The sequence below is a fragment of the Notamacropus eugenii genome, chromosome 1 (genome assembly GCF_028372415.1).
Source record: "Notamacropus eugenii isolate mMacEug1 chromosome 1, mMacEug1.pri_v2, whole genome shotgun sequence".
Classification (NCBI taxonomy): domain Eukaryota; kingdom Metazoa; phylum Chordata; class Mammalia; order Diprotodontia; family Macropodidae; genus Notamacropus; species Notamacropus eugenii.
Genome location: NC_092872.1, coordinates 424791813 through 424863901, shown reverse-complemented (window position 1 = coordinate 424863901; position 72089 = coordinate 424791813).

The following is a 72089-nucleotide window of genomic DNA, read 5'->3' as shown; positions in this document are numbered from 1 at the left end:
ATCCAGATCCCCTGAGTCTGAGTAGAAAGTTCATGTTTCTCTTTGTTATTTCTCAGGAAGGTCAAAAGGGTCACATTCCCTGGTTTGACTTCGAAGGACCTAACTCCAAAAGACCAGACTACAGAGCTCCTCTCCTAGGAGCTGGGGAGCCTCAGAGACCTCTCAAGAAGATGCTAATGGGTCACAGACAACATGGATCACATAGATTGAAAAAGGGTAAACAAATTATAATTCATGAATGTTGTGAAACATTACTGTGTCACCAGAGAGGATGAAAATTATAAATTCAGATAAGTATAAAAATATATAGACATTATAAAGATAGATATTGATATAGATATGTGATGACTAGAAAATAGTAGATATAAGGACTATAGCAAAATAGAAAGGAAGGAAAGAAGCATTTATTAAGTGCCTATTATGTACCAGTCACTACACTAAGCACTTTACACACAAAATCATTTCATCTTCACAATACTGGGTGGTAAATGCTGTCATTATCCTTATTTTCTAGCTGAGGAAACTAAGGCTGAGAGGTTTTAAGTGACTTCACCAGGCTTACAAAACTAGTAAGTGACTGAAGCTTGATTTGAACTCGTCTTCCTGACTCTGGACCCAGTATTCTACTGTATCAGATTGCTGCCTCTAAGTAGCTTTCCATCTAAATGGAAAAGAGGGAAGGAAAGAAAGAAAGAAAGAAAGAAAGAAAGAAAGAAAGAAAGAAAGAAAGAAAGAAAGAAAGAAAGAAAGAAAGAAAGAAAGAAAGAAAGACAGGAAGACAGGAAGACAGGAAGACAGAAAGAAAGAAAGAAAGAAAGAAAGAAAGAAAGAAAGAAAGAAAGAAAGAAAGAAAGAAAGAAAGAAAGACAGGAAGACAGGAAGACAGAAAGAAAGAAAGAAAGAAAGAAAGAAAGAAAGAAAGAAAGAAAGAAAGAAAGAAAGAAAGAAAGAAAGAAAGAAAGAAAGAAAGAAAGAAAAGAAAAGAAAGAAAGAGGGAAGGAGGGAGGGAGGGAGGGAGGGAGGAAGGAAGGAAGGAAGGAAGGAAGGAAGAAGAAGGGATGGAGAGAGAGAAGAAGCAAAGGAGAGGGAAAGGAAGGAAAGAAGGGAGGGAAGTCAAATGCTTCCTAATTATACTAATTAAAATGACCATAATGATCATGACCAAGATTAACTTCAAAGAGATGAGAAAAATATACCTCCTTCCTGTTCTTTGCAGAAGTGAGGGCCTATGGGTGTAAAACATTGCAAGCACATTCAGACTCAGTTGATGTGTTGGCTAATTTTGTAGATTTTCTTTGTTTTATTCTTTGTTACAAAAGACTCACTAGGTAATGGGGGGTATGTTATAAATAGTGATATATTTAGAATTGGAGTTGTCAAAATAAAAACATATCAATACAAGTTTAAAAGTTTACAAAATATGAAAATATGAGAATGGCCCCTGGGGAAAATCTGCCCCTCCTTCTAAAGACAGGTGGGTAGGAAGGAGGTGGAACAGATTCCCAAATCCACAGGGACTCTGGCCCATTTGGAAGTGAGAGAAAGCTGAGTTTGATAGAAAGATCGATGAACTGCCCGATGTCTAATCTCAGGTGGCAGGCCTGAAGGGGTCAAATCAACACTTCCTGTAACTTTGGAAGGATCATTTCTCCCACAGTGTCTGTTTGCTCACTTGCCAAAGAGGGTTATATAATAAGACCTCCTTATTCTCACAGAGACATTCTGAGGAGAGTGCAAGAAGATGTATCTGAGAGGACTGTAGCAAACTCCTTAGGGGGAGGGAACCAGATTAAAATGTCGTTGGAAAATCTTTAACAAATAAATAAAAATACAATAGTACATAGATCATGCTAATACACAGTTTTCTAAGTCACTGTGGGGCCCTCAGAGATCCCTATGTGTGGTTCAGTGGCCCCTCTTTCTATCTGAACTTGACACTACTGGGGCAGAGTGAAGAATGTTTTCTCTCATAACGTTTTATTATTTGATGGCTCTGTGATCTTACCTATGTGGATGATGCCTCCACCAACACAGGTCACACCCTCCATCCATACCTTCTCATTCTTTGAAATTTTGTCCACATTTTCCCATTAATAGATAGCTCTCATTTTTATAATATTTAAAGGTTTACAAAGCACTTTCCTCTCTGATACTATAAGATGGTAAAATCCTGTGATATATGAGCAATTATCCTCACTTTATGGATGAGAAAAAATGAGACTCAGAGGAGGGGAAAGAGTTTTCCCAAGGTCACAAACCAAGTGAGTGTCAGATTCAGGATCTGAACTGTCCCACACCTTCTGAGTCAAAGTCCAGTCCTTTTTCCACTAAATTATACTAACTCCATAGAAAGTCCATCTAAAATCCTGGAGTTATTCCTCTTAGAATAAAATGTCAGAGACTTGAAATGGCCTCAGGACATAGTAGGGGGAAACAACAGTGACAGGTCTAGAAAGGACCTTAGAACACAGAAATCAAAGTTGGAAGGACTTTAATGACCAGTCATCTCATGTAACCCATTTATTTTGATTTCCACATTGCAATGGATTTGCAATCTGCACAACGGTATGCTGGTAAATGTTTAACAATCAGTTGGGGAGGAGGAGAGTATACATGACCCACTTTTAAGTTTAATCTGTATTATTAGCATTTTCTCCATCACTTTCTTAATTCTAGACAATCAACAAAACAATAAATCAAGCTCTAGCTCATAACATTTGCAGATTTATAAGGTATAAATGTTCACAATGAAAATTTAACAGTCAACTCTTGTGAGCCTATTTAAGCTGGCTTTAGCACACCACTGAACCTGTGATTTCCGCAAGGTGGATACTGTCTCCATAAGACTCAAATGTCTTCTTGTTGCTTGTACAGCTCTTATTCATGTGCTCCCATAAATCCTTCATGGAGAATATATTCAGCATGATAGAAAATTTCTGGGTATTTTCACATTGGGTGGCACCTGTCTCAGATGGTCTTTTGTTTTCATTACATGGGCATCCTACATTAGATCCTTTTCTGAGCTTTCATTTGCTCAGTGATATCACATGTGCTAGTGATCATGGGAAATATGCTGCCACTTGCTTGAACCCACCACACATTTTTTCCATTATTTCCCTTGGAGTCAACTTCCCCTTTGATTCTTCAGACCATAATGAACTGAGATAAACAACCCTCCAGTATCACTTGGAGATTATTCCTGTTTAAAAAAAAGAAATCATGGTGAAGAACAGTTTGGGATTCTTGAAATCTACATAATTTCTCAAATACGGTCCAGAGTGCTCTTCTCTTCCTCCTTTTCATTGGCCATCTTCATTTCTTATTCCCAGGATGTGTAACAGTGACCTGCTTGGTGCTGCTCACAGTCTGAAGGTCAGGTGTGTTATATCTCATCCCTAGTCCAGGGTACTTTAGTACCCTTAAGGGAGAATTGGGGCTAGGCTCTTGGCCACTGGCTCTAGCTCCCAGCAAAGATGTTCCTCCCATGATAGAAAGAGGGTTCCATTGAGCAACTTTCAGTTGGAGCAGATTTTTCAAAGGAATATTTACTTCAGAGGTAAAATAATAAACATATAAACATGTTCCTAGCAGCTGGTGAGCCCTTCCCCCTTGCTGGTTCAGTTTGTGGTGTCTGTGCTCTGAGTGAACCATGACCTTCACCCTCCCTGGACACATCAGTAAAAAGCACACAAGAAAAAGATCTCAATTGACCTGTCTGGCAGTTTTAGGGACACAGCTTGTTCCAGCTATGCAGCCAATCAAAAGAGGCATCTCCTCCCTACATGGAAAGGGAACACAGGATTTCTTCTCCCAGATCTAAACAAGCCCCAAAGTCACCATTACATATGCACAGGTGTATTATGGATTGGCCATTCAATCATATATCATAATTGGAACATTAGAGTTTTTTTTTTGTATTTTGTTTATTTTTTTCTACATGGATTATTGGGTTGATCTCTTTTGAGTAATCATGGATCTCATAGAGAAGATCTTTAATATTCTGGAGTTTGTTTGCAATCATCATGGAATCGTCAACAACCAGAAACCTATTAAAGACCTCATAATCTAGGACCTGTCTCTTTCATTTGAGTCCTAGTCTACCAAGATATCTTAAATGACCGTGTAACTCCTTCCACTGTAGATGGAATGTGGGAGTCAGTTGGGGAGGGGGTCTCAAAAATTCTTTTTTATGTCTTATGTAATAGTCATAATTAGAGGGTTACTGAACAGACTTGTGTCTGTGATTGAGATTATTGAAGAATTACTTATAAGTCAACATTTACATGAAAGAGGCTCCTTATCCGGGAAAAGCTCAGGGAAGGGATCCTGAAGAAACTGGGGCTCAGGACAAGGAAGGAATTTATTTAAGCCAAGGAACAGTAGTCACAACCTTCCCAGCCTGTCTGAATCCTACAAAGGAATTTCACCTCTGTAGGGATGAGGATCCCTTTGGTTTGCTAATTTTTTCTTCCTCACACAAGAGAGCATAGGGAAGACAAGGCAGTATGGCTTAGTAAGAGTTTTCCCAATGGCTATAAGGGAATTACCTGCTAGAAGAACAGACATGGAAGAATAGCTGGGACCTCAGAAATAACTACTTGGAATTTGCTCTGTGAAGCTTTCCCTGCCCGGCTCCCTCCAAACCCTCCTACCAATCACGTACTAGACTGGGTCTAGCAGCAATAGTTAATGTTTATGAAATTTAACTTGAAGTGAACAGACTTGCCATGGTCTCTAACTGGTGGCTGGTTATCCCCTCCCCTATTTATGGGGAAAGCTTGAGTCACAGCCTCCTGGTCACTATAGCTATTAGACTGCAATGGGAGCCAGGACTTACACACAGCCCATGCAAACTTGCAACAGGCTTATTAAAAAAAAATGACACTTATAGTCTAATTAGTGTTGATGACTGACATACAGAGACAAAAGAGAAGTACCCCAGATCTCTTCACAAAAAAAGTCGTGATAACAAGTCAAAGATCCCAAGGGAAGCAAGGGGTTTGATATTTATTACCACATGTTGGTGTGATCCAGTGGCAGGATGACCCAGGATAGGAAAAGAAAAGAAATGGGGATTAGAATTATATTATTCATCTGCAGAATTGTATTAAATTAGTCTAAATAATTAAGTCTATTACCCAAACAAAGGTTCCTGATGACTAGTTAATAACATACCATAGTTAGGTAGCCTTTCATCTGAAGATCTCAAAGTATATTATAAACAATTAAGTATTATTATTATTTATTGATTTATATTTTCAAAGACCTTTATAACTATCACTTAATTTGTTCCACATAGTACCTTGTAACATAGACTGGTGTTATCTCAGATAGGGAAACTGAGGCACAGAAAGACTAAGAGATTTGACCAAGATTTCAGAGACAGAGGCAACCTGTTAATTAAAGTCACATGGTCTCATGGAAAGAGTGCTATATTTAGATTCAGTTGACCTGGGTTCAAATCCTAGTCTTGCCACTTACCTGTGTAACCTTGGGCAAATTTCTTTGTCTCTTTGAGCCCCTTTGTAAAAAGAGAGAATGGACTAGGAAGAGACTCTAAGGTCCCTTCCAGCTCTGAATCTATGATTCTGTGATCTTTGATCTAATTTCCAGGTCTATGTTCTAGCCATCTCACCTTGCTTCAGTTAGGCTCTATTCTCAGGCAAAATCCTGAATCATTTTATTGTCAAGAGTCCTGGGTTTGAATTACGACTCAAATGCTTGCCATCTTGTAAGTTACTTCACATCTCTGAGTCTCAGTTTCTTTATTTGTAAAATGGGGAGAGTAATGTTTGAGTTTGTGAGGACTGAGCTTTGTCAAATGTAAGCTCTCCAGAAATATGAGTTATGCTCCCTTGCGGAATCCATGAAACTTCATTCAGAAAGGGGCAGTTCTAGGGCCTAGAGCTGGGAACTGCAGCTTCTCAGTTCACTCTCATCTTTTGTCTTGCTTGTCTACAGACTTTTCTACCTTTGGCACAGATACAAACAGTGATTTTTGTAGGTTGTTGTTTTAATGTGGTTCTGTGGAAAGACTGGTTTTGATCATTAGAAACAAAGCAAAAATGTTTGCATAAAAGTTCCAGAGCCTGCTCTCCTGCATCCATTTATCTTTTGCCTCCTTAAAGTCATATTTTTTTTTTACTTCCTGTGACTAACATGAATTAGGAACAAACTTCACATGTGTTGCATAAACCCTTCTTCTAAATGGATACGTCATCATTTACTCTTGCGGCTCCCAGGCTGTCCAGTGCTTAGAACCATGTCTGGCACCTAGTAGGTATTTAATAAATGCTTCTTGATTCACTGCCTGCCTGAGCAAAGCCCTGAGTCTACTTCTGTCCAGAATAAAGATAAAGGAAAGTCAGAATGATTTTACACATACGCATATGTGAATGCATATGCCCTGTAAACACACCCATACACACATGCACAAATGGGCACATAGATAGATAGAGAGATAGACAGATAGAAAGAAAGGAAGGAAGGAAGGAAGGAAGGAAGGAAGGAAGGAAGGAAGGAAGGAAGGAAGGAAGGAAGGAAGGAAGGAAGGAAGAAGGAAGGAAGGAAGGAAGGAAGGAAGGAAGGAAAGAAAGAAAGAAAGAAAGAAAGAAAGAAAGAAAGAAAGAAAGAAAGAAAGAAAGAAAGAAAGAAAGAAAAAGAAAGAAAGAAAGAAAGAAAGAAAGAAAGAAAGAAAGAAAGATAGATAGATAGATAGATAGATAGATAGATAGATAGATAGATAGTCAGGTAGGTGGTGGATAGATAGATTTGAAAGGTGTGATTTGGTGTAAAGGAAAAAGCACTATATTTGAAATAAGGGAAACTGAGTTTCAGTTTCCTCTCTTTTCTTTTTTTTCTTTCTTTTCAATGTACAGAATAAAATAAACATTTCCATAACAGCATAATTTCAAAAACAAGATGATTGCACATGAAACTACAAATCTATTATGTACAACTTGCTATTCATTTTCGAAATATATAATCAAGGTATATTTTTTTCCTTTTTTTCTGTTTCCCTCCCCACCCCTGCCATGGAAATGGCCACTATTAGACACAAATAGATATAGATATAAAAGCATCTTCTACATATTTCTATTTATCAGTTCTTTCTCTGGATGCAGATAGCGTCTTTCTTCATATATTCTTTATAGCTAATAATAGTTTATAGTTATAATAATCAAAAAGACTTTTACTCAAAATCATGACTAAAGCAATACTACTATCACTGTATACAATGTTCTCTTGCTTCTGCTCGTTTTGCTCTTCGCTATTTCACACAAGCCTATCCATGTTTTTCAAAGATCACTGAGCTCATAATTTCTTATAGCACAGTAGTACTCCACCATATTTTTTGTATTTCTATTTTTCCCTCTTGTTCTAGACCTTTCCTTTCTGTTCTTTAGTAGCTATATTCCCCTGGAAGAATCATTCCATTTCTCGGGACCTCAGTTTTGTCCTTTATAATAATATAAAAGGTTGAAAAAGACGATGACCTCTAACATCCCTTCAGCACTAAATCATATGATATCTATCTAGATAGAGAAAGGCGATGTGGAGACAGGAGTTTGCATCTTGCCTCAGACACTTAGCTTGTGGCAAGTCACTCATCTTCTCTGATCCTCATTGTCTTTCTCCATAAAATGGAGTTAATTATATCAGCACTGCCTCAGTTCCTTTGAAATGTAAAGTCATGTGGCATTTTGCATATAGACTAAAAGAAGAAAGGGTATAAGGTTACTAATTTGATCACACTCCATTCCTTTTAGAATTCTATTGCTTTTGAACTCCAAACTAATAGTTTGGAGCTTAATATGGCAGAGAGAATGCTGAACTTGGAATCAAGAAGACCTAGGTTCAAACACCACTTTTGATGTTTCCTGGTCCATATGACTATGGGCCAATGATTAACATCTCTGACCTTCAGTTCCTCATCTATTAGATGTGGGCAATAGTAATTCTAACACTTATATCACATGGTTATTTTGAGATTCAAATGAGAACACCGGAATTGAGACAGCACCTGTGATTTCATCAGTATAAGAAACTCATGGATGGGCAAATGCCCACTCCCAATGCAAATTTGGCACCTTCTCTACAACTTATAGTCTTAGAGAGTTTCCTAGAATACTGAGGGGATAAGTGACTTGCCCAGGGCCACACAGCCAGTATGTAGCAGGGGCAGGACTCTTACCCAGGTCTGTCTGATTTTCTAGCTGGCTCTCTTTCCATTGTGCCACGGGATAATGGATGTAAAGTGCTTTGCAAATTCTGCTGTATAAATGTCAATTATTGTTATTTTTTGGATATGACTTTACCCATTGTCATTTTTTAAATTTTGTTTTATTTTTAATGTATGGAATAAGACACACATTTTCATGACATAGTATGATAAAAAAAAGATGATTGCACCTGATATTTCAAGTCCATTATCTACAACTTACAACTTCTTTTAAAAGTATAATAAAGTTATCTTTTAAATTTCTTCTTTCTTTTTTTCTTCCTTCTCCCCCCATTCTAGAGATAGCTACCATTAGACACAAATGTGTGTGTGTGTATTATATATATGCAAAACCTTTCTATACATACTTCTATTTATCAGTTCTTTCTCTGGATGCAGATAGCATCTTCTTTCATAGGTCCTTTGTAGTTAATTTGAGGACTCAGAGCAGTCAAAATGTCTTATTCACTCAAAGCAGTTCTTAAAACAATGTTGTTACTGTATACAACATCATCTTGGTTCTGCTCATTTTGTTCTACATTATTTTGTGCATCTATCTATGTTTTTTAATGCCCATTGTCATTTCGAAACTAATAGACTGGCAGTTGTGAAGCTGTGCTCTTCCTTTGCTTATTACTGATACCCAATCAGCAGTGGCAATGGGTCAGTTAAATCAGAAAGGGGGAAGAAGTATGTATTTGAAGGTCTAGTTTATAAGTCTATTTTACATTGATTAAAATGAACACAATTTTGCCATTTGTCTTGTTCCCCTTGAGGATATTTGGCTGTCTGTATCACCTCAAAAACTGTGGCTGTACGTACAACTGAATCAGAGCATGTTAGAGACCAAAAGGTCTTCAACTTAGAATCTGAAAAGACCTTACAGGTCAGTGAGTCTAATCTATCCATTTTACAGATAAGGGATCTGAGTCCCAAAGAGTGGTGTACCCACCATCATACAGGGAGCACATCAAAGAACTAGAATTTGAACCATAGCCTTCTGATTTCAAATCCACTGTGCTTCTCATTGTCCCATCTGCCCATCACTAGAGGTCTCCACACTGAATGGCTGAGTGACCACTTTTTACTTGGTAAAGAATTTCCAGTTCAGGTACAAATTGAACCAGATGATGTCTGAAATCTATTTTATTTCTGAGATTTTGTGATTCCAAACCCATGACTAATTCTGGCATTAGTCATCTGCACCTTTGTGAGAGTTTGAGTCACTGTTCCCTCAACCCAACAGATATTATATTTCCAACTAGATCTCTTACCATGGAACAAAATGTTTTAGCTCCTTAAATGGATTTTAGACAGATAAGTCTCCTAGGAGCACCTCATATAAGCACTTGCCTAGTCACTGTCCTAAGACAAAAATTGAAAAAAGGATATGAGCCCAGTTAACAGTGGAGGAGACCTAGGCTCTTGCCTGACCTCAGAGCAACACTACAGGTCATATACAACAGTTTAATATTCTCACAGCAACAATGACCTACACAAGGTCTCAGGGAACATGAACTTTTACTAGCCTCTACAAATCTAGGATAAGGATTGAAAGTTGGAGACTGAAGCATAAAATCGTGGAATGATAGATTTAGAGTTAAAATGGACTTCAAAGGTCATCCACCTCAAGAAGCCCCTCCTTATATAGATGAGGAAACTAAAAGATGAAGTGATGATAATAACTAACATTTACATTATGCCTACTATATACCAAGCACTGTGCTAAGCATTTTACAATAATTATCTTTATTTGATCCTCATAACAATCCTGTGGGGTTGGTGTTATTATTATTCCCATTTTATAGGTGATGAAGCTGAAGCAAATAGAGCTTAAGTGACTTGCTCAGGGCCATGCAGTTAGTAAGAGTCTGAGGGTGGATTTAAGCTCAGGTCTTCCTGACTGCAAGCAGGATACTCCATCCACAGTGTTACCTGGCTGCTTAAGTTACTTGCCTAAAGTTGATACAGAGAGTAGCAATATAGAGCAAAGATTCCATTCCATAGACCCTAAATCCAGTGCTCTTTCCATCATGCTTCACCACCTTCATGTCTTGTCTCCCTTTCCCCCAAAAGCTGGTTTCGAGGGAAAGGACTTCTCACATATCTAAAAGACCACAAGGCCTGGCCTTTACCCAAAAGCAAAGGGGAAAATGTGATGATTTCAAACAGTCTGATGATAACTGTAGTGCAAAAGTTCACAACAGATATTCTGAGGCCTGCACACCTGGAGGCAGAATGTTGGGTCACCCCTCATTCCCCACCTGTCTCAGACATACAGAGATTTGGCCCAGCTCTTTTCACCAGAGGGCTCCAATGTCTCTACACAGCATTCCAGGACAAGGTCTCACTTTTATTCAGCCTGCCTTTAATGCATAATGTCACCAAATTCCTATCTCCTTCAGCAACTTTACAGTCCAGCACCCCTGAGGCTTGGCTCAAATGACTCTCCCATATGGATATTGCTCAAGGGCTGGGCCTTTGTTGTTTTGCTTCTAATATATAGTTTTATAAGATCACTTTCATGTTAGGCTGTCTCTTTGATCTCCTCAGGAAAAACTTCTTTTCTTCTATTCCTCCCCCTCCCTCACTTTTTTCCTACAGTTTGTTTTAATCCACCAAAAAAAAAAAATCACTGACCACAACTGAGAATGAGTAGAGCCATTCTGACAAAAGATATGTTGGATAATCAGGGTAGCAGGGGAGATGGGGGGAGGGAGAGACAACTTGGCATCAGATGATTCTGAATCCCTTCCATCCTACAACGAGAGCATTCTATAGGAGTAGCAGGATCGCAGTTCTTTTCACTGAGGCTGAAAAGTAATGAAGGGCATCAGCAAAAGTTTATCATTTGGAAAATTGTACCACTCCCTATGCAAGAAATTGAAAAGCATCCTTCTTAGCTGGAAATGCTCTTTCTGAAGGTCCCCCACAAAAGTCTGCCCTTGGAGTGGTGATATGGACAGAGCATGGGCATTGAGTCAGAAAGACCTGGGTGGTGGAGGGGCTAGAGGAACCCATAGCAGCAGGGGCAGTGGCAGTGGCTGTTTCTGGAGCTCCAGGCCCACAGATTGTGGGAGGATGGAATGACTCACAATACACTCCCCCACCCCTACTGGAAGCAGAGAACTACCTTGACAAAAATCTGAAAAGTGAAGTAATTGGCTGGGAAAATAAGCAAAAACAGGGGTAAAGATCAGGCTATAGAATCTTACTTTAGTGACAAGGAAGATCAAAAGATACAACCAGAAGGAGATAAAAAACTCAAAACTCCTACATCCAAAGACTCCAAGAAAATTTTGAATTGGTCTCAGGCCATGGAAGAGCTCAAAAAGGATTTTGAAATCAAATAAGAGAAGCAGAGGGAAAATTGGGAAGAGAAATGAGAGTGACACAAGAAAATCATGAAAAATTAGTCAACTCCTTGCTAAAGAGGACCCTAAAAATGATGAAGAAAATAACACCTTAAAAAATAGACTAACCCAAATGGCAAAAGAGATCCAAAAAGTCTATGAGGCAAAGAATGGAGCAGATGGAATGACTTTATGAAAAATAAAGAAATTATAAAACAAAACCAAAAGAATGAAAAAATTTCAGATAATGTGAAATATTTCATTAGAAAAACAACTGACTTGGAAAATAGATCCAGGAGAGACAATTTAAAAATTATTAGACTGCCTGAAAGCCATGATCAACAAAAAGAGCCTAGACATCTTTCAATAAATTATCAAGGAAAACTGCCCAGACATTCTAGAACCAGAGTGTAAAATATTGAAAGAATCCTCTGATCGCCTCCTAAAAGAGATCCCCAAAGGAAAACTCCTAGGAATATTGTAACCAAATTCCAGAGCTCCCACATCAAGGAGGAAAAAAAATTGCAAGCATCCAGAAAGAAAAAATTTGAGTACTGTAGAAACACAATCAGAATAACACAAGATCTAGCAGCATCTACACTAAGGGATCAGAGGGCTTGGAATATGATATTCTGGAGATCAAAGGAGCTAGAATTAAAAGCAAGAATCACCTACCCAGAAACACTGAGCATAATACTAAGGGAAAAAATTATCATTCAATGAAATAGAGAATTTTCAAACATTCTTGATGAAAAAACCCGAGTTGAATAGAAAATTTGACTTTCAAACACAAGAATCAAGAGAAGCATGAAAAGATAAACAGGAAAGAGAAATCACAAGGGACTTCAAAAGTTGAACTTTTTGTAATCCTACATGGAAAGATAATATTTGTAACTCTTGAGACTTTTCTCAGTACTATGGTATTTTATATATATATATATATATATATATATATATATATATATGTATATAAATATAATAAATATATATAAATATATATATGAAATGTGGATTACATGTGTATTATGTAATATGTATATTTAATATGTTTATTAGAGAGAGAGAGAGAGACAGAGGGCATAGGGCAAGTTGAATATGAAGAGATGATATCTAAAAAAATAAAATTAAGAGGTGATAGAGGAATATATTGGGAGAAAGAGAAAGGGAGAGATAAAATGGGGTAAATTATCTCTCACATAAAAGAGGAAAGAAAAAGCTATTTCAATGGAGGGGAAGAGGGGAGAGGTAAGAGGGAAAGAGTGAACCTTACTCTTTTCAGATTTGGTTTAAGGAGGGAATAACATGCACAGTCAATTTGGTATGAAAATCTATCTTACACTACAGGGAAGTAGGGGAAGGGGACAAGCAGGCTTGTGGTAGGAGAATGATAGAAGGGAGGGCAAATGTGAGGAGGGAGTAATTAGAAGTAAATACTTTTGAGGAGGGAGAGGGTCAAAAGAGATAATGGAATAAATGCGGGGCAGCATAGAATGGAGGAAAAATATAGTTAGTCTTTCATAACATGACTGTTATGGAAGTGTTTTACATGACTACACATGTATGACCTATATTGGATTGCTTGCCTTCTCAATGGGGATGGATGAGGAGGGAGGAAGGGAGAGAAGCTGAAGCTCAAAATTTTAAAAATGAATGTTAAAAATTGTTTTAACATGCAACTGGGAAATAAGACATACAGGCAATGAGGTATAGAAATCTATCTTGCCCTACAAGAAAATAGAGGGGAAGGGGATAAGAAAAGGGAGTGGTGTGATAGAAGGGAGGGCAGATTGGGGAAAGGGAAAATCAGAATGCACACTTTCTTTGGGTGTGGGCAGGGGAGACATGGGGAGAAAATTTGGGACTCAAAATCTTGTGGAAGTGAATGTTGAAAACTAAAAATTAATTAATTAAATTTTAAAAAGAACTAGAGGGTGCCCAGGGATTGGGGCACAGGCAAACAAATTGTGATATACAAATGTATTAAAAAAAAAACATAAAAACTGCATTAAGTGCCCAAAGGGCTAGAAAACTGTGTATACTCTTTGATTCAGCAATACTACTGTTAGGTCTATATCCTAAAGACATCCAAAAAAGCGTGAAGGGAGGAAGAACGTATTTATACAAAAATATTTCTAGAAGCTCTTTTTATAATGGCTAAGAATTGGAAATCAAAAGGATGCCCATCAATTAAGGAATGGTTGAACAAGTTGCTATGATTGTGATGGAATATTATTATGCTGTAATAAATGATGAGCAGGTAGATTTCAGAAAAAATATGGAAAGACTTAAATGAACTCATGAAAGTAAAGGGAGCAGAACCAGGAAAACATTGTATACAGTAAGAGCAAAATTGTACAATGAAGGATTGTGAATGACAGCTATTCTCAGCAATACAATGATCCAAGACAATCCCAAAGGACTAATGATGAAGTATACTATTCACCTCCAGAAAAAAAAAAAAAACTGATGTTGTCTGAATACTGACTGAAGAATGCTATTTTTCACTTTCTTTCTTTCTTTTTTGTTTCTCTTGTACCAAATGACTAATATGGATATACTACTAATATACATGATTATATATATGTAATCTATATCTGATTGCTAATATCTCAGGGATGGGAGAAGGCAAGGAATGAGGGGTAGAATTTGGAACTTTAAAAAAAATGTTTTAATATGTAATGGGGAGGGATAAAATACTATATATTTTTGAAGTGTCCTCAGATTTAAAAAAAATGTATCATTAACAAGCAGCATAAAAAAAAACCACAGCAAATATAAGGAATTTAAAGGGACATGGGAAGACTCATATAGACTGATACAGAGTGAAGTAAGCAGAACCAGGGAAACAGCAGACAAGTTAATAACAATGCCTATGGAAAGAATGATCAAACAAAGCAAAATATTATGCAATATTGTAATTATAATTGCCAATCTTGGCCTCAGGAAGAAAATGAGTAAATGCACCTCCCTCATTTCTTTGGAAGAGTGGGAGGGACTATGGGTGTGGAATGTTTTGTACAATGTCACATTTGGTCCCTGTGCTGTTAATTTTTTCTTCACTACTTTTCTTTCCTACAAGGGAAAGCTCAGAGAGGTAAAGGAGAAAGAAATATTTTTGTACATAATTTAAAGCAACAGATTCAATAAGCTTTTTTAAAAAAAATTATAAATCCTGCTCCCGTGCCTGATCACATTGTACTTAATCCTGGGTTCTAGTAAGTAACAAACTCCACCAGGCCCTAATGATTTGGAAAGACTTAGAACCCTAACCCAATTGCTGTGAATGTGTTTGTTTTCCAAGAACAGCTAACTCCATTCAAAGAGAGTCATTCACCAGAAGGTTGTCCTAGAGGGAAGAATTTTTTATTTTTATTTATTTATTTTGACATGAGAGATGAGGTTTTGACTTACTGTTCTGTAGATTAAGGGGGCTGAACAAGATGACCTCCAAGATATATCCCAGCTCTAAATCCCATGATCCCATGATCCTATTCTCCAGCCTTCAACTTTCAACCCTTGTCCCAGATTTATATGTTCCCTGGGAATATGATTTGTCATTGTTGCTATGGGGATATTGACCCGTCTATTAAATGTGGAAGGGTTATCATCTATATTAGGGTGGTTGGGAGAAGCACACTTACGTACACACATACATGCACATACATGCAATCAAAGTTCTTTTGAAGTAATTTTTTTAATGCCATATATATTTTATGGAGGGTAGTTAAGTGATTTATATAGTGGATACAGTACCAGCCTTGGAGTCAGAAAGATTCATCTTTCTGATTTCAAATCTGGCCTCAGACACTTACTAGCTGTGTGACCCTAGACAAGTCACTTAACCCTGTTTGCCTCAGTTTCCTCATCTGTAAAATGAACTGGAGAAGGAGATGGCAAACCACTCCAGTATCTTTGTCATGAAAACCCTAAATGGGTCAGTGAAGAGTTGGACATAACAGAAAAACATTTTGTTGATGCTATTTGCCTTTATATTAAATCATTTCTAGATTTTAAAATATGATTTCTTCTCTTCTACCCTCCTCTCCAATCACATACTGAACTCTCTTATAAAAAAGCAGTAATAAGCATTTATTAAGCATCTACCATGTGCCAGGCATTGTGCTAAGAGCTGAGGATACAAAGAAAGGCAAAAAGTGCCTACTTTCAGGCACAATGAATGATGGTGAACAATGTACAGTGGATAGAGTACTGAGCCCAAAGTCATGAGGACCTGAGTTCATATCGATTCTCAAATATTTTCTAATTGTTTGACTTTGAACAAGTCACTTAATCTCTGCCTCAGCTTCCTAATCTGTAAAATGGGTATAATAATAGCACCCACCCCCCAGGGTTGTTATGAGAATCAGATGGGATATTTGTAAAAGCACTTAACAGTGCCTGGAACATAGTAGGCATTTCATAAATGCTTCCTTTCTTTCCACCACTCCCTGCTACAGTTTTTTTATCCTCTAATCAGGGAATGTCCTAGGACTATGGAAAGACAAGGAGACCTTGATACTTAGCTCTGACTCTGCTTGTCACATAGTAGGCACTGTATAAATGCTATTACTGTTATTAAGATTTATATAGGATCAATTAGAGATCAATAATAGAAGGAAGTCATTAGCATTAAGAGGACTTAGGAAAGGTTTCTCATTAACAGAAGGGATTTTAGTTGGAACATGGGGGAAACTGAGCAAGCCAGGACTTTTTGAAACTTCTATGAAGATAAGACTAGTAATGACAGACAGAAGTTTGGCAGGATCATTGCCAGTGTTTCTCCCTGCCACTGGAAGTAACTTTTTCCCATTAAATAAAAGATTTGGGGGGGGGGGAGGGTTTGCTACTATGTTGTGGCCCTTACTATCCTGGGGCCCTCCCCTCCACCATGATTCAAATTTAGATCCACTTAGGCTGTATAGTGACTAATGGAATAACTATGTCAGAAGTTTTCTTGCATAATTACAAATTGATATTCAGAACAGTTGGACCAATTGACAGGTCTATCAACAGCACATTACTATATTAATCTTCTCATGGTGCCTCCAATATTTATCTCTCCTTAAAAATCATCTTTGCCAATTTTCATGGTATAAAAAGGAGTCTCAGAGTTGTTTTCTCTTACCATTGGTGATTTGAAAAATGCTTTCAAATGATTTTTATGAGCTTGTAATTCTTTAAAAACCTTTTTTTTTCTAACCTGGGCAGATGTGCGTGAACTTATATAAAGTGAAGTGAGCAGAACCAGAAGAACATTGTACACAGTAACAGCAATGATCAACTGTAAATGACTTACCTATTCTCAGGAATATAATGATGCAAGATATTCCCAAAGGACTCATGATGAAAAATGCTAAATACTTTCAGAGAAAAACCTGATGGCATCTGAATACAGACGGAAGCTTACTATTTTTCTTCTTTTTCTTCCTTCCTTCATTTCTTCCTTCTTTTCTACCTCCCTCCCTCCCTTTCTTTCTTTCTTTCTTTCTTTCTTTCTTTCTTTCTTTCTTTCTTTCTTTCTTTCTTTTATTCCTTTCTTTCTGGTTTGAGTTTCCTTCCAACAAAATGACTAATATGGAAATATGTTTTACATGATTATACATGTATAACCTATATCAGATTGCTTACTATCTCAGGGAAGGGGTAGGAAAAGGAGGGAGGGAGAGAATTTAGAACTCAAAACTAAAAAAAAAAAAAGTTAAAAATTGGCTTAACGTAATTGGGGAAAATATTTTTAAAAATAAAAGCATTTTTTGACTCATATAGAATTCATTTTTAAAAACATTTAACTTCTGACAAATTTTCTTCCACTTTGGTTTTTGTGTTTCAAAGCTGTTACTCTCTTTCTCAGAGCTTCTACATCTTTAGAAAGATATCCCAAAGTATATTCAATTTTTCCTATTCTTCTGTGTTCAGAGCTCTGAAGTTTCTTTCAGTTCTGTATCTATGATCCTATGATCTATTTCCCCTTTTGGCAAGGAAGAAGCTATTGTTAGCTTAGGGAGAAAAGTTTCAGTAGAGTAGTTGGGGTCAAAGTCTAATTGGATGGTGATTAGGAAGACAATGGTTATTGAGAAACTGGAATTACTAAATGTACCCAACATTTTTCAAGTGCATTGATGAAGTGAAGCAGAAATCTGGGGCAGTAGCTGGGTAGTACAGAAATATCAAGGAAAAGCCTCAATACTTGTGTAGACGTATGAGAAGGAATCTTTGCCAAGGGAGATATTGCAGATTCTTAAGACAAAGAGGATGATTGCTGGATGCAGGTCCTAGAGGTCACAGAGAATGGGATCAAGGGTAGAGGTGGGAGGATTTACCTGAACAAGACTGTCTGTTCTTGACCAGAAGGTGATAATGATGAAAAAGTTTAAGAGATAGGAAAGAAAATCTTAGAAAATTCAAGACAGCTAGATGAAATCTTCAAAGTGAAATTGGGAGCAAGGTCATCTACTCCTAAGTGTAGAGTATGGAGCAGCAGTATGCCAGTAAATGCTTAACAACTGGCTTGCTGAAAATATACAACACACTTTCAAGTTTAATTTATATTATAAATATTTTCTCCACAGCTTTCTTAAATCTAGGCAATCAGCAAAACAATAAATCAAGTCCTGATTTGTTGTTGTTCAGTCATGTCAGACTCTTTGTGATCCCATTTGGGATTTTCTCAGCAAAGATATTGGAGTAGTTTGCCAATTACTTCTGCAGCTCATTTTACAGATGAGGAAACTGATACAAACAGGTTTAAGTAATTTGTCCAGAATAACTTAGCTAAGCATCTGAGGACAGATTTGAACTCAGAAGTCTTCCTGACTCCAAGTCCAACCTTCTATCCACTGCTCCACCTAGCTTCCTTGATTTGTAGTGTTTGCCAATTTCCGACATGTAAATGCTCATACTGAATATTTAACAATTGGCTCTCATGAGTCATTTGAGAACACTCCAGTACACTCCTCCTGTGGGGACACAGTGAGTGTTGAGAGAGTATTTCCAAATCTGTAGCCCTATGATCCCTAAATGGTAATGGGGATTATAGGATCATAAATCTTCCCCTTAATGAGGGTGAGGAGCAACATAGTGTGGTAGACAGAGGATTGGATTTAATCTGGGGTTAAATCCCAATTCAGATATATATTAGCTGTATGACCCTGGGCAATTCACCTAACTTTTTTTTCCCATATTTAAAGTTAAAGCATTTGCCTTCATGGTCCTGAGGTTCTTTCTAGCTAAATCTGTTATCTTATAAGATCGTATTGAAAATGACTGCTGACTCTAGAGCAGTCTCAAAATTCAAAAGAAGGTACAGAAAGGCAGTTTGAGAGGGAATGAAAGACATGGGTGAATAACAAAGAGAGTAAGTCCTTCCTTTGCATTGCATTAATTAATGGTGATTGAATGGGTGACTGATATTTGGAGGTTAGTTATGTTGGAGACACGGCATGTCTGTGTGGATTATGGGCCTGGGCTTAAAGTCAGGATGAATTGAATTGAAATTCTCCTTCTGAGTCATGTGTGATGATGATGAAGAAATACGGAGTTCCTGGTGAATGGCCTTAATTTTATTTTGGTGGAATGTGAGGGCAGGTCCTGAGTACAGTGGGTTGGGGTGAGAGACGGAATAGGAAGCTTGAGACCAGATAAGAAGATTTGGAGCGCGTTGCTCATTGTGTGATGCTGGACAAGTTCTTTAACCTTCCTTTGCCTCAATTTCCTCACCTGCAAAATAGGGATGGGAGTAGGGATCAGCCTTGTTGGCCTCCAAGGTCCCTTTCAGCTAAAACTTCATGAGACTATGTGTCCATGAGCTTCAGGCTTCTTCAGCATAAACTCTGAGCTAAGACTCACCACCTAGTTTTCTGATTCCCTTTGGACTTGATCATCTCCCTTCTTTATCTCCTACGGATGGGTCTGGTGGAAATGGGTGAGTAAGAAAACTTTCAGTTCCAATCATAATCATTTCCCATACTCATCTACAGCATGCCCTTTGGCACCTGCATGCTTTTGCTAAAGCAGTGTCTCCCCCTCCCCCCATTTACCTAAGTCCTTCCTCTTATTCTAGACCCAGCTGCTCTCTGGAGCCTTCCTTAGTGTCCCTAGCCCACTGAGATTTTTCCCTCCTTTTAGGTCTGATGATAGTAAGGTAACACATTTTCCTAACCACAAATCTATGAAAGACAATAAGTGCTAATATTCAATAATTCCCTCTCTACAAGAGTTGTTCCATATCTTCTCATTTATCCTCAAGCCTCCTAGGCCAACCTGCTTGATTGGGGACCTTCCCTTACCTTAAAAAAAAAAATAAAAAGTCAAGGCTGTTCACCAAGACTTCTTTCTTATCTCTTCGGTGTCATCTCATATGACTCAGATGTCTTCCCCTACTGTCGCCTTCTTCTTCTCTGTCTTGCGGGAAATAGTGGTCTTTCTTCTTGCCAACATCAGTCCCTAGATATGCACCCTTGATTCCATTCCCTCCCATCTGATGTGGCAGATTGCCTCCACTATTATCTCTCCTCTCTCTCTCTCTCTCTCTCTCTCTCTCTCTCTTTCTCTCTCTCTCTCTCTCTCTCTCTCTCTCTCTCTCTCTCTCTCTCTTCTCTCTCTCTCTCTCTCTCTCTCTTTCTCTCTCTCTCTCCTCTCTCTCTTTCTCTCTCTCCCTCTCTCCCTCTCCCTCTCTGTCTCTCTGTCTCTGTCTCTCTCTCTGTCTCTCTATCTCTGTCTCTGTCTCTGTCTGTCTGTCTGTCTCTCTCTTTCTCTCTCATATTCGAATTCTACCTATCTGTAGGCTCTAGCCCTGCTGCCTATAAACATCTCCATGTCTCCCCAATACTTAAAAACTCCTCACTTTATCTGGCTATTCCCAATGACTGTATTGTCCTAATTTCTTCTCCCTTTCGTTGAAAAAGCCATCTCCACTAGCAGCTTCTACTTCTCCTATCCCTCTCTAACACTCTGCCCTCCATTTTTTGACCTCTTTATTCAAATGAAATTGCTCTATTCAGAACTCCCAATGACTTCTTATTTGACAAATCTAATGGATTTTTCTCAGTCTTCATTCTTCTTGAGATCTCTATGGCATTTAATAATATTGATCACCTTCTCCTCCTAAATAATTGATCCTCTCTTGGTTTTCAATAACACTGCTCTCTCCTGGTTCTCCTCCCACCTCAATGATGATTCCATTTCAGGTTCGTTTGCTGCATATTCATCTATGCCATGCCCACTGACTATGGTGTTACCCAATAGATTGTGAGCTCCCTGAGAGCAAGGAGAGTGTTTTTGCATTTCTTTATATCCCCAGCATTTTGCAGTGTCTGGCTTATATTAAGTGCTTAATAAATACTCATTGACTATTGACTGACTATGCCCCTTTTTCCAGTTGAGGAAACTGAGACTCAGAGAGTCAGGAAAACCTGAGTTCAAATTCTGACTCAGATAGTAACTTTGTGACCCTAAGAAAGTCACAAACACACTTAATTTGTGTTTGACTCAGAATGACAATAAGAGCACCTAACTTTCAGGGTTGTTGTGAAGATTTAATGCAATAAGTAGCCTATGGAGAGAGCTCTCTAAGGTTTAAAAGGTTACATAAGTGTTAATGATGATGATCATGATTATGTTAAATGACTTACCCAAAGTCACAGTGCTAGGGAGTGGAAGAGCTAGGATGTGAACCTTGGACTTCTTACACCAAGTTTTTTTGATCCTTCTACTACCACCACCAACATCACTACTACTACTACTACTACTACTACTACTACTACTACTACTACTACTACTACTACTACTACTACTACTAATGATAATAACGTAGTACTTACTATGTGCCAGACATTGTGCTAAGTACCTTACAATTATCATCTCATTTGACCTTCGCAACAACCCTGGGGGATAGGGGATATTATTATCTTCATTTTACAGATTAGAAAACTGAGACAAACAGAAATGAAGTGACTTGCCCAGGATCACACAGCTAGTAAGTGTTTGAGGCTAGATTTAAACTACCTCTCTGATGGCATGCCTACTTGTATTCCTTGTTTGGCACTTTCTACTCAATTGTGCATCGCTAGTTACCTATTTTTTGTGTATTGTCTTTCTACTTATGAACTGCGAGCACATGACAAGCAAGGGCTGTGTGTCCAATGCTTCCATGTGTCCATAGAACTCATCATAGGGTCTCAGAAACCATAAGCTTCCAGCAGACATATGCTTGCTCACCTTACTAATGTTGTTGAGAATCACACACTCTCATCCAAACCATCCAATGAAGGAAAACAAAAACTAGAGAATCACATCCAGAAATATAAAAATGATCGACAAAGAATATTTAGGAACCCCTACAGTTGACATGGTAATAGAGGAGAGGGGACAGGGGGATGTACTCAAATCATCTACTGTACTTCTGACTGTCTGGTTCAAGGGCTGTTGATTTCCCCTCTGTTGAAGATCTGGTCAAGTAGAGTCATGTTAACAACCAGACTAAATGACCGAGGAGGTAAACTAGATGTGCTAACCCATAGATCTGATTTAAGTGGAATGTCCGAGCCCTCCTCATTTCTTTCCCATCCCTCCTCCTCTCGATGCTCCCATCTTTGTCTTCTGTTTCATCATCTTCAGGACTTCCTCCAGTTACATTTTTAAAATCACAGGATTTAGGACTGGTCAGGACCTTGGAGACTATTTAGTTCAACCCCATCATTTTATAAATTTGGAAGCTGAGGATTTAAGAAAAGTAACTTACTAAAGATCATAAGATAGTAATCAACAGAATTAGGATATGAATGTAAGTTTTTCACACCAAATACCAATCATATTACTCCTCAGCTCAAAAATAATTAGTGACTCTCTATTGTATACTGAACAAAGTCCACAGTATTCTACCTGGCATTCAAGGCCTTCAATAAACTGGCACCATCCTACCTTGACATATTTATTTGATTTTTTTTCTTCCTAAGCCTGGGTGTCTCTATCTCACCTAAGCTGGAAATATAGTGACCACTCACAAACCCAATCCAATATTGATCAGCATTGATCGACTCCATTTTTCTGAACTAGGTTAATTTGTCTCCCCTCAGGCAGTCTGGTCATTCTCTCTTCCTGGGGGTTTTCACACTGATTGGTGCCAGATTTGGTGGATTGCTGTTGGTCAGTCATTTCAGCGGTGTCCAATTTTTTGTGACCCCATTTAAGATCTTCTTGGCAAAGATACTAGAGTGGTTTGCCATTTCTATCTCCAGATTATTTTATAGATGAGGAAACAGGGCTAAATGACTCACCAGGGTCATACAGCTTGAAAGTATTTGAGGCTGGATTTGTACTCAGCTCTTTCTGACCTCAAGTGAACCTTCTATCCACCATGCCACCAAGCTGCCCTATTAAGTGTAAACCCCCAATTCATTTTAGCCATACTATAGTTCACAATTCTAGAACTCAAGTGATCCACCAGCCTCAGACTCAGCCTCAGCCTCCCCCAAAACAGAAACTACAGGCTTGCACTACTACATCCCACTGTTTCTCTCCCTTCTATGACACCACAGGTGTGGGGACCAGAACTGCCTATGGGATTTCCATACTCACTATGGTTTTATAGGGATTTCAGGAGGGATCATATGTCTAGTTTTGTTTCCATTTCCCTTCATGGTAGTGTCCAACATTGAATGGGCCTTCAGGTCCTAGTAGCACATTAGACTGAAGACTTGAGTGGTGCCCTGAATTCCAACCTTTCCATAGAAAGTCTGGTTTGAGAGTTCCACATCACAGTACCTTGATTGGTCATTTCTCTCAGAATTATCTCTGAGAGAGTGAAATGAATAACACCAAATGAATAACATACATTATGACTATAAGAATATAAATTAAAAGAGCATAGAAAGGAAGCCAAATGCTGAGCAATTAAAAGCAGTCCCTGAGAAAAGTAATGAAATACTCCTTCTCCAAAGGGAAGGTAAGAGTTACTATGGCTGAATGCTGCACATACTTACATGTGAATATCAAACCATTTACCCATTTTTTTCCTGAACTCTTTTTTTTTTCCTTTTTTTTACAAGTTACGGTTTACTTGTGAATTAGTTAGGAAGAAATTTTCAGAAATAATTGAAATTTAAAAGTAAAGGCATCAATAAGGCTTATTTTTAAAAAGAGTATCACTGATAGCAGAAAGAGAGGTTCTGCCTTCCCAGGGGTCCCCTCTCAGTTCAGATCAGATGAAGGAAGCCCAAGCATTCCACATACTACCCCTGCCCCCATCAATAAAATAAACTGGCCAAACTATTCCACCCCAGGGCCTGAGCAACCCTGCCCTCTCAAAACCCCTGGCCCAGCTATCATAACCGTGAAAGCATTTATTTGGCTAGAATCAGAGCCAAAGAAAAACCAAGAACATTTTTTTAATGTTAAAAGTCAATTCTTCTGTCACTGACATTAAACTAACTGCAGGAGGGATGGGTTAATGATGGTGCCTCGTGTGATAAGACATTAATCTCAACTTGTAATGCAAGAGTCATACAACTTACTTCAGCCTTAATCTCCCATGAGTTATGGGCTCTTCTGTGATTCATAAAACAAATAAATCACACCTCCAAGGCTATCATCTATTTATTACTGCTTTTTAAATGCTCAGGGAAGGATAAAACAGGGAATATTTTTCATCCCTTTCCCTTCCTCTGCCAACTCCAGGGCTGGACAGGAAAATGAACATGGGCCCCATCTTTAGTTTGGGGGCCTCCAGGAAAACCAGGTGCCAGCATGGGACTAGCTTTCCTGCGACCATTTCTTAGAGTTGAGGGTATTATTCAAGAAAATCAGATCAGAGTCTAAAAACCATGTGATATCAAAGCATCTCCTGTTTCTAGATTACTTTAAGGTTTGGAAAACTCCTCACAACAATCCTGTAAGCTAGGCAGCACTATTTACTTTATAACCAAGGAAACTGAGGTACAGAAAGGAAAGGTGACTTACTCATGCAGAGTCTTAACTAAGATAATCCTAAGAGCTATGTTTAAGTTTGTTAAGCACATCTAGAGTAATGTAGAATGGTGCTGTGTCCCTCCACTAATGAGCCCCTCTCAACTCTCAGCCCAAGCATTCCATCTCTGGATTCAGTCCTGGGGGAGCTTTGATCACCTAAAAGAAGGGTCATGCTCCTTATCCTCTCACTCTTTGGTTCTTTACAGACCCATCCCCTGGACCTAGAACAAAAGTATTTAAAGCTTAGGTTTTGGCTGTGTCTGGGGTCTTCCCAAGGTAATCATGTATAACGTATAAGACAGCTATTAATTTCTTCTACATAAAATTCACAAAAAGAGGGAGGGGGTGAATTGGGAAGAATGGAATAGGGGAAAGCAGCATGTAAAGTATCACCCACCCCAATGTAGTTGCGATGGTATAGAGGACCTCAGCAGCCCCAGAATAGGGGGCCCTCATCTTGGAGCACTATTCCTTGTACTTAGGGAGGAGATGGTAGAGAGAAACCCTGGGCTTTCAGGAAAGTGCTGGTTGTGTTGCTGGGTTCTGTCTGCACATGGGACTAGGGAGTGGGGTGAAGACACTACATCCAGCCAGACCCAGGCAGACTGTGCTAGTTACCACCGTACTCATGGTCACAGCCATGAAGTGTCAGAGGCAAGCTCCACAATCTCATATTTACTATCACTAACGATTTGTTGTTAATCTTTCTTTAAGGGTCAGTTCAGGTGCTATTCCCTTTATGAGACCTTGGTTGATCAGACTCTTAGTTTACAATCCCAATTCATATTGTATGTATGCATGTCAACTCCACAACAATAAAATGTAAGCTTCTTGAAAGCAGAGACAATTTTGTTTTATTTTCCTTTGAAACTATATCCAGGACCTAGCATAGTGTTTGCACATAGGAGGCCCTTTATAACCTTGTCCTCCTACTCCTCTTCCTGCACTCCTTTTCTCAGCAGCATATAGAGGTTTCTTGAAAGCACAGCCAGAACAGCCTGGCTACAGGGCAGTAAGAGAAGCACATCTGCACTAATGTGTCTTCAGAGGGTGCAACAGCAGGGTCAGGTGAGGCAAAGTGGAACCGAAACCTGGCCTTTATTTCAGAGCACAACTGAAAGGGGTTTTATTGCTGTCATCTTAAGGGCTGAAGTTCCTATGTTACTACCCAGGGGAGCCCTCACTGCTCCTTAAACTTCCTCCCACCTAAACAAAAGGCAGAGAATCCTTTGCTAAATAACCCCAGGAACCCCTCAGCTTGGAGGATAAAGTGAGGATGGAGAAGGAAAAGTAACCATGCCCCCAACTTCCCACTCCTGATTATATATTGTTAGCTACCTATTTATTTTGTGTGCTATGTCTCCCTCCAGCTCCTCTAAGCTACAGAATGTGAGGAGTAGAAATTATTTTATCCAACTGCCTCATTCTACAGAAGAGAAATCTGAGACCAAGAGAGATTCCCAAGATTACCTATCTAATAAGTATCTATGTCAGGATTTGAACCCAGCTTTCACTATTCAATGCTATGCTTCTTGGGACCTTGGGACCATGGGTACACGATTGAATCTACACATTCTCCATGGGGCCTAAAACAATATCCCCATCTCCTTCCACTACTACCAAAAACAGATAAACTTTTCTGATTTGCTTTGTAGAGACATTCAAAAAAAAAGTCAGCTTCTGGGAACTTCAGTCAAATAGAGAGGCCAGATAATGTGGAACAGAAGAGGACAGATTATCTGCCCTGACTTAGAGGCATGACCACAAAGGGCCAGTTCAGGAAGCTTTACTTAAGGTATTCCTTGATCTTGTATTTACTATCACTAACGATTTGCTGTTAATCCTTTTTTAAGGGTCAGTTCAGGTACTATTCCTTTTATGAGATCTTGGTTGATTAGACTATTAGTTTACAATTCCACCTCATATAATGTAGATGCACATTAGCTCCACAACAACAAAATGTGAGCTTCTTGAAGGCAGAGACAATTTTGTTTTATTTTCCTTTGAAACGATATCCAGGACCTAACATAGTGCTTGCACAAAGCAGACTCTTTAGAAATATTAATTAGATTGAAATAAATTGGAGCCCGTTCTTTATGGAAGGAGTCAGTGCTTATAATTATGGGAAATACCAGAAATTACTAACTCACTAATTTGAACTCAGGTCATCATAACTCCCTGTCCAGTGCTCTACCCCCTGAACTCCCTATCTGCCCCTAACATGAACCCAGGTCTTCTGACTAGAAGTCTAGTGTTGCTTCTACTATATCGTTCTCCCTTTCATTTTTTTCCTCCTCTCTGCTCTCACTTAGCACAATATCAAACTCTGTCCTAAGCCTTAGCACATTATCAATCATAAAGTTTTTGTTCCATTTAAATTGAATTCAACTGTACCTAATTCAGTGTAGTGGAATAAACTGAATTGAGCTACATGGAACTAGATGGGATGGGATGGGATGGGGTGGGGTGGGATGGGATGAGATGGGATGGGATGGAATGGGGTGGAGTGGGGTGGAATGGGGTGGAGTGGGATGGGATGGGGTGGAATGTATATGAATTTAATAGAATTAAATTAAATTGAATTGATTTCATTGTAATGAAGCTGAACAAGTATGTTGAAATGAGCTAAAGAGAATTGAATTGAACCAAACTGAAAGGAAATATATCACATTGCATTGAAGTGAACTGAACTGAACTGAGTTGCACTGACCTGAACTGAAGTGAATTACATATGTCACTGTTGACCTGAAATGAATTTTGTATAGATCATTCTCAGAACAATGACAGCAGAGCTCATTCTTCGAATATTAGTTTCTTATAATGATTGAAGGAAAGTGTCACAAGAACATTCCAACACTTCGCATAAAACTGCCCTTTAAAAAAAGGGAAAGATTTAAGTGTCGAAAATCTTGAATGACACTCGCATTGTGTGAGTTGTGAAATGTGGCCTCTGTCACTCCATGTAAGTAGAAAAGAAGGTCTCAGAGTCTGGTGCTCTTTATAAGCACACACTGGCATTGAGCAAATGGTCTTTTCTTGTCTAGACACACAGTTGTGAAATTCTGGACTGTTTCCTTGAGAGTCCAGAAGGATGTGGAGTCAGGGTCAGTGGGCCACCTTCCAGAAGCCTCCATTCCCAGATGATCTGATGAGGCCTTCAAACCTTGTGCCACATTCCAAAGGTACAAAAGAAATTGCCAAACCTGGGAGTGAACTGATTCAAGGTCCTCAGGAGGGTGAGGGCAGCTGTCCTTGGGTCCAGGCTCCTGACAGCAGTACTCTTGGACAGATAGGGAGCAGGTTTCAGAGAGGAATGTCTTATCTCATTTGTGGTGTGGAAATCTCTTTAAGTTTCCAGGTACCATCATTACAGAAGGAGGGCCTAATACAGAGGGATTGGGGTTGTTTGGCCATCAAGTAAAGATATTTGCAAAGAGACAGCTTCAGGTTAACTTATGGTTGCTACCAAAAAAATGATAATAAAGTCCATGCTTGCACCACTTAACACAGACATAAACCCTTCCAATCTACTCTGAGAGGGCAGAAGGAGGCCATCCTCTCTTTAGCAAGGTTAAGTTCAAATGGGAAGTCTCTTTTAAGCATATATAATATCACTCATTGATCCCTTTTCTAATCACACATCTCTTGCACCACTCACACAAAAATCACTCTTAGAAATATGCCACGAATCTACATTGCCTGTGTCCACCATCTGCTTCTGCATTGTCCTTTGGGATATCTGGTAAAGGCAAAGGACCACAGGTAGTTTGTCCCAAGGCTGCACCCATACCCAAGACCCAGATGGCTCCAGAGGTGAAAGTGAGGCTGGTGACTTTGCACAGCCCTCCCTCCCTCACTTAAATCCAATTCACTTGCATGTCATGGCATCACCACCCTGAGGTCATGGTCCTCTTTGAGAATGAAGGACAAACAGCAGCAAGTGCTGCCTACTACATGAGGCCTTTCTGAATCTCCCCAGTTACTAGCAGCATCTCCCTCAAAATTACTTTGAATCTATTTTATATTTACATATTTTGTATGTATTTATCTACTTATCTCCCCTACTCCAAGAGAAGAACATAGCAAGGGCATGGGCTATCTCTATTTTGTGTTCCTATCCCCAATGCTTAGTATACTGTCTGACACATGGTAGGCACTTAAGAAATGCTTATTAAATGAATTAGTTCATATATGGTAGCTCAGAAGAATCTTGTAGCGTAACTTCTAGATGACAGTAACTTTAAATATATATATATATATTATTGTATTGACTCTAGACCAACTCTGTTCTCCTTGCGGGAATCCCATTTTCTGCTCCTGATAGTGGTCACTTAGTTCTTCTTTCCCCTTTGAGGGGAAACTGGTGACTTCACAAAGCAGCCTCTTCTGTTTTCAAATACTTCTCAGTATGAGGAAGTCCTTCTAACAACTGAGCATAAATCTGCCTTCTTATAATTTTACTTTGCTCTCAGGCCTGACTTCTGGACTCAAGTAGGGCTTAATATTATCCATACGTGGAACCATCGGTTACAACAAATGGAGAAGTTTTGAATATTGTGGATAAGTTCACTTACCATGGTAGTGTGTTTTCTAGGGAGGTACACATTGACAATGAGGTTGATGCATGCATTGCCAGAGCTAGCTCAGTGTTTGGGGGGCTCCAAAGAAAAGTTTAGAAGAGAAGAGATATTAGACTGACTACCAAACTGAAGGTCTACAGAGCTGTTGTGCTGACTTCATTATTGTATGCCTGTAAAATATGAACAGTCTACTAGTGCCATGCCAGGAAACTGAATCACTTCCATTGGAACTAAACTGTCTTAGGAAGATTCTGAGGATCACTTGACAGGATAAGACACCTGACATTGAAATGCTTGCTCGAGCTAAACTGTCAAGCATTCAAACTATGCTTCAGAGAGTGCAACTCCGATGGGCTGGCCACGTTGTTCAAATGCAAAATGTACACTTGCCAAAAAGACTATTTTATGGAGAACTCATATGGGGCAGGAGATTACATGGTGGTCAGAAGAAGTGCTACAAGGACACTTTCAAGGTCTCTCTCAAAAACTTTGGATTTGATTGTGCAACATGGGGGACATTGGTACAAGACCTCTCAGCATGGTGTGCCCACATCAGAAAGTGTGCTGTTCTCTATTAGCAAAGAAGAACTGAGACAGCACAAAGTAAACGTAGGATGTACAAAATTGGAATGTATACTCCAAATATTCACGTGGACTATCTGTACCCAACCTGTGGTAGAGCTTTCCGAGCTCATATTGGTCTGATCAGCTACCGTCAGATGTACTGAAATTTCACTTTATCATGGCGATGTCATTTTTGTCCTCTTCAAAAATGAAAAACAACAACCAACCAACCAATTTCTCTCCCACATGCCTATCCTTGAGATGTGAGAAGACAGATATCATGTCCCCATCAAGTCTTCTTTTCTCCAGACTAAGCACTCACTTTTTCATTAATTGTTCATCATATGACATGACTTTGAGTCTCCTCACTAGCCTGTCCACCCTTTTCAGGTTTTCTGACTAAACTCAGTTCTCCTTATTCAATGTCACATTTCATCAAGCTATTCCTGTATAGGATGCAGGGCCCTTATTCTCACTCAACAGGAGGCTGGTGGATGCTACAGTGGAACAAGTTCTAGACTGGGAGTCAGGAAAACCTGAGGCCAAATGCAGCCTCAGACATTACTAGCTGAATGACCTGGGGCCAGTCACTTAAACTTCCTCAACCTTAGTTTTTTCATCTATAAGATGGCACCTACATCTATAAAGACACCTACATTCCAGGTTTGTTGTGAAAACAAAACATGGACTAACTTTTGTAAAATGCTTTGCCTTAAGGCCTAGCTATATAAAAGCTAGCTGTTAGGGAGAAGAACAAGAAAAAGAAGCTGCTAAAATGGAGCCAGTTTTCCTTTAGAACATGCTTGGTTGTTTGTAGAGTTTCTAATCATGGACCTTTAAAGAATCTAAATTATCATTAGGAAAGATCACACATGGAAAGCAGATAGCCAAGTCTCAATAGTTTCATACCTAAGACTGTACTACTGCTCATGTTTCTCCTAAATCCCTCTTGTTCTATGTTTAGCGTATGGAAATATGATCAAGAAGCAGTATGGTATAGTGGGAAGAGCCTAGGACATCCTTTGGCCAAGTCCCTTTTCCTCTGGGCCTCAGGTCATTAAAATGGGCTCCCTGTGTCCACTTCTCTTCCCAGAAACTATTAGGAATAAGTTTCTACTCACAGGACTTCTCCTGTCTCCTGCTTTGACTGACTTCTAAAAGAATATTTGGTTTTTAAAAGCCACTAGGGAATTGCTGATCCTCAACTAACCTCCCTATAATTCCATCAAATTTGATTAAAGGATATCTTGACAAAGTTTAAAAATGTCTTTATATTTAAAATGAAAAGACCTTAGCACCTCACTTTCTCATAACTTGACCCTTTAATTTCATCAAGGGGGCTGGGAAAAATCAATTGATCAGGGATCCCCTGATCATTTCCTCCCAATATTCATTCTACTCTCCCCGCAGTTGAACAGTTGATATTCCTAGGAAACCAAATGGTATTTATTTGGCATATTTGCTCATATTCCCAATTCTGAATAGATCTGCACTCACTTGGTTATATTCAGCATTGCCTTTTTCTGTACCTTCCCTCAAATCTGTTTTAACTGGAGGAAATGTGAACATAGAAGGAATGCATTATGTACCTTAGCACTCAAAGAAATTCTAAAATGAAAATTCCCAGGAATGTCATAAACAAAACTCAGAGCATCTAAATTAACAAGGAAAATAAATTATATAAATAACCAGAAAGAAAGAGTTCAAGTGGCAAGCAACTACAGTCAGGATAACCCAGAACCTGTCTTGCAATATAGTATTTCAAAACACAAAAGATAAAGGCTTGCAAACAAAAATAAACTTACCCTATCAAACCAAATATAATCCTAAAGGAAGCAAATTTATCTTTGGTGGAATAAATGAGAGACCTTTGTCTCTCTCTCACAGAGAGAGAGAAATGGAGGGAGGAAGAGAGAGACAGATTGCTTGATTGATTGACAAAACATTTATTAAGCAATTAATATGTTCCAGGTACTGTGCTAAGCACTGAAAATACAAGTACAAGCAAAAAAAGATAGCCCTTAATCTCAAAAAGCTTTCTTTGTAGTGGGAGATGATAACACATAAAAGGGAGCCAAAAATTTGGGAGAGGTGGTAGGATGGGAAGAGGGACTAGGTGGAGAATTTATCTGGGAACTTATGGGCTTGTGTAAGTTTGAAGTAAGCATGGCTGTTGTGGGTGTTTCATCAAATGGAGGTTCCAGGAAGGATTTCACCAATCAAAGGACAGTGCCATAGGGGTTGAACCAGTGCCAGAAGGTGAAGGTCTCTGGGATGGAGGTAGAGAGGGCTTTCAAGTGTTTCTGATGACAAGATCAGAGCTGAACAGAAGCTTTGAAATGTAAATACTGATGTCAAGAGAAAACTAGAAAGATAAATACATTTGAACACTTGGAAGGGGCTATAGAGTGATGATGGGTTTATATTCCAGTAGAACGAACTAGTGACCTTTCAGAACCCTAAGGTCTTCAAGACCGATAGGAGTTAAATAAGACAAATAGAGGTGCCTTAAGAAAAGAAAGGGAAAAGGGAATATACAGGAAAAGAAAAGGGGCAGGTAAAGGGGAAGGAACTTACTGTGACATGAACGTAATTGATTTTGCACACTCAGTGATGGGCCTGTTACATTTCTCTCTGTCCAAAAGATTCTCAGGTAAGCCTGAGGAAGATGAGTATTCCCATTTCTCTGCCATTATCTTGAGCTTCCACAAGCTTTGTTGTTCCATTTTAAGGGCCTAATAACTAGGACTCCATTTCCATTTAGCCACTTAATATAAATTGGCTGTTGCAAAGGAATATTTACATCACAGATGTAGCTCAAATAAAGATACATTTTTCCCCAACACCACAGAGGCATAATGCCTCCTCTATCACCTTGGTGTCTGGTTGGAAATGGAAGGGGAAATTAAGTTAAGCGCTGCTCCCACCAAGTTCACATCCAAAGCCTTCTTCACTTTTGGCTTCTGCTGAGCTGGAGTTTGGTGGCCCTTGAACTTCAAGGCATCCATGCTAAGCTGGCTATAATAACCAGTCTAGATTCTTAGACTCCCAGGTCACTGTGTCTTGTATTCCCAGCCCAGATCAGAGATTCCACTCCATGAATAAAGAATATAAAAGAATGGATGAAAAGGCAAAGACCCAGGGCCATTTCTTAGGGTCATATATCCTCCAGAAAAGAGGGAGATGACTCTCCCCATCTTAACCATATGATCTCACAAGTCATGAGTGAGATAATCACTTCACATTCCCCGAACAGGAACACAGCAAAACCACAATTTAGGTCATTTCAAAGACACACTATTCTAAATATGTAACTAATGGGAAAAGGCACATCTCAATAGCATCAGGACAATAAAGAATGTCCCTTCTTGTTCCAGTCCTACACATGGATGACCATGTCAGTAAATTAATGAGGTCTGCACATCTAACAGAACAAACACTGTGTGCTAGAAGAAGACTATGCAAACAGAGAGGAGATGAGGTAGAAAGAACAGACACCACATGAACCCTACTTTCATATAAACCAGACAAGGGAAGGATAAACAGACACAGAGAATAATGAGCAAAAATACATTAAATGCAACAGGGAAATAGGAAGGGAGAGGGGAGAGAAATATTTGAGATGGAGAGTAGGATCAATGGCAAATAAGTCTTAAGCAAAAAAAAAAAAGGAACATAAGAGGGTGAATGATAAAGAGAAGATTAAAAGGACAGAAAGCAAGAGTAAGACTGAGTTAAAGACCAGGTGAAAGAAAGAATAGAAAAAAATCACTTCAATTAGAATCATTAATGTTAAGTAAGTTCCTATTTTATTACCTCTTTTGTTACAAAGGAGAAGGGCAAAATATGTCTATATTCTATCATCAGTAAAAGAGAGGAAGTATAAGTCAATAATTTGGGAAAGAAACAAAAAAACTAGAAAAGAAACAAATAAAAACAATTTCAATTATATAACAAATTAAGTACTCTTCAAATAAATGAGATTAATAAAACTGAAAGTAAAATGATCGTTGCATTGATAAAATGAGAAGTTAGTTTCTTTTTTAACAAACTAATAAAATAACTTAGCTAGTCAATTTTTTTAAACAAAGGCAAATAAGAAGATAAGTATTAAAAGGGAAAAAAGGAAATTCACAACAAAGAAATCAATAAAATTGTCAGTTACATGCCCAAAAAAGCTAATAATGTTGATGTAATTGATAAATATTTTCAAAATATATAAAATGTTCATTTATTCAATGCCATGTCAGTCAAACTATCAAAAAATTATTCTGTGGAACTAAGAAAATAATAACCAGATTCATCTGGATGAACAAAAGCTCAAATATATCAAGGTAATCAATTGAAGAAATGTAAAAGAAGGTAGTCCAGCTGTATCAGATCTCAAATTGTATAATAAAGCAGTAATTATCAACACAATCTGATACTAAGAAACAGAGTGGTAGATCAGAGGAATACATTAGATACAAATTACATTATAGTAAATGACCACAGTAATATGATAAACCCAAAGATCCAAGCTATTGGAACTAAAACTCATTATTTAACAAAAATTGCTGAGGAAACTGGAAAACAATATGGCAAAAACTAGATATAGACCAACATCCAACACCATATACCAAAATAAGGTCAAAATGGGTACATTGTTTGCACATAAAAGGTGATACTAGACAGCATGGGATAGTTTATTTGTCAGATTTATGGATAATGGAAGAATTTAGGACCAAAGAAAATGTAGAGGGCATTAAAAATATAAAATAGACAAGTTTGATTATATAAAATTTTTAAAAATTACACAAACAAAACCAATGCAATCTATATTATAAGAAAAGCAGAAAACTGGGGGGAAATTTTGCAGTAAGTATCTCTGATAAAGACCTCATTTTCAAATATATTGAAAGCTGAGTCAAATTTATAAAATTACAAGTAATTCCCCAATTGATCAAAGGATATGAACAGGCAGTTTTCAGACAAAGAAATCAAAGCTATCTCTAGTTACATAAAAATGCTCTAAGTAACTATGGCTTAGAGAAATGCAAATTAAAACAACTCTGAGGTACCACCTCACATCAGATTAGCTAATATGACCAAAAATAGCCAAGAGGAAAATGTTGAATGTTGGAAGGGATGTGGGAAAACTAGGACACTTATGCACACTTGATGAAGTTGTGAACTGATCCAACCTTTCTGCAAAGCAATTTGAACTATATCCAAAGGGCTATAAAACTGTGAATATCCTTTAATTCAGCAATACCACTGCTAAGTCTATATCCTAAAGACTTCCCAAAAAGGGGTGGGGGAAGTACTTATTTGCACAAAAATATTTATAGCAGTTCTTTTTTGTGGTGGCAAAGAATTAGAAATCAAAGAGATGCCCATCAATTGAGGAATGGCTAAACAAGCTATGGTATATGATTGCAATAGAATGTTATTATGCCGTAAGAAATGAGAAGCAGGATGGTTTCAGAAAAACCTGGAAAGACTTACATGAACTGATGCACAGTGAAGTGAGCAGAACCAGGAGAACATTGTAGACAGTAATTGCAATGTTAGAAGATGATCAGCTGTGAATGCCTTAGCTATTCTCAGTAACATAATGTTGCAAGACTATTCCAAAGGACTATTGATGAAGCATACTATTGTCTCTGGCAAAAGAAGTGATAGTGTTTGAATACAGACTGAAGCATGCTATTTTTCACTTTTTTCTTTCATTTTTTTCTTTTGTTTGAGTCTTATACAAAATGACTAATATGGAAATAGTTTACATTATTGCACATGCATAACCTATATTTGATTGCTTACCATATGGGGGGAAGGGATAGAATTTTAAATTCACAATTTTAAAAATGCTTTAAAAATTGAAAAAAATAAAATTATAATAGGGATAAATATATATGTATATATAATACTGAGATTATTGAAGCAAAACCTATAGAAATAAGTCAATATCAGAAAAATAAATTAAACAAGTAATAAATGAATTCAGAAAACAAAAAAGGACCAGATTGATTTAGAAATGAATTACATCAAATATTCAAAGAAAAAAATAATTCCAATATTACATGGAGAGCAAAAAAATGAAAAGAGGAGATCCCATCAGATTCCTTCTAGGATAAAATATGGTTTCTATACCTAAACCAGTAAGAAACAAAGCAGAGAAATATGTAGACCAATATCTTTAATGAATAGCAACATTGAATGAGATACTAGCAAAAAGATTACAATATGTTGAAAAGGCTATACACTGACCAGGTCAGGTTTATACCAGAACTGCTGTGTGCAAAAATGTTTATAGCAGTTCTTTCTGTTATAGCAAAGAAGTGGAAACTCAGAGCATACCCATTAACTGGGGAAGGGTTAAATCAATAAATGATACAGGAATATGATGGAATAGTATTAAGCCATAACAAATGATGCAAGAGATCATTTAGAGAAACCTGAGAAGATTCCTGTGAACTGATGCAGAGTAAAGTGAGGAGAATCAGACTATTCTATACAATAACAACAACACTATGAAGAAGAGCAGCTTTAAGTGAACTCTGTTCAGTATAAGAGCAAATCATGATTCCAAAGGACTGATGAGAAAGCACAACAGAAGGGTGAGGGACTCGATGTGCAGGGTAATATCTACAGTTTTGGACACAGTCAACGCGTAAGTTTGCTTTGTGTGACTATTCGTATTTCTTACAGGGGTTCTCCAATAGTAACAGGGTTGGAAGAGAAAGAAAAAAAGGGTCACTGAATCATTTCTCCTTAAATGCACAGAAGAGAGCAGAAAGAAGGCTAGAGGAAAATAATAGACAAAGCACGCCACCTTTGAAAGTTGCATGATGGATTTATTAGATGCTTAACAGAAAGAGATTCACAGTTTCATATGCAATCCCTTTTTTATGCTCTACATTGCATGTGAAAATGTCCATTTTACATGTTGTGTTAAATTCAGGATGAACACAAATAATTTCTTTAAAAACAATAGTCCTGGGACATGCTATTGTCTCATTACTTCTTTTTTTAATTTAGTGTGAACATAAACTATCATGCAAATAGATTAGGAGATTTGTCATCATCATAGTCTCATCATCATCTTCATCCTTTTGTTCTAAGCTTTATGTTCAGCGGAGTCCAGACTGCTAGACAAGTCACTATCCTGTCATTATTCTTTTATGTTTTCTATTTGGCAAGGCATTGCATAGGTAGATTTGTTTATTGATTCTTTGAAATTTAATAATAATATTGAGATAACAATATTCAGTAAACTCACTGAAAGCATTCTTGGGACCACTCCCAGAATAAGAACAACAAGAATGATATGTACTTCTTCCTGTTCCCCTTTGGGTTTGATTTTTTTCTACTAGTTGTGATTTGCAGTTTATGACTGTTTATTACGGTACATCTATTAAGAAGATTGTTCTTAATTTTTTGTGGGTCAGTATTATTATGTTCAGGTGATTCAGAGTGATAGATTTCAATCTGTGATAATGTTCTCTTTCTTTCCCAGTTGCTTAATTCTAAAGGGCATTTTGAGTTTCATATTTGTGGGATAGTGATTTGTTTAACAAGAGTAATGAGTTTGTGGTTTATAATTCTGGGCACTTGATCATGATTTTTTGTTTTGTTCTGTTTTCTTTAGGTACCATTGTTTTTGCAACCTGCAGTGATAAATCACACAGTTTCTACCATGTCCTTGTAATTAACATGAGTTGTAGAAGTCATTATCATCATCATAGCATTACATGAACTCAATTCTCATCTAGTAAAATGTACCTTGCACTTGGGAGTAGGAGACCTGAACTTGAGTACTAGCTTTACCTCGCAGTAACTATGCCACCGTGAACAAATCACTTACTCACTATTTATCAAGCTGAGACAACCAATGTCACAGGGCCATTGTGAAAAGAGTACTTTCTAAATCTTTTTAAAAAAATACTAGACATGTGAAATTAGTACTGTTGTTGTATTTTCCCTCTTCCGGGAATAGTAGGGAAGGAAGTGATCAACAGTCCTCCCTTCTGTGGTTTTTGCTTTGTATAACCCTTTTTGCTTTTCAGTGAATTTCTTCCACTGAAAAGACCTGCAAATGTTACTTGGAGGACGTGCCAGGGTTTGTTGGCTACACAGTGGGTGATAGAGAGTTTTAGACCTCTCTAGCAGGAGAGAGGGAGATGTGAGAACATGAAGTGAGAAGTATGATGAGTCAAAGAGGTGAGTCAGACACCTATGATTAAGGTCTGGCTCAGATGAGGAACAGGTGGGAATATTTTAATTTAATTCAATTCCACTTAACAAACATATAATAAATACTTCCAATACCTCCTATGAAAAGCCCTGAGCTCAGCTGTGGAGAAATGGCAGGGGTGGGGAGAGCTGGTTTTTGTCTTTGTTTTAATTTTTTTAACAGAAAAATATGATGGAGTCTCTGCTTTCAAGGAACTTGCCATCTTAACAGAGGGGGGAAAAAAGATAGAAATGAATAGCAGTTTGAATTTATACGACACTTTAACATTTACAACAGTAGCAGTGGGTTCGCCTCACTGAACATCTTCAAGTAAAGATTGGGTGACCATTTCTCAGGATGCTATGATGATAATAGCTAACATTATTTGGCACTTTAAGATTTGCAAAGCACTTTGTGTAGTTATCTCATTTTATCGTCATGAGATCCTTGAGAAGTAGGTGGTATTTTTATGCCTATTTTCTAGAGGATGAACTGAGGCAGAAAGTGGTTAAGCCTGGGCCACATATGTCCAAGGCAGAATTTGAACTCTAGTTCTCCTGACTCTAGGTCCAACACTCTATCCACTATTTAACGGTCTCTAAAGAGGGGAGTTTTATTCAGGTGTAGATTGGACTAAATATCTTCTTAAGTCCCTTCTAGATCTAATGAAAGCAATAAGGACAAACAAAGGTCAAAGGAAAGTTTTCTGAGAAATAAGAAGGTGGAGAGCTCACTTCTAGCTGGCAGGAATAGGTGATATTCCTTTTCCTCATCCAGATATCTTTATTGTTATATTTAAAAGGAATAACAAGTTGTACATAATATGTTTGCAGTTTCATGTGCAATCATCTTTCTTAACATGTAAATGTTTGTTTTATTCCATAAATTAAAAATAAAATAAGTGAAAATTTCAAAAAATGAAAACGACTAAAAAACTATATCTTCGTGAGATGGTTGGGGAAACCAAGGTGTGAAAGGTAAAAGATATGCAGTATGTCAGCAGCAGAGGCATATTTAGAATTTGGCTCCATTCATCTCCTGCTTCCAACCTACTGTCTCCCCTGGGTCGACCCAGCAGAAACAGAACAAAAAGCCCTAATTCGACAGGGGAGTCCTAATCTATTTAAAAAAATAAAGCTCCTATTTCTATAATACATTAGTGATTAGCTCACAAAAAAGTGAATTACAGTAAATGGTGCAAGAACTATTATCACCACTTAAAAATTAAGAAACTGAAATTCAGAAAGGTTCATTCACAGCTAATAAATGTTAGAACTGAGATTTGAACTCGTCTCCTGACTTTAAGTTCTATGGTGTTCTTCACCAACTCTGATCAGAAGGAAGTAATATGAGTTGCTTTCATTCAAAATTTTTAGTATGTGAAAAGAACACTCCCATCCCCCAGTACATAAATACACAGCACCGTGGAAGCTTACATTTAGCGTACTGTAGCATTCATCCAAAACCATTATGAATTCCTCAGCTGAAAACAGAAATCTCATCTAATGATTTCCTAAAATCTTTAAGAAGGAGGCTCTATTTTGGCTTCCTTCAAGATTCCATTAAGTTTCTATCTCTTACTTCAAGTCTTTCTTATGGCCCCACAATGTGTTAGCGCTGTCTCCCACCTTGAAATGACTTCATATGTACTTATCTGGCACCAGCTGTAGTCCCCTCCTCACCCTGCCCCCAGCATAATGTAAACTCCTCAAGGACAAGAGGAGTTTTCATTTTTGTCTACATATTTCCAACACCTGGCACTGTGCCTTGTACTTAATTAACACTTGCTGAATTGAGTTTTATTGCCTAGACTGGACGTATAGAAACAGATGAATTAGGAAGAAAAACTAGATTTCTCAGGAACGAGGTGGAGAGGGGCTGGGTCTGTAACTATGTTGTGAATTTACAGTTTGCCAGTCATTTATGCGGTCTACTCCAGCTGAAGGTGAGATTGCTAGGAGGGGGAGCAGAAGAGCCTAGATTATATCTAGAGTAGAAGAGCCTCCCTTTAAAGGGAGTAAGAACTAGGAGAACCCTCCTTTTGAGTGTGCCAAGTAAGTTGTCATGATGTAAAGGTAGAGATGAGGAAACAAGTCTGTCCCTACTATTGACACAAATTATTCTTTTTTTCTCGGTGTGAAAATCATTTTTCCCATAGTGCTAGCTTTCTAGAAAAATAACTCTCAAGGGTATATCTGAGTCATCAAGGTGAATGAGTCATCAAAAGTAAATGGGAATAGAAGCAAAGCTGGTAACTTAAGCTTGCTAAGTTCTTGATTTCCCATCCAATGGTCTTCTCAGCTCCACAAGAGCTAGAAGGTAGAGGTATTCCTCAGGCAGGAAATCACAACTGAGTAGAAGTGGGACGTACAGAGCTGCAGCACTTTGAAACGGGGACTGGCTGGCAATTTTTTTTTGAAGGGGAAGCATATAAACTGTTCACCCTGCTTACTCCATAGGTTTGTTGTGAGGATTATATAAGATAAAGTAATAACTGTGACACTCCCCGCCCACAAAAGACCCCAGAAATACTATCCCAGCTATGGGACATTCCTTTGATCTACATTCATCCAAAATTAGAAGTCATGATGCTCTCCCCCTCCCCACAAGCAGTAGGTTTGCTTTAGTAGTATTTGAAACAATAGGCGTGATCAGTTTAGAGCAGAGGCTAGGGTACACGTGGATAGGCAACACGTGCTTGCATAACTGAAGGCTTGTCTATGACTGTTGGCAATGTCATCACGCTGCTCTCTCTGCTGGGCCTGCACCTGGGCATCATGCCATATACATACTGTCTGATGGGTATGCTGTCACACCTATATTACTCCCTATCTCTCCCTCCTGAGCTGGTCTCTTTTCTCTCCATTGTTACCTTCTAGATTTCAGCTGTGGTCCTCACGCTAGGTGCTAACCATTCCCCATAGGAGGAATGGGTTCTACCATATCTCTTAATTTAGAACCCAGAGCTCAGAGTCCAAATTTTTACTCTTTCAGAAGGTAGGCAGGATTTTTTGTGACAACAAAGGACTGCAAACAAAGTAAATGAGCATCAGCTGGGGGATGGTTAAAAAAATGATGAAACAAAGTGTAATAGAAAATGACTGTACTGCAAAGATGGTATGCATATGAAGACCAGAGAAAAATGGAAAAACTAATATGAACTGATTGCCAAGTGAAGTAAGCAGAATCAGGAAAAAGAGTATACACAGTGACGATAGCAATGTAAATGAAAAGAACAAGAGCAAACACTGACCACATTATAAACATCAAGCTTACACTTGAAGAAGACATAAGAAAATGCATTTCCCTAAGCCTCCTTGCAAAAGTGGAGCACTATGACTTCGGAATATTATATATATGATCAAGTGTGGTTGATACACAGCTTAGTTTTACTGAACTTATTCCTCCCCAGACACTTCTTTCTCTTTTTTTTTACTTTTTGTTATAAGGAATGGAATACTGAATGAGTTTGCTTTTTTTCCCAAATAATTAGAGTGAGAAAAGGTAGAGGGGTATATGAGATGAAAATGATATAAAAACAAGATGCTAATAATTTTATTATATTTTGTTTCTTAAGGAAGGTAAACCACCAGATGCATACAACCAATCATTGGACTAGGGAACAATTTTCTTCCCAGAAGAAGTTTATCAGTTTCCAGTCTTAACCTCCAATGTCCATGGTCTTTCAGAACATGGAACATCTAGTTATCTAGGTAGAGCCTGCAGACAGATAGTTCTGTCTTTTCAGCTTTCTGCATCTGTCCATTTTCCCAAATAACTATCTGATTTAGGGTTAGAAATACCTCATAATTTCCTGTGCTCAAATCCATTGGGCAAGTCACAAGGATTTTGGCCCCCAAAAAACAAACAAAATCCCTGGGCTATATGGATATGAGCCCCATAGTTTTTCTCAGCTTGCCCTACCTCTTAAGATTCTCTGAGTCTCCTATGCAAATAGATGAGGATCATAAGGCTAGAATAAAAGAGAACTTGCCCTTCAAATATTCTTTTCAAAATCCTGCCTATATATTACAACTATGTGGTTGTCAGTAAGCTTTCCAACCTCTGAGCCTACATATTAAAGTGTCTCTGAACCATGTAGCACTATACAAACATAAGTTACTTTTACTGCAGAGGAAGTATAGCCTAGTAAAAAGAACAATGAGTCTGGTATCATAGGAACTGAGTTCAAATTCTCTACTGCTTATGTAATACTGGGCACATCTGAGGACTCAGTTGCTCTGGATAAAAAAATAGAGGGAAGCTGGACTAGGGAATTTGTACAAGCCCTTTCAGGTCTAAATCCCATGACTGGGGCAAATTAAATTCCTGAGACTCAGATCTTATATGTATAAAATACTGACAGTAAGATTACCATAATGGGAAAAGCTCCTAGTAAACCTAAAGAGCTATAGAAATGTGAGTAATTTGTATTACAGGCAAGTCCCAGGGATGATGACATCTGCTATTGAGGCAATGTGGTCTTGAGAAATACTAGGTTCATAAAAAAAAATTTAAACTAAAAAAAATAACAAAATGGAAAACATAGGTAAAATAAATAAACGTGGTTAATATGGAAATATGTTTTCTGTGACTTCACAAAGGAGAGAATTTGGAACTCAAAACATTTTTAAGTGATTTCTTAAAAATTAGGAGAAATACTAGTTCCAAATACTACTGAGGACTGTGGAGGAGGGAAGCCCCAGAAAAGTAAACTCAAGCTTACCACTGGCTAATAAACATATTTCAGGCAAACAAAACAGGACCAGGAGCAAGAGAAACCCAGTGGCCAAAGAGTTAGAGTCCTCCAACAGCATCTAAGGAGGTGATTGTACATCAAAATAGGTTAGACAGAAGCCTAAAGGAGAATGTTCAGGGGGAAGATAGAGAATTTTCTTCCTTGCCTGAAGAGAGAAGGGAGAGAAAGGATATGGGGAGGGGAGGGGGGGTGAGAATAGGAGCTAAATACATTGTCCTGTATAGTCAATGTATTGATCTGTTCGATTTAACTACAATGCTTTGTTACATGAAGGCAGGAGGATCTTGGGGCAATATTAGTGATTTTTGCTATTATTGTTGTGCTGTTTTTAAAGAGCATCAATAAAATTTTTCTTTTAAGAAAAAGAGGCATCTCTTCAGATGTTGGACATTGTAGCAGTGCAATTCTAAGCCATCTCTTACAGTTTGAGCAGTCTTGGCAAGATCAGAAGAAATGCTAAACATAAGTGGAAAATGGGAACTTAAACAGTAATCAATCCTTGGAGCTCCATAAGCTAAGTCATTTCTGGGGCTAGATTTGAATTGTCTCTGAATGAGATATCAGGGGCATTAAAGTGGAAAGAACACTGGACTTGGAATCAGGAGACTGAGTTTTGAACCCTTTCTATAAGGTACTTACTGTGGGACTGTGGTCAAGTCATCTAGCCTTTCAGAGCTGTAGTACACCAGTCATTTTATTTAGCTCCTATTATATGCCAGTCTCTGAACTGGGTGCTGAGTTACACAAACAAAAACAAAATATCCTCTGCCCTCAAGAAGCTTCCATTCTACTTGGAAGGGGATATATAACATATATTCAGATAAGTGAATGCAAAGTGTATACCAAAAAATTATAACTAATTTGCAACACACAGTGGGAAAGAGCTCTAACTGGGGAATAGGAAAAGACCTTGTATAGGAGGTGGTAACTGAGATGATCCTTGGACTTTAGATTTTAAAAGAACTTGGTTTCTTCTTCTATAAAATGAGGATAATGTTGCCCATAACAATTAAGAATGCTTGTCACTGGGAACGACTTCCCTGTTTGTCTACAGTTAACTGTCAAAAATCTTTTAAAAAACCAAAAAAAACGTGCTGATCTCTGTGCTTTTTTTCTGACAGTAGAGGAAGAGGAGAAGTTGTGAAACTGCTTGGCAGTCTATAAGCTACCTAGGTTCAAATTCTGGTTCACCTACTTTGCATCTGCGCAAATTTGGCAAGACCTTTCCTCCCTGGGTCACAATTTCATCCTCTGTAAAATTGGTGGTGACCCTATGGTCTCCACTAGCTATAAATCCTATGATTTTAAAAGATCAAGTAATGGTAGCCAACCAAGGCAGCAGGGGGGCCAAGGTGCTGGGCTCAGGAGGGAGAAGGGGATGGGAATAGGATCCAATGAGCTACCCCAGGGGCACCATTATCTCTAAGGAATTCAAAGAAGAAAAAAAAACCCCATGTGATACCACAGGCAAGAGAAGATAACTGGAATCTGAGAAGATCAGAAGCACCCAAAGCTAGGAAGAAAGAATGTTACACTTTGGGGTAACGAGGACAATCAGAGCCAGCCTGGAGCTACTGGGAATAAGGTCTCAGATGGAACAGTCATGATTCCCCAGTGGCTATAGTAGAGAAATTGGGAGAGTCAGAAAGCAGGTCCTCACTTTTCTACAGCTGGACCTGAGGGTTAGGAATGGTTCCATCCTATGAATTTACAGTTGAATACATTCTACATATGTCCAGCTTTGGCTTCTCTAGGCCCTACAATTTTTTAGTCCAAAATGCATTTATTAAGGGCCTGTGTATAGAGAGCATTACTTTAGACTATGGGGGCAGGGAGAAGGGGCCTATAAAGTAAGACAGACCCTGCCCTCTTGTAACGTGTCACCTAGGACAGGAACAAGACAGACAGGAGGATAACTAGAATATAGAATATTATGTAATAAGGGAGAAAGTTTGTTCTCTCATTACCTCATGCTATTTCTGGACCATAAATTCTGGATGTCTAAATGAAAGTCAATCAATCAATCATCAGGCTTTTGTTGTCAAGTATGTGCCAGACACTATGTGAGGTGCCCAAAGACAAAGGATAAAATCATCCCTGCTTTCAATGACGTTGTCTTTGGCTCTCTTGTCATATCTGGGCCCAAACAGCCACCAGTCCATAGGTACTAGTTCCAAGTATTTCACAGAACAGCAAACACTTCAGTTCAACAAACATTAGGTGCCAACTTTGTTCAGGGCAATGTGCCAGGCTGAGAATACAAAAACTAAAACAACCGTTGTCTCCAAAAAGCTTATCATTGCCTGGGATTCCAAAGACCTCATTTGGATCTTGGTTCTTCTGCATAGTACTGGTATGAGCTTACAAAATTTGTGGCCTCTTTCTGGGTCTCAGTTTTCTGCTCTGTTAAAAATAATGGGGAGGGGCAGGGTTCAGCTAAATGATCGTTAATGTTCATGTAGCTCTACCTCTTCATTCTCCAGATTTCACCTACTCTGTCTCTGCTGCCTTCCCTTTCTGTCCCTGTGGTCTTCTTCTCCCACTGGAGACTTCCTGCTACAATTTTGAGCAAGTTTTCATTTTCCAGACCTGACCACCCTGCTCCTGAGAGACTCCTCCCTCTTCCCACAGGTCCCCATTTTTAATTCCCATTTATGTGTTGTCTTTCTCCATTAGATTGTAAGATCCTTCAGGGCAGGGAACTATCTTTCTTTTTGCTTGTATTTGTAACTTCAACATTCAACACAGTTCCTGGTGTAAAGTGAATGCTTAATAAGTGGTTGTTGCCTTGACTTGAACTCTCTGATCACGTATTAGTTCTTTAATACTGAATCTCGAGCATGATGAGGAAGGATGAATGGAATGGACTCTGTGGTTGTGGAAACGCTAGCCATATCAATGAGACTGTTTTTGAAGTCTTCGAGTATCTCAACTTACCTAATATGGAAAGTGAGTTACATCTGTATGTTACTACTCAGGACTGACCAAGCTCAACATGCGTTTAAATGTACATTTGATTTCCAGTGTTATATTTTAAATGGAGAAATCTTGTACTTTGTTCCTGATGAGGTACAAATAAAAGCTGGGATGTGAAGGCTGAGTTTTCGTTTTGTAATGTTCTGTATTTCAGAAATTTTGCACAAAGGGAGGCACACACATCACCACTCCCTCTCTTCTTCTGTCTCCTTGTCTTAGCCACCTCCCTCTGCCCCAGGGCAGCAACACCTGAGAACCCAGGAAACTCTTCTGCCAACACGTTGTTTCTCCATAACCTCTGAGCAATGTTGGGCCCCAAGCCTGCTTTCCATTCCTGCTACTTTTTGTGATCTGCTTCTTAACTTCTCTGCCCACAAGAAAGGGATAGGCCAGGGCCAGAGCCAAGCTGCCAAAGTGCCCTTTGCCCCAGCGCCACCAACGTCAGCCTTTCCCAGAAGCAGTAACTATAGATCCAGTTCTTCGCAGAGGAAAGAGGAATCATTGAACTGCAATGCAGGGCCAGAAGTCTTTGCAATGATGATGATGATGATGATACTGATAACAAGAACATTAGCGATCATAATGAAATTCACTTTAATGTCATCCTTGAAGCTGCATAAAGCTTTTTATGTACCTTATTTCAAATCATGTAGAGCTGCCCAGAAAGGCCTCACAATACAGTAGAATGAATTTGGAATTAGAGGACCTGGGTTCAAATCTCACTTCTTAGCCTTCAAATCATTGGATTATAGATATACTCCCTACCTAGAATCAAGTCACAATCTCTCTGGGCCTCAGTTTTTTTAATGGGTAAAATTAGGAAATTGGTCCATTTGAGACCCATTCTAACTCTAAATCTATGCTCCTATTATGATCTATGGTCTCTGAAATGTAAGTGCCATAGGAGAGACCCAAACCAAAGGAGGCATATAAAATCACTTGGGGGACAAAGGGAAGGAGAGAAGAGCTCTTTAGCCTTGTGAAATCCATAGCAAAAGCACCTTAAAAGTGGGGGTGAAAGGGCAGCAAAGGCAAGGAGCCCTCTGAGGCCACCTTATGTGGGATTCTTAAAGACTGGAGGAATATCCACTGAAACTGTGAGACATCCAGGCTTGATTTGAGGGCACTGAAGGACTGATCCCCCCATTACATTAAGTTTGCTTTCTAACTAGATTGTCTGGACAAAGTGGAGAAAATAAACAGAATGTTATATAAACTAAACCCAACAAGTCTTTACTCAGTGGGTGCCTGAGGGGCATAGACACTTATAATAATAAGTCTCATTTTTATAACATGAAATGGTTCCCAATACACTTTCTTCACCATCTGGCTTCAACCTCTCTTTCCAGACTGATTTCACACAATTGTCCCTCACACAGTCTATATTCCAGCCAAACAGCCTACTTCAAGTTCTTGGGATGGTACACAAATCAATCCCTAGCCTCTGTGCCTTTGTATTGGCTGTCCTCCCAGCTTCTCCAATGCCCTGGTTCTCTTAAGGGCTTGATCTGAGTGTACCGTCTTACAAAAGATCTTTCCTTATTCCTTAACTTCTATTTCTCTCCTCAATCTAAAATTACTTACTTATTTTGCATACAGAGGCTGAGCTTAGCATCAGAAAGACCAGAGTTCAAATCCATCCTCAGACATCTATTAGATATGTGACCCTGGGCAAGCTAAGTAACCTCTGTCTGCCTCAGTTTCCTCATCTTTAAAATGGGAACAATAAAAGCACTTACTTCCCAGGTACTTAGTAAGAATAAAATGAGATATTTTAAGTGCTTTGTAAACCTTAAAGCGCTATGTAAATGCTAGTTGTTATTATTATAGTGTATATTTTTATATTTATCTAGATTGCCTAGATACAGTAAAAACATTGCATATGCATTTTTTTTCATTTTGTCTTCTCCATTAGAATGTAATTTCCTTTAAGGCAGGGACCACATTTTGCCTTTCTCCACATCCCTGGGATTTAGCTCAGTACCTGGCACAAATTAAACTCTTAATAAAATGCTCGTTGCTGATTCGGGTACATATTGGATGATGATAGAATGGAGACATCTTGAGGGCAAGGACTGTTTCATTTTTGTCTTTGGTTACCCAGTGCCATAGAAGGTATTTAACAAAAGTTTATTGAACTGAAGGTATAATGATGCAGTTGGAAAAAGGATTTGCACATGTGCAATCTCCTATCATGATTCCACTGGAAGTAAAGTCTCCAGCTACCCTGATCTCCATCTGGAGAGGTCACATTAGCTGAAGAGGCTGATGAGCTCAGCACACTTTCCAGATCCTCATTATACTATGATGACCATTCCCATTTAGATATTTAAGGAAACAATCAAGTCAACCAGCCAGTCAAAGTTGGGGCTACAATTAGAACCCAAGTCTTTAGGATTCCAAGTCTTCCAAGTCCACATCTCTAAGCACTCCATACCTTAAAAAGAACTGTCCACCCCCGAGGATCATACTCTCATTCTGGTTACAAGATTAACTGTACACTGGCACATAATAAATGCTGGATATATGTGTCTAGAATAATATTGATCTGATGTGAAACAATTAGGAGTAAGCCGCAATACTATGAGCACCTCCCACGCCCAGGACTGTGCTCAGAAGTCTCAAAACCAGTCCCCTCCAGCATGCTCCAGCCTTTCCTTAAGCAAAAGAGGCAGCTCCCTCAACCTCCCCCGGGGCACTTTCTATGTCTCTCAAAGCAACCTCAGCCACTCCCCATCAACTCTTATGTGATTTGTGTTTGGCACCAAAAAGGAGAACATAGGAGAGTATATATGCATGTGTGTGTGTATGTGTATGTGTGTGTGTGTGTGTGTGTGTGTGTATGTGTTGGGGTGGGGAGTGGGGGGCATTTAGCTAGAAAACTTCTCAAACTGTATCATTAACATTGTCAAGCAAGGAGTCTTAGCATCCCCAGACCACCTAGTATAGCTTAAAGAGTTGCCTTTCTGGGGTCACTGGACACATGTCAGAAAGTGCAATTGGTTGCCTGCCCATGACCTAGATCTTCTGATCATCTAGAGAGCCAACCCTGTAGAACCTCTTATTATGGCCAAAGCCCTCCTTGGCAACTTAACAGCAGGGAACCACTGATTATATGATTAGATTACATTCCTGGTCCTGTTTCTCTGCTCTTTCAGGACAACAGAAGAATGGACTAGACAGAGGCATGCGTAAATAAATTTATGCATGGAATTGTATTTAAAATGTACATCAGAAAGCCAAATAGAATGCTGTACTTTGAGTCAGTAAAACCTCCACATCATCCTTCTTGCACTTACTAGTTGTATGACTGGGCAAGTCATCAAATCTCTCTGAGTCTCAGTTCCCTCAACTCATGGAAATAAAAATAACTATAAGAACCTGTTTCACAAGATTGTCTGAAACTGAAATGTCATAATATATCAAACACTTTGCAAACTGTTAAGTGCTGTATAAATGTCCTTATTATACCCATTACTTGTTCTGATCTTTTTTGACGGAATTTCTATAAAGATGATCTGTGGACAAGTCATTCTCCCACTGATATTCTTTAATAATAGGTGCTCTGTACCACTGTACCAGTGGATAAAATGACTACCATTTGCAACTGAAAAAGAGTACTGAGATGTAAGTTTATGTTCCATAGATTCACTGAAAGGATATCTTTGGGATAACTCCAGTAGCAGACACAATGATGTGGATGACACAAACTTCATCCTGTTCCCATACTGTTTGAAATTCTTCCCTTAGGTCTCTATATTTTTAAGGCTTATCATTCCAAATAGTTTGGGAAAATATGAGTATTCATTCTGTCGATGCCCATTAAAATTGTTGTTTTTACATTTTTATGGATCAAAATTACATCTGGGTATTTATAGGTAACTATTTTGTCTTTAAAGATTATCCCATTCCCATGCCGTACAGTTTATTTATTTTATTCTCAGGGATAGTTGGGGGTTCTTATTTGTAGTACAAAGATTTACGATGTGTTCATTTATAAAGGATAACCATATAACATGTCTTTCTAGGTATCTAGTAGGTATTAAAATTGACAATATACAGATTTCCATCACTTCACTGCATAATCTGCATTTGATCATTCAGTCCAGATGTCTTAAGGCTAACCTGATTGTAACTTGTGATGGAAATGAACAGATCCTGGGTTGTTATCATAAATATCATTTCTATAAACACACCTATGTGACTCAGGCATTTACTCAATCCTTTATTTTATCATACTGTTAGTTGGGTTCATGTGCATTTTATCACAGAAGGACTTTTGATTCTACCTCTGGACCATGTGTGTGGTTGTGGTTTGGCCTTTGTTGTCAAAGAGGAACATGACATCTGGGAGGTAATGACATGACTTGCAATTGAGTTTGATTTGAGGGCTGGAGGACTATGTAAAATCACCAGCCTCACTTTCTCCTCCAGAGCCATCTGGGTGCAGTGGCCAGATATCCAACAGGAGATGGCCCAGGAAGCAGTGGGAGACCTTCATCTTTTTCAGTTAAGGTCTTTTCAAGTTCTCACTTTGAGTGAGGCAATACCCATCAAGGGAAGGCCCCTTTAATAAAAAAAATTCCAACTGGGAGGGGAAGACCCTCAGAGTTTCAGGCTAAAAAAGAAACAGTTGTTACTTGCATTCACTCTGAGACAGAGGGGCCCAAAAATAAACATTAAGTCGTGTTTAGTTGGCTCTGCCAAGAGGTAAGTCACTTTCACTTATTTTTCTAAAACCAATCACTAAGTCTAAATAACTTCAGCCTTTACTTTACTTTGAGAAACGAGATCTGTTCTGAAGGTATTTCTGCAATGTCTTTTTTTTAAAACCAGCTTATTATGCATTCTGAGAACATCCATCAATCTTCCTCCTTTTTGAGGAAAAAGTATTATTCTTCCCCATAGCTGTCTTGAGATGATGAGCCCTATGTTTCATTAACATTGTATGCATTTTTGTTTAGATACCTTCTAGATCTGTGGCCATCCATTTTGCCACACCAAGTATGAGCTGATTAGAATTGTGGATGTATTCATTCCTCCGCATTTGTTCATCCCGTTAAGCTTTGACTTCAGGAAACTAGACAATCTTTTAACATGCATAGCCTTAGCTTTCTCCTTGGGTTCAAAGTACACTTCCTAGAGAAGACCAAGATAATTGTATTAACTTGATCCATTGGTTGAAATTTACCTCTATATTTAAGCTAAAAACCTAATCTTTATTCTTATTTGACAAAACATTAGGAATTTTAAGCTTACTGAGTTTGACATTTTGATGTTATTAGTGAAAGTCCTCACGAAAAGAAATAGTTGTTTTAATGTTCTTTTTTAATGAAACCATATAACATAATGTCATCTATGTACATTAAGTGATTAATCCAATGCTCTGGCCATGACTCTTTGACACAAAGTTACTAGTCAGTTCTACTTAGAAATGATAATAATAAATATCTGAGTAAACATAACCATACATGCCTTAAACTTGGAAGATATCATGTTTGATAACAAGTGTCCTTGATATTTTTGTGTTTGCAATGTATTTTAAATAGAGAACCATTTCTCATGTTGATGTCAAACACCCTAGAGTTTTTTCTCTCTATACTTGTATCTGCTTTAATTTTTTTTTAACATACTACTTTGTGGCACATTATTAAACTGTGAGTGTAACTGAATCCAAGTACTGTGGTACTTTGTAGAACGTTTGGGTACTTTTAGCTGTCTTTTTCAATGGTCAATAAATCCATAATAAGGTGTTATTTACACACCTAGGACTTTTAAGCACACCCCCTTTGGCTCATATGCCAGTATATTGTTTTCTTGTGTTTATAGATTTCTTGAGCTTTTATATGTTATGAAAGCTTTATGTAAAGTACATAAATACCTAATTTCCCTGTGTTTGAAGGATTCACTTGTTATAAATAGGTAGTACCTTCAATTAAGAAAGTTGAAATCACTACCAAAGGGAGAAAAAATTTCTGGTTCTGATGGATCCACAGGAGAATTCTATCAAACACTTAAAGAATCATTAGTACTCATATTACACAAATTATTCTCAAAAATTGAGGAAAAAAGCACTCTACCAGATTCCTTTTATAAGGCAAATATAGTCTTAATACCTAAATCAGGGAAGGATAGCACATAAAAGGAAAACCATAGGCCAAAATCTAATTAATTTTGATTCAAAAGTTTTAAATAAAATTCTGTAGAACAAGTTACAGAGTGATTCATCCATTCATTATTATGAAGCTGTATTTATGCCTGGGATACAAGGTTCAATATTAGGAAAATAGTGAACATAATAATGTTTTAAAAATCTGAAACCACATGATTAGCTCAATAGACTCAGAAAAGGCTAACAAAGCATAACACTTATACTAAAAATACTACAAATTATAGGAATAGAGGAATCTTCTTACTATTGTTTTTAAAATCTAAAACCAAAACACAAACACCTTATGCAACTGGGGATAAGCTAGAAACTTTCCCAATAAATACAAGAGTAAAAGAAGAATGCCCACCATTCCCACCATCATCTAATATAGTTCTGGTAATGCTATCAATAACAGTAAGAGAATAGAAAGAAATTAAAGGCATAAAGATAAGTAAAGAAAAAAAAAACTATGCCTATTATCTAATGATATGATCATTTACTTAGGAAACCTTAGAGAATCAATTAAAAGCTTCAACCAAGGTGCAGGCTATAAAATAAACCCTAAAAATCAATAAAATTTCTTTAAAATAATAACAAAATCCAAGAGACAATAATAGGAATGGATATCCTAGTTCCAAATAACGATGAAAGGCATAAAGTATCTGGGAATCACTCTATCAAAGCACAAAAAAGTAATCTCGTATAGATTCAATTAAAATATGTTACTTAAAGAAATAAAGAACAACTTAAATAGCTAGAAGACTATTTAATAATATTGATATCTTACCCCCTTGTCTTTCTTTAAGTCTTCAATAGTATTCTCAAGCAACTTCTTTGCTGGGGCTATATTTTATGGCTATTTTTAGGAGTATTCCTGGATACCCTCTCTTCTTCATATGGTCTTATGTGTTTTTTATTCTCTGTCAAATAATGTGGGAGAATGCATTCTTTTGTGATGAGTATAGCAGATACTAGCTTTTTAAATTATTCTGTATTGGTGTAGTAGGATTCATGTCATCAGATTCAAATTCAAATAAGGTCATCTTTTTTTAAATCATTTGAGCTTTATTTCTTCCATCTACTCATTATCAGGTAGTACTTCTGGAGTTTGACTTAAGAGCAGATGTTCAATGCCTTTAGGTTCTTCTACTTTTCTCTCTTCAGACTGAAGTACGGTAGAACCTCTGTTTACAAATTTAATTCATTCTGAGATTCTGTTTGTCATGTGATTTGTTCGTATTGCAAAGCAAATTTTCCCATAGGAAATAATGTAAAGTTGGATAATTAACACTACATCCCCAAAAATATTCATGTAAAAATAATTATTTATAATTTTACATAAGTTTTTGTTTTGTCCCTAATGCTCCTGAAATACAATAGCAATGATTAGTACACAATATAAACCAAAAATAAAATAAATTAACCTGAACTTTACCTTTGAGAAGAGTCATGGCTGGTGTGATGGAGACTAGAGGGATGATTATGAGGAAGCATTATTGCTTGGAAGGAGAATCTCCTTTGAGAACATTGGGGATTTCAATGTCAGGAGTGTTCCTTCTTAAGCTACTTTCACTAATAGTAAGACTAACACTGCTGCCTTCACTTATTTTTTTTGTTTTTTAGAACCACTTTCATGTTTTGACTCACTGATTTTTTTCTTTACATTCACTTCTGAGTAGAAATCTATCTAACAACACTTGTTTTTGACATTTTTTTTTAGAATGTCACAGAAATGTGATGTTGCATTATTGTTAAAAATATTCATAGCTCTCATTGCCATAGCCTTATTTGAGTAATGTTTTTCAACAAAATTTTGATGTTTGTACTGCAAATTTTTGTTCGTCCTGCAAGATAAATTTTGTGAAAAATTTATCCTCATCCAGGGAAACATATATAAAAACAAGGTTGCTTGTAAACTGAGGTTCTATGGTACTGCTATATTTCTGCTCTTATTCTGCCTAATGTGAATTAAAGAATGTAATTATTTCTTATAGTTCTCTCAAATCATTGTAGTACTTGGAATTCAGGATATAATAATAACAATAACTAACATTTACATAGCATTTACCACGTATTTTGTACAATTTTCATCTTTACAACAATCCTTGGAGGTGGGAACTATTATTATCTCTATTTTACAGATGAAGAAAGGCAAACAGAGGTAAAATGACTTGTCAAGGGATACACAGTTAATGAGTGTCTGAGGTTGGATTTAAACTCAGATTTCCTGATGCTAGACCTTGAGCTCTGCCCGCTGTTCCACTTAGTTGCCTCATCAGCAAAAAGCACCATAAGACCATACACCTTCAATTGCAAATGTTTCCAGTTGTGATGAGCTGTAATACTGGTTCATATCAAAAGCAGCCATGATCACATATCTTCAATTCATTTCATTCACACTCATGATTTACCTACTTGAGTAGATAGGGCTGTCAACACCAAAGCATTTTCAACCAGCAGAGTAGTGGTATTTCTGATTTGGTCAAAAGTATCACAACTTCTTGTAATACTCACTCTATTATCTTCCTAATCAAGTTGATCATCATGACAGTTCCAAGGAGAACCAATCTTTAAATCTTTGTTGTCCCATCTATTTCTTAGATTTATAGAAGCAGTTACATCATACCGGCTAAGGTGTTATCCTAATCAATCAGTAATATCAACAAAGCCCAACTGGCTGACATTTGAAGGTTTTTGCCAGTTTTCTCATATATACCTATATACATACACACATATATGTATATTATATATACATGTATGGGTATATATGTATATATATACACACATATATATACATACATATACCCATAATATACACAAATATATATATACAAATATATATTTATATTCTGTGGCAGCCTTAGGACATACCAAGTATCCACTGGCATTCCCTTACTTGGCCAGTGAACATCTTGATGACTAGGACAGTTTTTGCCTTTCTTTGTACCCTTGGCACTTAGCATAATTCTTGGAATATATTATTTACTGTTTGTTGACCTCACCACCACAATATGGATGATGGTTTAACCTTCGAGGGGGTTGGTATTTTTGTTGTTCTTGTTATTTTACCCCGAATGAGATGCAGCTTATTGACCCAGTACATGAGTACAAATATTTTGGACAGACACAGTAGAAGGAAAATAAACTAAGCCAAGAGAAAAAAGCAGGAGAAAACTGATCTGAATCCCATTTGGGAAGTTTCAATGATTCTCAGCTGCTTCTCCCTACAAAAGCTCAACTTTCTCCCATCAATATTCTCCTGGTGCTGCTATAGGTAGTGCTAAAAATCCTGGAACATTGCAATCTCTAAAGAATCAAAATTGCCTATGACCCCAGAGGCAATGAGAGGACTTGGGGTGGGTGTAATTAGGCTAATTATTATATTACCAAAGAAGATTTGCTTGGGGGAAGGGTGTAAAAGATATCTTCTAGGACATATATGACCTGAAAAGGAAGTGGGTGAGTCATGTAAGGAGAATAAAGAGATAATAAATGGACAGCCCCAGTGCTGTGCTGGTGTCAAAGAAAAATTAAAGGCACAAAAGAAAGATTACCAGCATTTTGAACAAAATTTTTATGGATAATTTATGAATGAGTGAGTGAATGAACGATGAGTGAATTAATAAATTAGTGAATGAATGATTGATTTTTATTTAAAAACAACTTTTTTTAAGCTCTTATTAAGTATCAAAACTTATGCTAAGCACCAGGGATATAAATGGAAATGCATAACCATCCCTGCTAACAGAGCCCACATTCTGAAAGAAGAAGATCACATACATAGGAAGGTTTATTTATTGAAAGTCATAAACAAGTTTTGCACAAGATGAGAAACCATGGAAGAGCTGTAATCTGTACCAGTGGAGAAAGAACCCACAGCAACAGACTCCTAGCTCCATTGATATGTATTGATATCATAATTGCTAGCATGATATTATCCCTGAAGATAAACATCTCAAATCATCCCCCAATAGTAGCACTGTCAGGGAATTTCTACTCCCTTTGGGGTCTCCTTAGAATTGGTTTAGAATGACACAAGAGCACAGAATGTCAGAACTGAGGACAAAGTCATCTAGCCTAATGTTTTCCACTTATAAAGGAAGACTCTGAGGATCAGACAATGGAAATCACTTGCACAAGTTTACCTACCTACTAAATGGAAGAGCTTGAACTCAAAACTAGATTATCAAACACCAGATCAGTGGTTTTCCCACTGTTCCACAAAGTAAAGTGTTTGGAACTTGTATTCCCAGATTGGGCTTCTATCTCATGTACATTTCATCTTCTGCTCTACTAAGTTGCTGAGTGTGACATAGCACACTTGTCTAGAACATGGGGAAAGGAACTATTTCTCCAAAACTCCAGGTTTCTATCAATCTTGTTAATTTAGCCCAAGTCCTACTTTGGTCAGGATGTGTGTGTTCATCTACGTTGAGAACTCCTCTTGAAGAAACTCCCTCCAGATAGGTACATCCTCAATTCTTCTGCAGTTATGTTAGGATATAAGGATATAGGGGTAAAAGTTGGAACAGTCCCTTGCTCTCAAGGAGTTTATTGGTCTCTTGTCTACTTCTGGGAAGAAATACATTATGTAAATGCTTGGTCTGCCTTCTCAACTGACTACACCCATCTACCTCCCCCTAGGGGTTGAGGCTTTTCCACATGTTGAGGCTTGGGGAAGGGACTATATAGAAATTGCCTACCTTAATAACATAGATTCAATGTCAAGCACTTTTCTGGCCATGGTCTCTGCGTCTAATATCCAGATTCACCCCAGTCACCCAGATTTATTTTGTAGAGGTTTGGTTTCCTTTCTCTGTGCCTCCTTTAACTATCTCCAGTCTTGTGGACTTTGTGGGTCAGAATACTCTTTAAATCATGCCTCAGGGGTCCATTTTTATGTGTTTATTTGTACCAGGCAGCCAGGGGACACATTTAGATCACAACATAAGCATTTAATTAAATAGCAATGTAATAATATCAACAATAGAACTTTCCCCCCTGTAAATCTCAAGCTCACTCTCCCACAAATATACACATATTCAGTGGAAGAGTGAACGTGAATAGGATGACATGTAAAATATCCATACGTTGGGACTATGCAAAGCCAGAAGAAATACACAAGGGGCTACTCATGCCTCTCTTGTGCTGTAAAGTTGCCCGTGCCTTTTTCTGATGTGATTATCCTTTTGCCATGCTCCTTGACAGGCATGTGTCTGAGCTGCTTCCTTCTCAATACCTCTGCTGCTCCCACTTAGCATTAAGTATCTGGTCTACTCACTTGTCAGCTACATTTATCTTTTTTTCTTTGAAAATGTTTTATTAGGTAATTTTGTTTTTATATCACTGTCACTTACCACTGTTACTATTCCCACTCCACCAATAGAACCCTCCCCTCTACCAAATAAGTATAGTCAAGCAAACCAAATTATTGTGTAGGCCATTTACGAAAATATTGGTCTTTTTCTGCTCCTATAGTCCATGTCTTCTCTGCTGAAAGGCTAGAGGTTTTTTTGTTTGTTTGTTTTATATATATTCATTTTATTTATTTTTAATGTTCCACAGTCACTACCATAAAACTTAGATTTTTTTCCCTCTACCTACCCCCCACCACTCCTCTCCCTCCCCAAGATGGCATACAATTCTATATAGGATCTACACATACATACCTACTGGATACATTTTCACTACAGTCATGTTGTGAAAAAGAACTAAAATAAATGAGAGAAATCACATAACAAACCAAAACATAATACACACATATCCAAAAAAAAAAATGATCTGCTACATTCTGCAATTGAATTCCATAGTTCTTTCTCTGGATGTGGAAGGCATCTTGCCTTGGAAGACCATTGGGAATTTTTTTTTTTAATGTCCTTGCATTGCTATGAAGATCCAAGTCTACCAGAAAAAACTCTCTCACACTGTGGTCATTGCTGTGCACAAAGTTCTCCTAGTTCTGCTCCTTTTGCTCAGCATCAGATCATATAAGTCTTTCCAGGCCTCTCTGAAGTCTTCCTGTTCATCATTTCTTATAGCACAATGGTATTCCATTACATTTATATGCCATAATTTATTTAGCCATTCCTCAATTTATGGGCATCCCCTTGATTTCCAGGTTTTGGCCACCACAAAGAGTGCTACTATAAATATTTTTGTACCTGTCGGACCCTTTCCCATTTTTATAGTCTCTTGAGAATACAGTCTTAGAAGTGATATTGCTGGGTCAAAGGGTATGCATATTTTTGTAGTCCTTTGGGAATAGTTCCAAATTGCTCTCCAGAATGGTTGGATCAGTTCCCAGCTCCACCAACAATGTATTAGTGTTCCAACTCTCCCACATCCTCTCTAACATTTATCATCTTCCTGTTCTGTCATGTTTGCCAATCTGATAGATGAGATGTGGTACCTCAGAGCAGTTTTGATTTGCATCTCTCTAATCAAAACTGATTTAGAGCATTTTTTCATATGACTATAGATATCTTTAATTTCTTCCTCTGAAAATTGCCTGTTTGTATCCTTTGACCATTTATCAATTGGGGAATGACTTGAATTTTTGTACATTTGACTCAGTTCTTTATATGTTCTAGAAATGGGCCTTTATCCTCGAGATTAGATGTAAAAATTCCCGGTTTTCTACATGCATCTGAATTTTGATTGCATGGGTTTGGTTGTGCAAAAACTTCTCAGTTTAACGTAATCAGAACTATCCATCTTGCACTTCATAATGCTTTTTATCTCTTCTTTAGTCAAAAATTCTTGCCTTCTCCATAAATCTGATAAATACACTATTTCTTGCTCCACCAATTTGTTCACAATATCAATATTTATACCTAGATCATGTACCCATTTGGATTTTATTCTTGTGTACAGTGTCGGGCATGGCTCTATGCCTAGTTTCCACCACACTTTTATTCAGTTTTCCCAGCAATTTTTGTCAAACAGTGAGTTCTTATCCCAGAAGCTGGGGTCCTTGGGTTTATCAAACAGTTGAGTTCTGTATTCATTGTCTACTGTGTCTTGAGTACCTACCCTATTCCACTTGTCTACCCTTCTGTTTCTTAGCCAGTACTAAGTGATTTTGATAATTGCTACTTTATAATACAATTTGAGATCTGGTAGCACTAGGCCACCTTCCCTAGCATTTCTTTTCATTAATTCCCTTGATATTCTGGACCTTTTATTCTTCCAGATGAATTTTGATATTATTTTATCCAGCTCTAGAAAATGATTATCTAATAGTTTAATTGGTATGGTACTAAATAAGTAAATTAATTTAGGTAGCATTGTCATTTTTATTATATTGACTCAGCCTACCCATGAGCAACTGATGTTTTTCCACTTATATCTGGACTTTATTTGTGTGAAAAGTGTCTTGTAGTTGTGTTGATATAGTCCCTGGGTTTGTGTTGGCAGGTAAGCTCCCAAATATTTTACAGTGTCTACCCTACCTTTAAATGGGATTTCTCTTTTTATCCTTGCTGTTGTACTTTGTTATTAATATATAGGAATGCAGAAGATTTGTGCGGATTTATTTTGTAATCTGCAACTTTGCCAAAGTTGTTTGTTATTTCAAGTAATTTTTCACTTGAATCTCTGGGATTCTCTAAGTATATCATCATATCATCTGCAAAGAGTGATGACTTAGTTTCTTCTTTGCCTCTTCTTATTCCTTCAATTTCTTTATCTTGTCTAATTGCTACAGCTAACATTTCTAGTACCATACTGAATAATAGTGGTGATAATGGACATCCTTGTTTCACCCCTGATCTTATTGGAATAAAGGGAACTTTCCATAAAATAATGACCAGTATCTACCTAAAACCTTCAGGAAGCATTATATGCAATGGAGATAAGCTAGATGCATTTCCAATAAGATCAGGGGCTAGAGGTTTTTTTAACCATCAGTCCTCTAACATCACAATTCTATTTAGTTATTTTGAAGGTCACCTGACATGCTGCCCATTATCTACTTGGGATACTGGAGTTAGTAAGCCTTCTATCTGTAAGAAAGACTACAGTGATATTAATCCTCTTTTAGCCATCTCAATCATCTATAGAGGGATACAATGGTTAGTAGAGTTCTCTTCTGAAAAGCATGGACTTTACCTCTTTCTACCTTCTATTGCGCCTCCCCTGTAGTTCTCAGTTGAACTTAAGGGCCACCTGCCTCTATGTGCTTTATTTACTGGATATGCTATGATTAGTAAGCCTCTCAACATATCTTTCCTACAACTTCCAAATGGCTATTCCTAAAACATAAAAATGATCATGTCACTTCCCCTACACAAAAACCTTCTGTGGATTCTTAATGACTCTAGGATAAAATACAATTTCTTAGCTTAGCATTTTAAAACCTCCACAATATGGCTCCAGCTTAACTTTACAGCCTTATTTCATATTGCTCTGCATATACGTATGTATATATATATATATATATATATATATATATAGTGTGGCCCCAAAAGAATTTTAACTCCCTGAGGGCAGAAACTATATAAATTTTGTCTTTGTAACCACCATGCTGAAGATGGTTCCTTACACATAGTAGGTATTTAATAAATGTTTAATTGAATTGTTGCTCAGGATCAGGATGGCTACCTTACTATATTCGCCCTTAGTCTCCTAGCCTAAGTTCCTTATATCTGCTTCCTGATCTGATCTTCTTGTAATTCTGGACCTGTCATCTAAGGATACCCAGTCACTACCTACTTCTATTTACCTTTGTTGAAGCTTTCAGGGCTTAATATTAATCAGTAAGTCAGTCAGTCAACAAGAATTTATTAAGAACTTACTATGTGCCAGGCACCATGCTACATGCTGGTGCACTTGACTTAGAGTAACTGTAGCATTCCTTCATGTCCTCCAAAATGTTAGCTTCTGTTCTCTTTCCCTGAACTACTAAGTCCCAAACTGAACTCATTATCTTTCCCACTAAATCCTTCCCTCTTTCCAAACTTGACTATTCCTGTCCAGAGCACCACCATCCTCCCAGTCCACCAAGCTTGCTACTTAGGCATCATCCTTGACTCATTACTATCTCTCACTCCCCATCTGTTGTTAGGGCTTGTGAATTTTACATTTATAATATCTCTTAAACATGCCCCCTTCTCTCTTCTGATACTGCCAACCCCCTTGTATAAGCCCTCTTCACCTTACACCTGGACTATTGCAACAGCCTGCTGGTTGATCAGCCTGCCACAAGTCTCTCTCCTCTTTGGCCCATCCTCCATTCAGTCACAAAAGTGATTTTCCTGAAGCTCAGGTTTGACCATGTCTCCTGCATAGTCAATAAACTACAGTGGTTCCCTATCCCCTCCAGTATCAAATACAAAATCTTCTGTTTGTCCTTTAAGACCTTCAAAACCTAGCTCTCTCTCTCCCTCACTTTTCTGGTCTTCTTATATTTTATGTCCCACCATATCCTCTTTAATCTAGTGACCCTACTGGCTTCTTTGCTGTTCCACAAATAAGATATTCCATCTCTAGACTCTGGATGTTTTTACTGACTATCTCCCATTTCTAGAATACTCTCCTCTTTTCTACTTATTCTTTCCCTGACTTCCTTCAGTTCCTAGCTGAAATTTCACCTTCCACAAGAACCTTTTTCCAATTCCTCTTAAATCTAGTGCCCTCCCTAGGTCAGCTATTTCTTACTTACCCTGTGTAAATACAAATCTGTTTGTTGATTCTTTCATAGACTATGAGCACTTTAGGGGTAAGGACTGCCTTAGTCCTATTCAACGAAAAGGTCTTACCTCGCCCTAAATGAGTACTTGCAAAGACCTTGACCTAAAGGGGCCAAGGTCTCCCAGTGCATCCTGAGTCATCTCCAGTTATCCTGATGAATGGATGGTCACTGGATTCAGATGTCTCTGGAGGAGAAGTGAGGCTGGTGACCTGCACAGCCCTCCCTCACTCAAAACAAGTCATGTCATCATTTCTCTGATGTCTTCTTTGGCAATGAAGGACGAACACAAATTCCAAGTGCTTACAGTGTTGGGCACATAGCGGGTGCTTAATAAATACTTATTAACTGACTGGCAGGTATGTGACAACTTGGAACCTTAGATTAGAACACGCTAGAAAGAAAAGGACAAGTACTCTACAAGACTAAGCATGGATAGACACTGAATGAGGGTGACTTGCACAGTGTTCAGGCATGTCAACTCTGTCAGTCAATGGTAGAAGGCACCATGAGAATGGGTAGCTTCATTATAGTGGTTATTCCTTCTTGGGAGTAGAAATTGCAGTTACTTGACAGTTTTCCTCTGTTCCCCTTCCATAACTTATGTAGAGCAAGAAAGAGAAATAGCTTTCTAGATTCAGGTTTTTCTAGCCTACAGCACGGGGGTGCAAGAGATGTACTTGGCATAGCTCACCTAGAAATAAGGGAATAGAATCCTAGGTTAGCATGCTGAATCTGATACCTAGTAAAATCTTGGTTAATGAGCTGGGATAAACAGAGGAGTCATTAACCTTTGCTTTCTTTGATAAGATTACTTATCAGACTATGGCCACACCTCCCCTTACCTTAAGACCAGCAGCCTGGAATTAGCATTCATTATGGGGCCTTTCAGGCATCTATCAACTCTAGTCTCAGAACTCAGGCTCCATGGGAGCTTCCAGTGAGATTCCCTACATATTTATGAAGTGGTAGGGAGAATACTAGACATAGTAAAGGGGTGGAGAACCAGATACTGTTCAGATCAGGTGAGATGCTCCCTAGATATTTGTGAAGGGATGGAAAGAACATTGAACTTAAAGTAATAACCCCTGATGCTTCCTGAAAAGGTGAGTGGGTGGAGAGGGACATGGCTCCCTGCTCTTCACTTCCCTGTGCTGTGGTCCCTTTGTGCTAGTCTGAAGGGCGTCTTTAGATCTGAGATATGGATTCTGCTTTGTAGCTGCTGCTGGACCTCTAACCTTAATCTAGGGAGAAAACAAAAAATATGATTCTTGACTTCTAGGAGGTTACATACTAAAGCAAGCAACTTTGCAGATACAAGACAGAGAAAGAAGGAAGAAAGGAATCTCAGGAGGAAGGTCCTGGGTGGAGGAGTTGAGGAGAAAAAGAGAAAAAGATTAGAAAAAGTCTTTCACAAAAGGTAGAATTTGTGTGATGTTGACCAGTCCAGTCCCTTCATCTGTCTCTAACCCTGTTTCCTCACCTATGAAATAAAAATGGAAAACAAAACAAACTAGATGACTCGGAAGTTTTCTAATATCTCTCAAGTCTCAAATATAATGATAGTCTTTTGGGGACCTTTCTTTTCAGGGCTTCAGAATCAGAAAACAATGGGCCAATGGGTCCAATCAATCAACCCACCAGCTTTTATTAAACACCCACTATGTGCAGGGCATCATGCTAGGAATGCAAAACAAAAAAGATAAAAAACAGCCCTAGTCCTCAAGGAGCCGCATTTCTCATGAAGGAGACACTCATAAATAACTGGATAGCTACAAGACGCATAAGGAATAAATGGAAGTAACCTGAGAGAGGAGGACTTCGGGAGTCAGGCCTTCTGCACGCAGGTCTCCTCCCTCTTTGAATGTGCCTCATTTGGGGGCTTCCTCCCTTTCCTTGTCTAAACAGAGTGAGCTACAGCTTTGGCTTGTATCAGTCCTCAGAGGTTGCCCTTGCCCCATGACAGGAGCGCCCTCCTTTTGCCAAGGGATTCACTTCACCCTCAGTCTGTTTTGCTTCAGCTTGGAACTGACTGTACTATTTTAATTTAAATTTTTGACGGTCTTGGGATGGTTCCAAAAAATAAGCAATTCTAAGCTTTCTGGGAGGGGATCACAACTTGTTGGTGGGGGCAGGAGGAGGCAAGCAGTGAGGGAAATCAGGGAGTGGTCCCTTCCCTTTTTCCTAACTGTAAAAACAAAGGGCTTTTGGAGACTGTTCTGGGTTGATTCTTTTTTTTCTTTTCACACTAGCAGGATTCACCCTTCTGGGTTCCACCTCCCAACCCTGACAGGCTTCAGCTCCACTTAGTGACTAGTGGAGAATGAAAAAAAGCCTGCTTTCAACAAATCCAGTGTCTGGGTGAATACACCTCATGGGTCACAAAGGATTAGAGATACAGAGCTGGAAGGAACCTTAGGGGCCAGCCTCTAGTCAATCCTCTTAACTTTACCCATGAGGAAACCAAGACCTAGAGCCATTTTGGCCAAAGTCTTATGGGTAGAAAGTAGCATAACAGGTATTTGAACCCAGGTATTTACCTAACTGTAAATTCAACACTATTCCCAGTGTATAATAATGTTCCATAAAGCTGCAGGTTTAATTAGAGTAGGGCTCCTTGCTCCCTTGAATCTACTCTTCTGGGATCCATTATGACAATACACATATGGAACCTTGCATGTAGAAGGAACTAGATAAATGTTGAATTGAATTGGTGGCATGAGGGTCTTTGCCGACATCCTCTTCTTCCTTACTCAGTCCAACAGGGATTAGGTGCAGGTCTTATAAGTCTGACACTAAACAGATGGGATCTTAGTGCTAAATTGGAAATCTGGAAGCCTTCCTTGAACTCTCATTCATAAATCATCTACCTCCTTAAGCCCTGTAATATGGATAAACAGTGATTCCCTCAGAATTTCCAGGAATGATTTCAACTTGTCCTAATTAAGTACTAATTCTGAGTAGGCTTTGCATTCACAGCTATGAGAGAAAGAAAGATGAATGAATAGAACAGGACTCTGATTTATCGATTAGTTGGTAAATTATAATGTCTTCCATTTATTATCTAAAAACTTCACAATCTACAAAGAAGTAACTAGTATCCTAATTATGGTAGTATTATAAAGACTCAAAGTTAGAAGGAGCCTACAAAGTCATCTGGGCCTTCTTATAAATGAGCAGGAACTTTTTTATAACCATCCTCAACAAAACAAGTAGATTCTGGCGTTCACGTGAATACCTGAATGGGTGGAAAACTACCAATTGAGGCAGGAAGTTCTACTTCAGGAAAACTCTATGTAACCCCAGTTCTCACCAAAGTAGAGTAGGAAAAGAGTAGAAATAACTCCTAACTGGTAGAGAGAATTTTGAAGAGACAGTGTATCTGTATAAGACTTGGAGTGGATGCCAGTTTCCAGAGACTCTGGGAAAAACAAATAGGGAGAAGCTGCAGACATGTAAGGGAAATCTTCAACATATCTCTGATCTCTGAATTACTTCCCCAGAGACTTCAGAGACCTTCCCTTTTGATGAGAACTAGACTTTTCTCTTAATCTGAGCTGCAATTTCATCTCACTCCCAGCTAAAGATTTCATTCACTCTTGTACATGTTCTGATATATTCTAATCTATAGGACTTCTCTGATTTCAGTTTGCTTCTTTGCTTGGATAAATGAATTTACTTACTCTCTACTATTTGTCATGCTCTTTTGTGCCACAAGAATTTGGTGGAAAGGAATTAAATTAGTGAGTATAAGGCCTTTCCCCCTTAAGAATAATTTTTTAACTTCAAAAAAAATCATATTTCTAGACCAGCAATATTTGTAGGCACAGACAGAAATAAATCTAGCCCACTACTCTCTTAGAGATAGGTGGGGGGAGAGCACATATCCAGCCAGGGGTCCTTCCCCTGATCATGTCAAGGAGGAAATCTCAGTCTCTATTGGAGAGAGGTAGATCAGATTCCTAAGATACTTATTCATGCTTCACATTAGACAGATATCTCTATATTTAAACAAGTCATGTGGACAAACATATCTCACATGGGCCCACATAGCCTACATCTATTCATCAGAAAGTTTTTCCATTACTGTTGACAAAATCTGCCTTCCACCCCATTGCTCTTCATTCTGCCCACTGAGCCAAGCAGAGCAAAGCTAATCCATCTTTCCCATGATACTCTTTCAAATATATGAAGACAGCTATCATATCCGGTCCCCCTCCAACTTCTATTCTCCAGGCCAACTATCCCTAGTTCCTTGAACTGATCCACATTTCTCACCAGAAGGAAGAACTAAGTTACTCCCACCCCAGCATAACAGAACATGGCACCCTGGTTCTCTGTGAATGATTGTATTGAATGCTTTGGAGTCTTGGATAGAACCAAAGCCCCTATTTTCTTTCATATACCTGATTCCCCCAGCTCAGTGTCCTGGAAGGCAGAAAGGAAATGTTGCTGATGTAATGAGTCATTGTAGAACAAACAAGGGGAAGAAAGGACATTCCAGGACAAAGGAGAGTCAGACTGTGTCTGAAGGAGCTTTCAGCATTTTTAGGAGGTAGAAGTTAAGAACTGTGTTCTCCCATTGCTGATGAGAGATATGAAGTGCAATTTTTCTGTAGAAAACACAAATTCTGTTCCAGTAGAATGCTCTCTGAACTCTGGATTTGTGGTTCTCACAAGGCAGTGTGATATAGTGAGGTTTGGTAGGGGGAACACTAGACATTGAACAAAGAGACCTAGATTCTAATTGCAACACTGCCTCTAACTCCTGGTGTAACCATGAGTCAATTATTTCTCTTCTCTGGGGCTTAATTCCTTCATCTGTATGAGGAGGGGGTTGGTCTGGAATAGACATAAGAAAGTAGAAAGGCCGCTAGATATGAGGAGAGAACTTGGGCTTGAATCTTACCCCTGTCACTTATTGTATCATCTTGGGGATATAATACAATGGGGAAGTCATTTTATTTCTCTGGGTCTAATTTTCCTCATTTGTAACATGAGGAAAATAGACTGGAGGGCCTAGGGGATCCCATTTAACTCTAACTTGTTGTTCTTTGTCTGCTTTTGAAGAGGACCATGACATCAGGGAGGTGATGCCATGACATTCAAGTGAATTGGATTTAAGTGAGGCAGGGATGTACAAAGTCACCAGCCTTACTTTGTCCTCTGGAGTCATCTGGGTCCAGTGGCAAGATACAGATCAGGATGACTGGAGATGGCTAGGATATAGCAGGAGACCTTAGCCTTTATAAACTAAGGTCTTTCCCAAGTCTGTTTGACTGAGTCAATGCCCATTCAGTGATTAAGGCTAGTTAAGACATGAGGCAGAGAATTAGTATAATTAAATGATCTAAAACTCTTTCAGTGCTAACATAAGATTATTCCATTTTTTGTTGTACCCCTTTCCCCAAGACAGTGTGCTTCTGTTCTCCTAAGGGAAGACTACAACCTCTCCCAGATTTCTACCTGCTTGAAATCCTATAAGCCTAGGACACTAGACACTGTGCATAGCATTGGTCCTGATCCTCAAGAAAGCTAGGCTTAAGGGTGTAGAGTCCAAAGTTCTAATGAGTGCTGTACCTTGCCCCAGGAAAGTACAAAAAGGGTAAGTCTTTCACTATTCCAATCTGGCTCACCTGGGCCCATGCCCATTGTCCTCTGTATTACGTACCAAATATTATCATAGTTCCTCTGCTTTCGAACACCACCTTGGCATAGGTCCTTGCCACCTCATTGTCTCCCTGACTCTGTGTCTCCCCAGTCTAATTCATCTGGTGCTTGGTTCCCAAAGGGATTTTCCTAAAGCACAGATCTAACCATATCACCCCCTACTCAACAAACTCCAGTACCTCAAGGTTCAAATATAAAATCTTGTGTTTGAGATTGATAGCCTTCTTCATGATCTGATCTTTTCCTACACTTACAGTGTTCTTAATACTTTCCTTTCCTCCACGTCATCTATATTCTAGTGACATTGACCTTGCCATTTCTCACAAATGATATCCCATCTCACAACTTCTGCTAGAGTTGTGACCTAGACAAGGACCTGCTAGAGCTCTACACCCAACTCCTCAAGAAACCTGTAAAAAATGACTTTTAACAAATTCTGGAGCAGCAGAAGCCACAGAATGATTGAGTGAAGCAGAATTCCAGCCCAAGACAATTTAGAAGGTCAACAGCAAGGATCTGTTGTGCTGAGCTGGGAGCTGAGCACAGTTTGGTGACAGCACACAGACAGAGTTGGAGCAGGCCTTAGGGGACTAAATCTCTGGTGATTGCTGCAGTTTCCAGATTTCCCAACCTACTGAAGTCAGCAACAGCTTCAAAGGTAAGTGGGAAGGATGTCTCATTTGGTTGAGAGGGGAACATGGTCTGGCCCCAGCCCCAACCTCAGACCTAGCCCCAGGGTAGTGGTAGCCATTGCTGAAATAGAGGCTTCTTCTGGAGCCCACCACTTAACAAAGAGCTCAAAAGTCAAGTAATTGGCTGGGGAAATGAATAAATGGGGAAAAAAAAACAGGCTATAGATTCTTACTTTCTCAGTGAAGAGGTATTTCTTACATCACTGGTGATGAGGAAGAGCAAAACATACAACCAGAAGAAGACAACAAAGTCAAAGTTCCTGCATCCAAAGCCTCCAAGAAAAATATGAATTGGCCATGGAAGAACTCAAAAAGAATTCTGAAAATCAAATTAGAGAAGTAGAGGAAAAATTGGGAAGAAAAATGAAAGTGATGCAAGAAAATCATGAAAACTGAGTCAACAGCTTGCTAAAGGGAAATCCCTTCCCAAAAGTGCTGAAGAAAATAACACCTTTAAAATTAGACTAACCCAAATGATAAAAGACATCCAAAAAGCCAATGAGGAAAAGAATGTCTTAAAAATCAAAATGGGTCAAATGGGGAAAACAAGGTCCAAAAGCTCACTGAAGAAAATAATTCCTTAAAAATTAGAATGGAGCAAATGGAAGCTAATGACTTTATGAGAAATCAAGACATTGTAAAACAAAACCAAAAATAATGAAAAAAATAGAACACAATGTGAAGTATCTCATTGGAAAAACAATTGACGTGGAAAATGGATCCAAGAGAGATAATTTTAAAACTATTGGACTACCTAAAAGCCACAATCAAAAAAAGAGCTTAGACATCATCTTTCAAGAAATTATCAAGGAAAACTGCCCTGATATTTTAGAATCAGAGGGTAAAATAGAAATAGAAAGAATCCACCACTCACCTCTTGAAAGAGATCTGAAAAGGAAAAGTCCTAGGAATATTGTAGCCAAATTAAAGAGTTCTCAGGTCAAGGAGAAAATAGTCAGAAAGAAACAATTCAAGTACTGTGAAAACACAATTAGGATAACATAGGATTTAGTAGCTTCTACACTAAGGGATCAAAAGGCTTAGGATATGATATTCCAGAGGTCAAGGAGATAGGATTAAAACCAAGAATTACCTACCTAGCAAAACTGAGCATAATACTTCAGGGGAAAATATGCAACTTCAGTGAAATAGACAATTTCAAAGTATTCTTATTGAAAAGGCCAGAGCTGAATAGAAAATTTGACTTTCAAATATAAGAATCAAGAGAAGCATGGAAAGGTAAACAGGAGAGAAGCTATAAGAGATTTATTAAAGTTGAACTGTTTACATTCCTTATGGAAAAATGATATTTGTAACTCATGAGACCTTTGTCAGTATTGGGATAGTTGGAGGGAATATATATGTGCGTATATATAGGTATGTGTGTGTGTATGTATATATGGACACATACATATATACACATATATATACATGTGTATATATACATATGTGTGTATATGCATGTATATGTATGTGTGTGTATATATACAGACAGAGAGAGAGAGAGGGTACAGGGTGAGCTGAATATGAAGATATTCATATTCTAAAAAAGAAAATTAAGTGCTGAGAGGAATGTACTCAGAGAAAGAGAAAGATAGAATGTAGTTGGCTGTTGTCCTTTCTCAAAGAGGACCAAAATGACATCACCATGATAAAGTGAAGTTTCAGTGTGTATGACTATGACTGATCAAACCAATATGAGCTCTGAATGCTCTACCACAGATTGAGCACAGATAGTCTGTGTGAACATTTGGGTTGATTACTCCAAATTTACGTATCCTGTTTCCTTTGTGCTGTTTCAATTCTGCTTTGTTCATAGAGTACAGTACCTTTTCTGATGTGAGCACACCATGCTGAGCAGTCCTGTGCCAGTGTCTCCCATGTTGCACAATCAGTGTCCTTGTAGCACTTCTTCTGATGATTATAGCATAGTCTGCTCCATGCAAGTTCTCCATAAAATAGTCTTTTTGGCAAGTATACATTTTACATTCGAACAACATGGCCAGTCCATCAGAGTTGCGCTCTCTGAAGCATAGTTTGAATGCTTGGCAGTTTAGTTTAAGCAAGGTCCTCAGTGTTTGATGGCTTATCTTGCCAAGTGATCTTCAGAATCTTCCTAAAACAGTTCATTTCTAATGGAAGTGATTCAGTTTCCTGGCATGGTGCTGGTAGACTGTCCATGTTTCACAGGCAAACAACAATGAGGTCAGCACAACAGCTCTGTAGACCTTTAGTGTGGTAGTCAGTCTAATACCTCTTCCAAACTTTTCTTTAGAGCCTCCCAAACACTGAACTAGTTCTGGCAATGAGTATATCAACCTCATCGTCAATGTGTACCTCCCTGGAAAGTACACTACCAAGGTAGTTGTTCAAGGGATGACCCCTTTAATAAAAAAAAAAATCAAACTGGGAGAAGAAGACCCTCAGAATTCCTGGGTAAAAGAGAAACAATTATTATTTAGTATTTAAATCCGCTCTGTGCTAGGTGGGTGGGGATGTATCTCACTCAAAGTGAGAATGCTATAGGACCTTAGCCTAGAAATGAGAGAGATGCAAGAAAAGCATGAAAAGCAGGTCAACACCTTGCTATAAGAGACCCAAAAAAATGCTGAAGAAAATAACACCTTGAAAAATAGGCTAACTCAATTGGCAAAAGAGGTTCAAAAAGCCAGTGAGGAGAAGAATGCTTTCAAAAGCAGAATTAGCCAAATGGAAAAGGAGGTTCAAAAGCTCACTGAAGAAAAGAGTTCTTTCAAAATTAGAATGGAACAGATGGAGGCTAATGACTTTATAAGAAACCAAAAAATTACAAAACAAAACCAAAAGAATGAAAAAATGGAAGACAATGTGAAATATCTCATTGGCAAAACAACTGACCTGGAAAATAGATCTAGGAGAGACAATTTAAAAATTATGGGACTACCTGAAAGCCATGTTCATAAAAAGAGCCTAGACATGATTTTTCATAAAATTATCAAGGAAAACTGCCCTGAGATTCTAGAACCAGAGGGCAAAATAAGTATTCAAGGAATCCACTGATCACTGCCTGAAAGAGATCCAAAAAGAGAAACTCCTAGGAACATTGTGGCCAAATTCCAGAGTTCCCAGGTCAAGGAGAAAATATTGCAAGCAGCTAGAAAGAAATTCAAGTATTGTAAAAATACAATCAGGATAACACAAGATCTAGCAGCTTCTACATTAAGGGATAGAAAGGCATGGAATATGATATTCCAGAAGTCAAAGGAACTAGGACTAAAACCAAGAATCACCTACCCAGCAAAACTCAGTATAATACTTCAGGGGAAAAAATGGTTTGTCAATGCAATTGAGGACTTTCAAGAATTCTTGAAGAAAAGACCAGAGCTGAAAAGAAAATTTGACTTTCAAGCACAAGAATGAAGACAAGCATGAAAAGGTAAACAGTAAAGAAAAGTCAGAAGGGACTTACTAAAGTTGAACTGTTTACATTCCTACATGGAAAGACAATATTTGTAACTCTTGAAACTTTTCAGTATCTGGGTAGTGGGTGGGATTACACACACACACACACACACACACACACACACACAGCACAGAGTGAATTGAATAAGATGGGATCATATCTTAAAAAAAATGAAATTAAGGGGTGAGAGAGAAATATATTGGGAGGAGAAAGGGAGAAATGGAATGGGGCTAATTATCTCTCATAAAAGAGGCAAGCAAAAGACTTTTTAGTGGAGAGAAAAAGAGGGGATGGGAGAGAAAAACATGAAGTTTACTCTCATCACATTTGACTAAAGGAAGGAATAGAATACACACTCATTTTGGTATGAAAACCTATCTTACAATATAGGAAAGTGGGAGAGAAGGGGATACGCAGGGTGGGAGGGGATGATGGAAGGGAGGGCAATGAGAGGAAGGAGCAATTTGAAGGCAACACTCTTGGGGAGGGACAGGATCAAAAGAGAGAACAGAAGCAATGGAGGGAAATATAGTTAGTCTTACACAACATGACTATTATGGAAGTCATTTGCAAAACTACACAGATATGGCCTATATTGAATTGCTTGCCTTCCCAAAGGGAATGGGTGGGGAGGGAGGGGTGAAGAGAAGTTGGAACTCAAAGTTTTAGGAACAACTGTTGAGTACTGTTCTTGGTACTAGGAAATAAGAAATATAGGTAGTGGGGTATAGAATGTTATCTGGCCCTACAGGACAAAAGAGAAGATGGTGACAAGGGAAGGGAGGGATGATAGAAGAGAGGGCAGATTGGTGATA